This window comes from Suncus etruscus, chromosome 3, assembly GCF_024139225.1.
Source record: "Suncus etruscus isolate mSunEtr1 chromosome 3, mSunEtr1.pri.cur, whole genome shotgun sequence".
Lineage (NCBI taxonomy): Eukaryota > Metazoa > Chordata > Mammalia > Eulipotyphla > Soricidae > Suncus > Suncus etruscus.
The window spans coordinates 56,460,347-56,532,435 of NC_064850.1; the positions used below are offsets into that span (position 1 = coordinate 56,460,347).

Here is a 72,089-nt window from a genome sequence, read left to right on the forward strand (position 1 = left end):
TGATTCCTCCTGGTTGTTCAGTATGAGGCTGTTTAACTTCCTGGTGTTAAAGTTTTTTCTTCTATTTCCCTTTGGAATTCACAAATAATTTCAGAGCCTTGTGGTCAGCAAAGGTAGTCTGCAAAATTTCTATCCTCTTGATATTATGGACGTATATTTTGTGTGCCAGCATGTAGTCTATCCTGGAGAATGTCCCATGTACATTGGAGAAAAATGTGGATCCAGGTTTCTGGGGAAGGAGTGTCCTATATATATCCACTAGGCCTCTTTCTTCCATTTCTCTTTTCAGGTCTACTATATTCTTGTTGGGTTTCAGTCTGCTTGACCTATTCAGTGTTGACAAAGCTGTGTTGAGGTCCCCCACAATTATTGTGTTGTTATTGATATTATTTTTCAGATTTTTAAACAATTGTACTAAATATTTTGCTGGCCCCTCATTAGGTGCATATATGTTTAGAAGAGTTATTTCTTCCTGCTCTATAATACCCCTTGATTAATATAAAATGTCCATCTTTGTCCCTTACAACCTTCCTGAGTATAAAATTTGTATTATCTGATATTAGTATGGCTACTCCAGCTTTTTTATGGGTGTTGTTTGCTTGGATAATTTTTCTCCAGCCCTTTATTTTGAGTCTATGTTTGTTCTGACTATTCAGGTGCGTTTCTTGTAGGCAGCAGAAGGTTGGATTGAGTTTTTTGATCCATTTAGTCACTCTGTGTCTCTTAACTGGTGCATTTAGTACATTGACGTTGAGAGAAAGAATTGTCCTGGGATTTAATGACATCTTTATATCGAAATTTGGTGTGTCTTTTGGTTAGTCTTGTCTTAAATTAGGTCTTTCAGTTTTTCTCTTAAGACTGGTTTTGAGTTTGTAAAGTTTCTGAGCTGTTGTTTGTCTGTGAAACCATGTATTCTTCTGTCAAACCGAAAAGTGCGTTTTGCTGTGTACAGTATTCTAGGTAAAGCATTCATTTTATTGAGTTTTGTCACAATATCCCACCGCTGTTTTCTGGCCTTGAGTGTTACTGGTGACAGGTCTGCTGTAAATCTCAAACTTGCTCCCTTGAATGTAATTTCCCTTTTTGATCTTGATGTTTTCAGAATTCTGTCTTTATCTGTGGGATTCGTCATTGTGACTAGGATGTGTCTTGGGGTATTTTTTTCTGGGGTCTCTTTTGGTTGGTACTCTTCACGCATGCAGGATTTGATCACATATATTCTTTAGCTCTGGAAGTTTCTCTTTAATGATGTTCTTGACTGTTGATTCTTCCTGGAGATTTTCTTCCTGGGTCTCTGGGACTCCAATGATTCTTAAGTTGTTTCTGTTGAGCTTATCATAGACTTCTATTTTCATCTGTTCCCATTCTTTGACTAATTTTTCCATTTTCTGTTCATTTGCTTTACGATTTTTTCCCAATCTCTCCTGCTGTATGGAATTGTTATTTATCTCATCTTCCACAGCACCAAGTCTATTCTCAGCTTCTGATACCCTGTCCCAGAGCTTATCCGTTTTGTCATTCACTTCGTTTACTGACTTTTTCAGGCCTGTTAGTTGACATGTTATTTGAGTTTGGAGTTTTGTGATTTCTGTCTTCATATTTTCTTGGTTCTTATTAGTGTTCTATTCAACTCGATCCATGGTTTCTTTGAGTTCGTTGAGCATCTTCCATATTGCTATTCTAAAGTCCTTATCTGAGAGGTTGACTAGTTGGTTGGTCATTATCTGGTCATCAGAATTGTTATTTTCATTCTCTATGTCTGATGCTGGCCTGCATTGTTTCCCCATTGTCACACTTATATTGTGGGTTTTTTTACATGTTGTGGTGGTATTCATTGGCTAAATGTTGCAGGCAGCCACACTCCTCTGGCTCCACCCTTTCTGGATGGGTCGACTTGCCTCCAAGGGACTGGAGTCCTCCTTGGATGAAGCCTCACACAGGATCAAATATTAGGCCTGAGCATGTAGCAGAGAAGACAGTCCGGAGAGAAATGCTGGGCTTCAGTGATCCATGTGATTTTTTTCTTCTTGTTGCGATGGTGTTCTTTTCTTAGAAAGAGCACACGACTGCGTAGCGAAGCAGAGCTAAGTGCTCTGCTGGAGCCTCTTTTCAGCCCACTCCCAAGAGTTTCACGCAGCAGGACAGTAGACAGACACACACAGGCAGCACTCACAATTTTTCACATTCGGGCCCCACTGGGCAGGCATAGTTTCATGGATTTTCCCAGCCTGACGTCACAAACAGAGGACCTGGCTTCTGCAAAGTAGTTCTTATAGTCGGTTTTCACTTTATGGAGCAGTTCCTTGGCATTACCGACCTAGAATTGGCCTCTGGGAGAGCAAGTTTTCTGGAGCCTCTTTTCGGCCCACTCCCAAGAGGTTCACGCAGCAATACAGTAGACAGACACACACAGGCAGCACTCACAATTTTTCACAGTCGGGCCCCTAACCTTTTCTTAAGTTTGGAAAAATATTCACAGTAAATTATTTAACACTTTAAATTAATATATAAGTGCTCTTTCCCCTCGAAAATGAAAAAAAAATGTTCACAGTTACCTATGCACACATATATTCCTACGTTCTTTGTAGTGCTACTTACTAAAAACAAGATTTGGAAACATCCCAAGTACCCAAAACTAAGTGGATAAAATACATATACATATATGCATATATGTAATAGAATTCTACTCAACAATTAGAAGAAATAAAAGCTTGCCAGTTACTACAACATGGTTGAAACTGAAAGGCATTTGCTTAGGCAAGTAAGTCAGGAGACAAATAACATGTGATCTCAATTATATGTAGTATATAAAGAACCAAAAAAAAAAAAAGGGACAAGCTAAGTCAAATAAAGGCAAAGTCTCAGTTGACTGTTAGAAAAAAGGAGAAATATTGGGTTCCTATAAGCCCTATTACAATGAGCATGGTCTGATAACACTATTCCCCTAAAATCAATATTCAGGCTTGTAAATCAAAGTTATTTCAGAAAAATTAAGTTGTAGAACATATCATTCAATTCTCTAACATAAACATTTCAGACATAAAACTCCACCAGTGATTTAATATGCCTGCCAATTCTATAGTCACATTTTGTTATCGTATGCAATAATTTTATTAAGTGCTTTGAATATGTTAAATTGATATTTAGCACTCCAAATAAAAATAAAAATTCCCACACATAAGTAAATTTTAAGATGGAATTTTAGTCTATGAGTTTTAGACCATGAATTTAAGAGAATTTTTTGAAGGCAACATTAATAATATGGATTCTCACTTGATTACCATGTTACCATGACATATACCTGTTAAAGTGGCAGAGAAGATCACTGGTTCAGAGAGCTGACACTGGTGGTAAGATTGGTTAAAATATATGATTAAATCAGTTATAATAATTATAAATCATGTCCATTTAATTAAATAAAATTTTAGAAAAGTTTGTTGCTATTACAAAATTGATTACTTAATAAGATAACCTTAAATTTAGCAGATCAAAGCACTTTTGTACATTTACTATCTTCAGAATCTGTAGATAGGGAATGTAAAACTGAACTGCTGGTTCCCTTAGAATCTCATGAATAATGCCAGCACCCCTATCTGCCTGTCTTCTGTGCTGTGCTCCATTTTCAGCCTGATTTCATCCTGTGTGTGGCTCATCTGAGGACGGCTCATCTTCCCTGTAGCCTTCCCTGGAGCTAAGCTTACATGCCCAGAAAAGGGAAGCCACTGAACTCTGCTGGAACTCAGATGCCAGCACCCCTATCTGCCTGTCTTCTGTGCTGTGCTCCATTTTTGGCCTGATTTCATCCTGTGTGTGGCTCATCTGAGGATGGCTCATCTTCCTTGGAGCCTTCCCTGGAGGTGAGTTTACAAGCCCAGAAAGGAGAAGCCACTGAACTCTGCTGGAACTCTGATGTCAGCACCCCTATCTGCCTATCTTCTGTGCTGTGCTCCATTTTGGGCCTGATTTCATCCTGTGTGTGGCTCATCTGTGGATGGCTCACCTTTCCTGGAGTCTTCCCTGGAGGTGAGTTTGCAAGCACAAAAAGAGTGGAGTAGAGGAGCACGGCCACGAAGTGAAGCGGAGCGGCCATGCACATCATTTAGCCAATGAATACAACCAAAACACGTAGAAAAACCCACAACACGTAGAAAAACCCACAACACAAGTGAGACAATGGGAAAACAATGTAGGCCAGTGCCAGAAATAGAGAAGACAATGGCAACTCTGATACCTTGAACATGACCAACAAACTAGTCAGTCTCTCAGATAAGGAGTTTAGAGTCGCAATATGGAAGATGTTCAAAGAAATCAAAGAAAGTATAGAAGAGAACACTAATAAGTATCAAGAGAATATGAAGATAGAAATCAGAAAACTCCAAACTAAAATTTTAGGTCAAATAATAGTTCTGAAAAACTCAGTAGATGAATTGAAGAAAAACATGGTTGAGCTTTCCCACAGGTTAACAGCAGCTGAGGTAGAATTAGTACACTGGAAGATGAGAAGAATAACAATTCCTTACATCAGAAGAAATTGGAAAAAAGCCTTAAAGCAAATGATCAAACAATGGAAAAATTACTCAAAGAATGGAAACAGATGAAAATAGAAGTCTATGATAAGCTCAACAGAAAAAAACTAAGAATCATTGGAGTCCCAGAGACCCAGGAAGAAAATCTCCAGGAAGAATCAACGATCAAGAACATCATTAAAGAGAAACTATCAGAGCTAATGAATACATGCGATCAAATGCTGCATACTCGAAGAGTACCAACTAAAAGAGACCCCAGAAAAAATACCCCAAGACACATCCTAGTCACAATGACAAATCCCACAGATAGAGACAAAATTCTGAAAGCAGCAAGATCAAAAAAAAATTACATTCAAGGGAACATTCTTGAGATTTACTGCAGACCTATCACTGGAAACACTCCAGGCCAGAAGGCAGTGGTGGAACATAGTGACAAAACTCAATGAAATAAATGTTTCGCCTAGAATACTGCACCCAGCAAAACTCACTTTCAGGTTCAAAGGAAGAATACATGGTTTCACAGACAAACAACAGCTCAGAAACTTTACAAACTCAAAACCATTCTTAAAAGAATAACTGAACGGCCTACTTTAAGACAAGACTGACCAACAGACACACCAAACTTTGATATAATGATGGGACTAACTCCCAGGACAATTCTTTCTCTCAATGTCAATGTAGTAAATGCACCAGTTAAGTTCTGAATAGTCAGAAGAAACATAGACTCAAAATAAAAGGCTGGAGGAAAATTATTCAAGCAAATAGCTCCCATAAAAAGCTGGAGTGGCCATACTAATATCAGATGATGCAAACTTTATACTTAGGAAAGTTGTAAGGGACAAAGATGGACATTTAGTATTAATCAAGGGGTATAAAGCAGGAAGAAATCACTCTCCTAAATATATATGCACCGAATGAGGGGCCAGCAAAATATTTAATACAATTGTTGACAAATCTGAAAAATGATATCAATAACAACACAATAATCGTGGGAGACCTCAACACGGCATTGTCAACACTTATAGTTCAATGACACTGAAACCGAACAAGAATATAGTAGACCTGAAAAGAGAAATGGAAGAAAGAGGCCTAGTAGATATATACAGGACACTCCACAACAGAAGCCCAGATACACATTCTTCTCTAATGTACATGGGACATTCTCCAGGATAGACTACATGCTAGTACATAAAACATAACAACATACCTCCATAATATCAAGAGGATAGAAATTTTGCAGGCTACCTTCGCTGATCACAAGACCCTGAAATTATATGTGAACTACAAAGGGACACAGCAGAAAAATATTAATACCTGGAAGTTAAACAGTCTAATACTGAATAACCAGTGGGACCGAGATAAAATCAAAGAGGAAATCAAAACCTTCCTGGAAACAAATGACAATGGAGACACAAACTATCAGAATCTACGGGACACAGCAAAAGTGGTACGGAGAGGAAAATTTATAGCTTTGCAAGCACACATCAGGAAAGAAGAAGGGTCATACCTGAATAGCTTAATGATGCACCTCATAGAATTAGAAAGTACACAACAAAAGGAACCAAAAATAGGGAGACAAAAGGAAATAACAAAGCTGAGAGCAGAAATCAATGAAGTGGAAACACAAAAAATGACCCAAAAGATCAATGAAAGCAGAAGTTGGTTCTTTGAAAAAATAAACAAGATTGATAGACCACTGGCAAAACTAACAAAGAAAGGGAGAGAGAGAAACTTGATAACTCGTATTAGGAATGAGAAAGGAGAGATCACTACTGAAATGGTAAAGATCCAAAGGGTAATCAGAAACTACTTTGAGAAACTTTATGCCACTAAAAATGAAAACCTGGAAGAAATAGAAAAATTTTTGGACTCTTATAATCTTCCACAGTTGAATGAAGAGGATGTAGCATATCTAAACACACCCATCACAATTGAGGAAATTAAGACAGTAATCAAATGTCTGCCTAAAAACAAATGTCCAGGCCCAGATGGATTTACTAATGAATTCTTTCAAACCTTTCCAGAGGAACTTCTACCAATGCTGACAAGACTCTTTCATGAAATCAAAAAACAGGAACACTTCCAAATAGCTTTTATGAAGCCAACATCACCTTGATACCAAAACCAGACAGAGATGCTACGAAAAAAGAAAATTACAGGCCAATATCGATGATGAATGCAGATGCAAAGATCCTCAACAAAATCCTGGCAAATAGGATTCAATGCCTCATTAAGAAGATCATCCACTACGATCAAGTAGGTTTCATCCCAGGAATGCAAGGATGGTTTAACATCCATAAATCTATCAACATAATACACAACATCAACAAAAAGAAAAATAGAAATAGCATGATCATATCAATAGATGCAGAAAAAGCATTTGATAAGGTCCAACACCTATTCTTGATCAAAACTCTCAGCAAGATGGGAATGGAAGGAACCTTTCTCAATATAGTTAAGGCCATCTACCACAAGCCAGAGGCAAATATTGTCCTCAATGAAGAAAAACTGAAAGCCTTTCCTCTAAATTATGGCACAAGACAAGGCGGTCCTCTCTCACCACTCCTATTCAACATAGCACTGGAAGTGCTTGCTACAGGTATTAGGCAAGAAAAATATATCAAGGGAATCCAGATAGGAAAGGAAGAAGTCAAGCTCACACTGTTTGCAGATGATATGATACTCTACCTTGAAAAGACTAAATTCTCTATAAAATAGCTTCTAGAAACAATAGACTCATATAGCAAGGTGGCAGGCTACAAAATTAACACACAATAATCAATGACCTTTCTATACACCAATAGTAATAAGAAAGAAATGGACATTAAGAAAACAACGCCATTCACAATAGTGCCACACAAACTCAAATATCTTGGAATCAACTTGAGTAAAAATGTGAAAAACCTATACAAAGAAAAATATAAAACTCACTCCAAGAAATAAGAGCGGACACACAGAAATGGAAGCACATACCCTGCTCATGGATTGGCAGGATTAACATCATTAAAATGGCAATACTCCCCAATGTATTGTACAGATTTAATGCAATCCCTAAAGATGACATTCTTCAAAGAAGTGGATCAGGCACTTTTGAAATTCATATGGAACAATAAACACTCTAGAATAGCTAAAGCAGTCATTGGGGAAAAGAATATGGGAGGGATTGCTTTCCCCAACTTTAAACTGTACTACAAAGCAATAGTTATCAAAACAGCATGGTATTGGAATAAAGACAGGCCCTCAGATCAGTGGAATATGCTTGAATACTCAGAGAATGTTCCTCAGACATACAATCACCTAATTTTTGATAAAGGAGCAAGAAATTCTAAATGGAGCAAAGAAAGCCTCTTCAACAAGTGTTGTTGGCAAAACTGGCTAGTCACTTGCAAAAAATTGAACTTAGACCCCCAGCTAACATCATGTATGAAGGTAAAATCCAAATGGATGAAAGACCTCAATATTAGACCCAAAACCATAAGATACATAGAACAACACATAGGTACAACACTCCAGGACATTTAGACTAAAGGCATCTTCAAAGAGGAAACTGCACTCTCCAAGCAAGTAAAAGCAGAGTTAACAGATGGGAATATATTAAACTGAGAAGTTTCTGCACCTCAAATAAAAATAGCGTCCAGGATACAAGAGCCCCACACTGAGTGGGAGAAACTGTTCACCCAATACCCTTCAGACAGTGGGCTAATCTCCAAAATATACAAGGCAATGACAGAAATTTACAAGAATAAAACATCTAATCCCATCAAAAAAATGGGGAGAAAAATGGACAGACACTTTGACAAAGAAGAAATACAAATGGCCAAAAGTCACATAAAAAAATGCTCCACATCACTAATCATCAGGGAGATGCAAATCAAAACAACTATGAAGTATCACCTCACACCACAGAGTTTGACACACATCACAAACAATGAGAACAAGCAATATTGGTGGGGATGTGGAGAGAAAGGAACTCTTATTCACTGCTGGTGGGAATGCGGCCTAGTTCAATCTTTATGGAAAGCAATATGGAGATTCCTCCAAAAACTGAAAATCGAGCTCCCATACGACCCAGCTATACCATTTCTAGGAATATACCCTAGGAAAACAAAAATACAATACAAAAATCCCTTCCTTACACCTATATTCATTGCAGCACTATTTACCATAGCAAGACTCTGGAAACAGCCAATATACCCTTCAACAGATAAATGGCTAAAGAAACTGTGGTACATATACACAATATAATATTATGCAGCTGTCAGGAGAGATGAAGTCATGAAATTTTCCTATATATGGATGTACATGGAATCTATTATGCTGAGTGAAATAAGACAGTAAGAGAGAAAGACGCAGAATGGTCTCACCCATTTATGGGTTTTAAGAAAAATGAAACACATTCTTGCAGTAACTTTCAGACAAGAAAGAGAAAAGAGCTGGAAGTTACAGCTCACCTCATGAAGCTCACCACAACAGGGATGAGTTTAGTTAGAGAAATGACTTCGTTTTGAACTATCCTAATAATGAGAATGTAGGAGGGAAATAGAAAGCCTGTCTAGAGTACAGGCGGGGGTTGGGTGGTGAGGAGGGAGATTTGGGACATTGGTGATGGGAATGTTGCACTGGTGATGGGTGGTTTTCTTTACATGACTGAAACCCAAACACAATCATGTGTGTAATAAAGTTGTTTAACTAAAAAAAAAATTTTAAAAAAGAATCTCATGAATAACATTATTGCATTGTGTGTGTGTGTGTATATTAGCCTAATTTAAATTCTATATATCCTGAATTTATCTCTGATAAATCACATATTGTACATAATTCTCACATTTTCTTTCTTCTTTCTTTCTTTCTTTCTTTCTTCTTTCTTTCTCTCTTTCTCTCTCTTTCTTTCTCTCTTCCTTTCTCTTCCTTCCTTCCTTCCTCTTTCTTTCTTTCTTTCTTTCTTTCTTTCTTTCTTTCTTTCTTTCTCTCTTTCTCTCTCTTCCTTTCTCTTCCTTCCTTCCTTCCTTCCTTCCTTCCTTCCTTCCTTCCTTCCTTCCTTCCTTCCTTCCTTCCTTCCTTCCTCTTTCTTTCTTTCTTTCTTTCTTTCTTTCTTTCTTTCTTTCTTTCTTTCTTTCTTTCTTTCTTTCTTTCCTTTCTTTCTTTCTTTCTTTCTTTCTCCTCTTTCCTTACTGTATTTCTTTCTTCTTTCTTCTTTTTTTTTTAAATATGGAACGCTTCACGAATTTGCGTGTCATCCTTGCGCAGGGGCCATGCTAATCTTCTCTCTATCGTTCCAATTTTAGTATATGTGCTGCCAAAGCGAGCACCTTTCTTTCTTCTTTCTTTCTTTTCTCTCTTTCTTTCTTTCTTTCTTTCTTTTTTTCTCTCTTTCTTTCTTCTTTCTTTCTTTTCTCTCTTTCATTTCTTTCTTTCTTTCTCTCCTTCCTTCCTTCCTTCCTTCCTTCCTTCCTTCCTTTCTCTCTCTCTCTTTCTTTTTCTTTCACTTTTATCCTTTTGTTTTTGGACCACACCCAGTAACACTCAGGGGTTACTCCTGGATATGTGCTCAGAAATCACTCCTGGGTCTGGTGACCATACAGAACCCTGGAGATCAAACCCAGGTTCACCCTGGGTAGCCGCATGCAAGGCAAACATCCTACTGCTATGACTCCCCACCCAGTACATTATCTTTTTTATTAAATCAAATTAGTGAATTAAGGACTTTATATTGCACCAGAATAAAATAAAACCACTTTGCCATATAGCATAATCTGGCCAAGGGAGTGAAGCCTTTATCTATTGCCTTTCTACAGGATATGAGGACTTACCTGTGGCCTCTATATGTATGTATTTTAGGGCCTTTTTATACTGCTACTGTCTCATTTCACACACAAGCACACTGCACACACAATTATACTGAGTGTCTTATGAGTCTCTTATGATTTTAACTTTAAAAATCTTTCAGAATTAGTGTTTAAAAGGTTTTTTAAATTGTATCAGATACAAAAAATATTGGCATCTACCTCACATAAACGTCTCTCAAAATCTCTCCCTTTTCATATCCATGTCTCTCTCCTTCCCCTCAACTCTCACTGGCTAAAACATTATTTAAATAAACATAGAATGAGCAGCCAATAAGTACTGAGGAGGTAAGAAAAATTAGAAATTAATAGATCAGATTAAAATTCAGCATCTCATGAGGGCTGGAAGGATAGGCTTACCATATGAAGCTCTCCTCAAGGAAGGGTGAGTGCAGTTAGAACAATAACAACTACCATGACAATGTTAATGAGTGAGAGAAGTAGAATGCCTGTCTTGAATGCAGGCAGGGGTTGTGTGTGGAGGAATATGGGGTGCATTTTGGTGGTGGGAATGTTGCACTGGTAAAGGGGGGTTTTCTTTTTGTGACTAAACCCAACTACAGTCATGTTTGTAATCATGATGTTTAAATAATGATAAAATAATTTTTAATTGGAATAAATAAAATAAAATTTGGCATTTCAAAAGTGAGTAAAATACATATATAATTCATAAATTTTATATGATCTGTAATAACATATAGCATGCAAGAATATTAACAAATAGAAAAGTAAAATAAAAAATTAAAACTATTTTATTTTACTAGGATTCCATATATGAATATAAAATCATATAAATATTTTACTCTCAATATTGATACAATTTACATGCTGATATTTTAATATTCAGTGAGAAATATACTTTAACCATCTCATAATATTTTTAGAGTTGTTTAGCTTTTATATTCAGGGATGAATTTTGTTATCATACTTCATAGTTCCCTCCTATGCCAAGTTTAGTTTTATAAGTATAGGCAATAAGGTTCATTGATGGAAATTAAAATAGGTATAACTATCTTGTGGAAGCTTTGCATTAATTAAAAATCTAGTTTAATACATCCCTTAAGAATAACAGGGTAAGATAATTTTAATAGCATAACAGAATAAGCAGTTATGAGTCCCTGTGAAATTTTGTTATCCTCTTTTTGACCCAGCTTTAAAAAAAAATCACAGCATGCAAAATGACTCAGAGAAATGGCAATGGCTTGGCAGTAGAGCTTTAGTATAAATTAAATTTTAACAATTTTTAAAAATTTATATTTGTGAACTGCAAATATAATCTCATATATATGGCTTGTTCATGAATCCTGATTGATGTGACTAAAACCTTTGGTGCTTTCTGGGATATGGAAAGTTATAGCCGTTATATTATGTAAAGAAAGTGATGTTTTGTGCACACTTTAAATTAGGATCTGGTATCCATGAAAGAAAACTGTTATCAAAGGACTGGAAATTTTAGTCTCTTTCTACAACATCCAGAGAAGACAGAGAGAAAATTGACTTAATAAGTTTCGATAGACAATAATTATTTCTGCATAATAATACCTCCGAGAAAAGTCAAGGAGACTTTAGGTGTTCCAATGGAACAGCTGTGGGTATTAAGGGCATGGATGCTCCATACTTCTTACCTATTTAGGAGCGAGCAATGTGTATAGCTTCAAAGAATGTTCCTTAAGCTCTAAATTTGTATGTGGAAAATCTTTACTAATAGTTTCTACTATGTCTGATCTTTATTAAATTACTAGAAATATGATTTTTCAAATATGAAACATTATCAGATTTTACCTGAAATAACTAAAAATCTCAATTTTCCTAAAAATAGGACCAAAATATGGTGATACAGGCTTAAATAAGTGCTAAAAGTATATCAATAAATGGTTATTCTGTGGGCTTAAAATTCAAGTACCTTTTTGAAGCATTTCTTTTGGGACAAATATTTAAGTTCTTCTGATTTGAGGTTTAATTTTGAATTTTTTTGCTATTGATTTTACTTTTTTAAATATGAATAAAACAGTATAAATGACAATGCAACACATAACTTCTTTTTACTTCAGGGTCTAAAATCCAATTATATTTTATTGTGGAAGTTGGAGTTAAGCAAAAGAAAAAAGTAGAAAACACAAATGCACCTTATGAGTAAAGTGAAGCAATTTCCCTGAAGACAAGAATAACACCTATAATCTCTTCTATTTTAGTATTCATTGTATAAGAAATATTTTAAATAAAACAAATGTGCATTATCCTTTTATATTTTTGTAGTAGCTAACCCTAGTATCTCATTAAATTATCTTAAATATAAAGTAAGAATTATTAACACCTCTTCAGAATAGATACTTACTCAAAATAGTCAAACATTTCATGTCTTTGTTGAGGTGTTTTTTGGGTTTTGTTATTGAAGATAAAATTATTTATGTTTGCTAATACTTTTGAGACAGATGAAATAACAAGGAGTTTCTTAAAAATGATTTTACAAAGTGAAATCTGAATAACTGTGTCAGAAATAGCCTAATTATATTGCAATTCTTTACCTGACATTGACCAACCAGATCCACCTGTTCATAAAAGTGTGCATACAGTTTTCATTCTAAATATTTGGAGTCAAGAATATTTTCTCTTTGGTGGTCAAACATAAGGGGTGATATATAACTAAGAGGAAATCTGGACCAATATGAAGAAAATTAATGAAAATAAGATTGTAACCAGATTTTTTCCATTGTGCTTATATTGTTGAAGTAATTTGTGTTTTCAGTAAATATTGTCAGTTTCCAAATCATCTTTCAGTTTATTCTGCCTAGTTTCTCCACCTAGCCTCCATTTAATCCCTTCACTGTTCCTTCCTTGCTTTTCTTCCTGCTTCAATGCTACATGTCCTTAGAGAAAATTTAGTTTTACTTGAATTTGTAATATACAATTTTGTATTACTAACCTTTATCTCAAAAAACCCATAATTTTTTCTTTACAATTTTTTTCAAAAGATTCCTCCAAACAGATATTGTTATTGACTACATCTCTCAATTTCTTATATATACTGTTTCTTTATAATAATAATAATACCTCTACCTTGATAATCATGATGAGGACTATATTCATAACTCATCTTCCATTTAATATAGTTAAAATTACTTTCCTTATATTGAGACAAACAACTGGCCGTGTGTTAATGCCTACAATGACTATCGAGTTTTGATACTGTCTATAAATTTCTAGATTGGAGAAACATTTTATAAATTCACTGAAAATTTACTTGTTTTAAAAATGAAAAAAATTTTTTGACCCTTATTTCAAAGCAAAGGCTCTGATTTACTATCCTCTCCAGTGGTCCTCAAACTATGGCCCGCGGGCCACATATTGTATTTGTATCTGTTTTGTTACTTCATTGCAAAATAAGATATATGCAGTGTGCATAAGAATTCGTTCGTAAGTTTTGTTTTTACTATAATCAGACCCTCCAATTGTCTGAGGGACAGTGAGCTAGCCCCCTGTTTAAAAAGTTTGAGGATCCCTGCGCGGCACAGTTGTTTTACTAGATGTGACTATACATAATTATAGTACATATATGTAATACACATTATACACATATGTATACAAATTAATACAAGTTGTGAGAATATTAAAGCATGAACACAAGATCATGTGCAATAAAATTTTTTTCTTCTGTTCCATATTGATATCCATCATCTTTCAATATTTCAATGTCCTACCTTTTATTTCCCTAATTTATATATTTTTATTTATTTTTATTTTTTTAATTTTTATTGTGACCAAAGTGATATTTTTTTATTTTTAAAGCTTTGCATCTATGCTTTCACTGACCAATTTTTTAGTTAATACTGATTGAGTACTACAGTGTTTTTCAACACCGAGGGCATATTAGATATTAACTTCATCCTCAGAATTGCTTATTATCACTCCAAATTACCTGTTAAGCTTTAATTTTTTAATTTGATTTTTTAGGCAATTAATTAAAACAGTTCTAGTAAGTTAAATAATATAAAATTCAAATATATAATTACTAGAAAATTCAGTGATGCACACAGACCTCTATCAGAATGAAAACTTTAGACTTGATTGCACAGTTTTGGAAAAACAAATCAACCATACAAACACCTAAATTCATTATTCTGTCTTATCCCATGAAGAACATTAGAGACTGTCAGATACCTACCCACAACTGAGATCATTGTATGCAAATAACTGATATATTCTGATAAATATTCAGAAAAGTCTACAGTATCTTTAGATACATTTATTAAAAGAAAGAATGAGTTTATATTGTTTTTGTGTATGGGGGAACATCTAATACAAAATTTCTTTTGGAATACTATAGTAGAATTAAATGCAGCATGTGCAAAGGAAATTAATGCGTTTTTAGCTCTCTGGTTCAACAGAAATCTTCATTTTGAGTTCATTTAGAATAAAGAAGATCATGGAGTAAACTGTAGGACAGAGATTATTCTAATTTTGTTTAATAAAATATATTACCAGTGTCATTTGAAACAGTATTGCATCAAGTTTCCAAACCCACATTAAATGAAATGATTCAGAGCTCTGTGAGTTATAGAAATCCCCTCTATTTACATCAGAGTCACCATTGTTCATGACTATAAGCCTGAAATATACTATGAAAAAGTTACAAAAGATTCATGGCAAAAAATGTAAACTGGAGAAAGGCAAGTAGATATTTTTATTCCATCTCTTTTCAGTATTTGCCAAAATAAAGATTCATGAGGATTTGAGGTATAGTAATTTTATTCAATTTTCCATGTTATTAATTATAATTTATTAAAGGCCTGGGTCCCTATCAAATTAAATGCATTATAGAATAAGTCTAAATCTTAGTTATTTTTTATTCTTTGTAACCTTCTAAAAGTAATAATGTTTTCTGATTCTGAAAAGAAGTAAATTCACAGGTAGAATTTCACACATGAAACAGGCTTCTTTACAGTTTTCTTAGACAATTAGTTCTAAAAATAATTCCCTTAGAATTTTTTTTGATAACTTAAAAAAACTGTAAATTGGAGATATTTTTTTTCCCCAGGAATAAGAGATGTCTTACCAGGTATCTGGTAGCAAGAGATCTTGGGGAAAATTAAACTCATCTACTCAATGCCATTTTGTGAAGCTTTAGTTAACAAGCACATTATAAATGGGGGGTTAGGGGTAAATTGCTAACCCCATTGTTCTTTTTCTTTTAAATGTGGTAATGCATTGAAAATTTTAAATAATTGTCTCTGAGCATTAAACTTTCCTCTGAGATTTATTTGCAACATTATTATTAATAAAATAATTTAGCAATGGATTAATGATTTATCTTTAGTCTCTAAAATACGTTTACTAGTTATAAAATGTCTATAAAGTTAAGAAGGAAACATCAACAAATGAGAAATTTTGACATGTCTGCTCCCAATTAAGCAAGTTAACTTACACTGATATGACATTGCATGTATTGATAAAGGATGTTGAACTGGAATATAGCACAGTTTACAGCGATATTGTAAATGTTTACAAATCTGTCAGTTAAGGTTAATTTCAACCATCAGTTTTTAAAATTGCTACAATTTATGTTATAAGATATATTTTACTTGTTAGAAACAGTAACTTATTGATAGCAATTAAAATTATAGATGTCTATTAATAAATGTTTTGTACATAGTATCTTGTATTTTGAATTATTCAAAACTATCTGTGAAAATTTAAAGCATTAATCATTACTAAACATTACTAAAGTATGTACTAATTAATAAAAAATTCTACTAATATCCCATATGTACTGTTTTAAAAACTATAGATTTAAGAAATTTGAACATTTCCTTATGAGCAATTGTGTAGATTATACACCAATGATGGATTTAAGACTCTAACTTTTGGGGTTAAAGTAATAGCACAGTGGATTGGGAATTTGATTTGAATAAAGACAACTGGGTTTGATCACTGGCATCTCATGTGGAAACTTGAACTTGCCAAGAGTAATTTTTGAGTGCAGATTCTGAAGTAACCCCTCAGCACTGCTGGGTGTAACATCCCCCAAAAACTAAGTTAGTGGATCTAGTATATACCTTTTTAAACTAGTATAGTTATTTCTCTTTTAAACATGTGGGATTAAACAAAGGCCTTAAAACATTTGCTTATTTTAACTGTTTCTGCTATAATTTTCCAGAACTGGGGTTTGGGCTATACCCAGTGAAGCTCAGAGATTGACCCTGGCTCTATGCTCATATATCACTGGTCAACTAAATGCAAAAAAGTGAACTTAGGTTTCTCTTTAACAACTTGCACAAAGGTCAAATCAAAATGGGTAAAGACTTTGTTATCAAACCTGAAACCATAGGTACATAGAAGAAAACAAAGGCAAAACACTACTCAAGTGAAAGCAAAGATAAACAAATGGAACTACATTAAACAAAGAAGCTTCTGCACTTCAAAGGAAATTGTGACTAGGATAGAAAGGCTATCTATGGAATGTGGCAAACTATTCACCTAATACCTACCTGCTAAGGGTTATTTAAGATGTATTTAATATTTTTAAGGTATTTAAGATAAACAAGGTACTGACAAAACTTTTCAAGGAATAACATCTAACCCCATCCATAAATGGGGGAAAGAAATGAAAATACATTTCCTCAAAGAAGAAATACAAATTTATTTCTTATATGCCAAAAAGCACATAAAAATGTTCCACATTGGGGCCATAGTGTAGGTACAAGCCCTAAGGTGTCTGCCTTGTGTGTGCTAGCCTAGGACGGACCTCCATTGGATCCTGCAGCATCCCATATGATCCCCAAGCCAGGAGCAATTTCTGAGTGCATAAGTCAGGAGTAACCACTGAACTTCACCGGGGGTGTGGCCCAAAAAGCAAAAAATGCAAAAAAAAACCAAAAACAAACAACAAAAAAAACCTCCATATCACTAATCATCAGGGAGATGCAAATTAAAACAACAATGAGGTACTATCTCACACCACCACACACCAAAGCAACTGGTAAAATGGTACACATCATAAGAACAAGAACAACCAGTGCTGCCATGAATAAATGGAGAAAGGAACTCTCTAGTCAAGCTTTTTAGGAAAACAATATGAATATTCCTCAAAAAAGTAATGGAAATACACAGCTTCCATATGATTCAGCAATACCTTTCATAGTGATATACCCCAGGAACACACACACACACACACACACACAAGCCCTCTGCACTCCTATGTTCCTTGCAGCACCATTTGCAATAGCCAGAATCTGGAAACCACCCATGTATCTGACAACAGACAAGTGGGGAAACAATGGTACAGCTACATGGAATACTATGCAACTCTTAGAAAAAGGAAAGTCATGATGAGTTTGATTACACATGGATGAACATAGAAATTATTATGCTGAGTTAAATGAGTCAGAAGGAGAGGGATAGACATAGACTAATCTCAATCACTTGTGAGATATAAGAAAATAATACGATATGGCAATAATATCTAGAGACAATAGAGATGAGGGCCAGAAGGGCTAATCCACGGTAGGAAAATAGCCACAAAGAGCAATGAGTGCAGTTAAAATAGATAAGGGTTCCACATCACTAATCATCAGAGAGATGCAAATAAAAACAACTATGAGGTACCAGCTCACAACACAGAGATTGGCACACATCACAAAGAATGAGAACAGTGTTGGTGGGGATGTGGAGAGAAAGGAACTCTTATCCACTGCTGGTGGGAATGACGCCTAGTTCAACCTTTATGGAAAGCAATATGGAGATTCCTCCAAAAACTGGAAATCGAGCTCCCATAAGATCCAGCTATATCACTCCTAGGAATATACCCTAGGAACACAAAAATACAATACAAAAATCCCTTCCTTACACCTATATTCATTGCAGCACTATTTACCATAGCAAGACTCTGGAAACAACCAAGATGCTCTTCAACAGACGAATGGCTAAAGAAACTGTGGTACATATGCACAATGTAATATTATGCAGCTGTCAGGAGAGATGAAATTATAAAATTTTCCTGTACATGGATGTACATGGAATCTATTATGCTGAGTGAAATAAGTCAGAGAAAGAGAAAGACGCAGAATGGTCTCACTCATCTATGGGTTTTAAGAAAAATGAAAGACATTCTTGCAATAATAATTTTCAGACAATAAAGAGAAAAGAGTTGGAAATTACAGCTCACCTCATGAAGCTCACCACAAAAGTGATGAGTTTAGTTAGAGAAATAACTACATTTTGAACTATTCTAATAATGAGAATGTATGAGGGAAATAGAAAGCCTGTGTTGAGTACAGGCGGGGGTTGGGTGGGGAGGAGGGAGGTTTGGAACACTGGTGATGGGTGGTGTTCTTTACATGACTAAAACCCAAACACATTTATGTATGTAATCAAGGTGTTTAAAATATATATAAAAAATAGAGAAGGGTCTATTATGTCAATGATAATTAGAACTGATCACTCTGAACAAGGACTGTGAGCTGAAAGGGGATTAAGTGACATGCATGACACCTTCTCTTTAACAATGGTGAAAACCTTAATGTGTGTGTGAGAAGTGGGGGGAGAGAGAGAAAGATGACAAAGAGAAGCAAAAAAGCCTGCCCCAGAAAGAGGCAGAAATTTAGTTGGGAGGTAAGTGGGGGCCATTGGTGGTACAGAAACTGCAGTGCTGAAGGGCGATGTACATATAAGTGAAATATAAGTTGAAAACTCAACTATGAACATTTCTGTAACCACAGTGCTAAATAAACAATCACAAAAAAGGGCATGAAAACAAATAAAGAGGTCAGAATTTCTAGTCATTGGTACAAAGTTAAAGCCCATATCTTCAAGTAGGACTAACTGGCAGACCAACTCAATAGCAAAACTCAATTTTTTTTCTTAATAGAAAAAAAATTCTTTAAAATATAGCACCATCTTTCTGCACAGGCGCACTGCAAAGAGAGAAATTTTTTGTATATAAACAAGCTCTTATCAACTAGGGATAAGAACTCATACATTTTACAGTATGGGGGCACCTCCCTCCTTGAACATATGTCATGTGGTCCCAACTTAGATTCCATGTGACTAGACAGCAATCAATCATATAACCTTGAACCCTAGATCTCAGACATAGAACCGACACAGTTCTCTGCAACAGCTTCAGGAACCAAACTCCCTCTGGGACATTCTTAATACTGCTCTGACACCAACAAGCTCCACTTTTGATAAGACATCCTGACAAGGAGGAAATGGCAACATCTTGGTTTAAGAACAGGTTGTCTTATTTCACTACCTAACGATAAGATGAAAACAGAAGACACATCATCCTTTAATCTGTGCAAAAGCCAAGATCCCTAACTTCAGAAGACTGACTGTGACAACCATGACTGGGCAGAACCTATCCTGGGACCAAAAAAAAAAAAAAAAAACCTAGTCTAGGCTTTGGCCTACGACCTGTACAACAACAAAGATCTCTAATTCCAGAGGCCTGACTGAGATAACTGCAACTGAGCAGAACTTCTGAAAATATAATGAAAACTCTATCCTAGGCTTCACCCTAGGATCAGTATGAAAACCAAGACCACCAACTACAAAAGACTGATTTAAACAACAGTGATGGAACAGAACTTCTAGAACCATAAAGTCAGACTCCACCCTATGCTCCATCGATCTCTAGTTACAGAGGCTTGATTTTATCATCCACTACTGAGTGGAAAGTTTCCAGACATCACAAAAGGACGTAGGGGAGAGAGTAAGGGTATGTATGGAGCCTGAGTTTATTCCCATGACAATATATTTCACAGGTGGAAAAACCCGGTATCTCTTAGGCCAAGGGAACTCCCTTTCTAATTTCCGCAATATTTACTTTGTCTATGCAAAAAAAAAAATCACTAATTAATTTTTGTTATTGTTTGTTTTTTGATGTTGTTGTTTGTTTTGAGCTTTGCCTTGTTTTTATCTCAAGACCATGGTTATTGTTTGGTTGTTGTCTTTATTGCTGTGGAGCTTATTGCTGTGGTGCTTTTCAGGTTAGTTTTTGTTTATTTTTCCTTTTTGTATTTTTGTTATGTTTTTCTTCCTTTTCCCCTTTCTTCTCTTAAATTGATATTTATATACTCTAGAACAACTCCTCTCATTTATTGCTAGTTTAATTTTTTGCCCCCTCCCCTGTTTTTTCTTTCCTTCTAACAGAACCACATAACTTGAACCACCTTGTTCTACCTCACAAATTGAAGGAGAAATAAGGGAGGGTACCAAGACCAAAGTGTCATATGAACATCAAGTAGAAATAAAAAATGATCAGATTTTAACACCAAATCCAAAGCCAATGACAACAGAATTGATACCCAATCTACAAGAAGCTAGACACAGAGGGGACCACTTATACAAGCAGCCCAGGGGGCAAAGAAGGGGGATATGGGATGCATGTTGGAACAGGGGTGGAGGGAGAACAACATTGGTGGTGGGAATACCCCTGATTCAATGTCACTATGTACCTAAAATATTACTGTGAAAGATTTTTAATCCACTGTAGTAAAAATAAAAATAAAAATTTCTCCAAAAATGGGTATCTATTAAGGGGAAATTTGCTCTCAACTTTAATGATTAGAATCTTCTTGATTTGAGGATATTGATAAATTTATTATGAGACTGAAATCTTTAAAAATATGTAGGGAGGAAGAAAATTAGATGAACTTTATTTAACATGGACATTAATATATTTGCCTTTGGTTTTTGGTTTAAGAACTGACTGTTGTATACACCTGTAAAATCACTTTTTACTTTTTTACTTTCACCTTTCTGAGCTAATGAGTACAAGTATCTTTAATTGCATGAACCCTGACACTTAGGTGATTAATGTTACACTCTGGCAAATAAAAGTGGCAGGGAAAGCAGCACAAAGAAGCTTGGCTGGTTCAGTAAGATTCAAGAAGATGCTCAACAATCCCTGGCCGAAATACATTTTCTCTTGTGACTCCATATGATTTCTTGTGTTAAACTGCATGTTGAGACCTCACACTGACAGCCCATAGATTGCAAGTATATACCAAATAAATGCCTCTTTGTCATCAAGTCTTTTCTATTAAGCTGCAAAGACGCAGGTGATTTTTAAAGAGATGCCAATCTTCATGAAAAATGATGACCGAGAAATTTATGTCGGGTACAACTTTATTTAACTCATGTTGTGTTGGTGTTTCTGTACTGGAATCTGCAAATTGGAATAAAAATGGATGATGACTGTGGACCAATGTGATAATGAAGCATTGAAAGTGTCTCATTTTTTGTACAAAGTTAGCTTAAATCTACTGGGTATTTATCTTCCTGCTTATCATATAAGCATGTCAAGTTTATAAATATTATTGATAATATGTCTGCTTTTATAAAACTAGTGGAATCTCTTGAAAATTGAAAAATATTCCCTACTATTGTCTTGTGTCTAAAAAGGAAATTTGGATTAAACAATTACAAAATATCAAAAGGCCACATAAACAAAGACAATCAAATAGAAGAAAAAATGGAAAAAGTGAACAAACTTAATACTTGAATTGGTCTTTTGCTTAACATAAAAGATAATAATTAATCAATACAGTAAGGGAAACTACATAAAGTCCAACTTTGCCAATGCTACAATTATGAAAAGGCAAACAGCATAAATGAAACATTACCAACCAATCTGATTATATGAGTTTTGAAGATTATTAAATAATAGGATACATTATTGTCAGTTTTCAAAGATCTTTTTACTTGCATGCCCTGTTAGAGTAAGAAAATTAGGCAAGGCAATATTTTAAAAGACAATTTTGAAAAATGTTTTGAAATCTATTGAAATATAACTCTCATAAACTTAAATTATCCTTAGTGGGATGAATACAAACTACAAAATCTATCAAAACTTCCACCTAAATCATAGTCAAATTGTCCTACAACAAAGAGGAATATTTAAATCAGGTAGTAGAAAAACACAGTATCTTCAAGTTATCTTTAATTCATGTAATAATAGATTCTCTATCACAGAAATGAAAAGAAAATATAGATTATCTTCAATATACTAAAATAAAATACTGTAGTCATAGACTCCTGGTACTAGTAAGTTCAAATTTTAAGATGATTTAAAAAAAAAGTTCAAAGTAAACAATATCCAGAAACTCAATTTAAAAAAATTATGAAAAACACACTTCAAATGGTAAGGAATGATTTTGTAGTCAAAACTAAGGTAAAGATTCAAGTTCATAAAATAATGTAGAGAAAATATATAATGATGCTGATTATTGGCATTAAAATATTTTAATTTTGAGCATAATATATGGAGTTAAATCTTTTGATAATCATAATAATTATTTTGAGAAGATTTAGTCCTCACCTGATTATGCCTGGGAAATCACTCGGTATTGTTGGAGAACTACAGTGTACTGGAGATCAATCAATGGTTGGCCACCTTCAAGGCAAAAGCTTCAAATATTATACTATCTCTTTCATGTATGGTTATAATTCTTGATGATGTAATTATTATTAAAAACTGTACCCAATACATTATATATCTCTAAACTTTACTAACATCAAAAAAAAAGAGAAAAAAATATGAAATTTTCACCGAGAGCCACTTACCCAGAAAGCAACATTTGCTAGTACACAATCATTCTCCCATTAAATTTGTGCTCAAGGCTTCTTCATCAATGTAAGTAAACCCGTGTTGTTGCTTTGGGGAAGACAAAACTCAGACATTTTCTGTATAATCTAGGAATCTATGGTGAGGGCTGGGTCCCAGTTGCCCTCATTAGTATTAAGCTCAATAACTCAACTATGTGGACATTAGCTTGATAAGACACAACTCCAGCATCTCTTAACTTCCAATGGAAATTAGTAACACATCCTTCTCTCAGCTGCCAAGAGGGAAAAATGTATTGAATACTCAAAACCAAAAAGGTGATAAGATTGAAGAGGGCACTTAGACTTATGGGGAATGGAGTGGAAGAATTAGAGCAACCAAACAGTCTACTCAAATATATATTGATTAAATATATTAGATGGAAACTGAACAATTCAACCTTCAAAAGAAGGTATACCACAAAAATAGACCTCAAAAAATCTGTATAATGAGAAATTGAGAAAAAAATTATCAAAAATACTAATAGGGGAAAAAAGATAGTACAATGTGTTAGGAACTTGCCTTACATGAGGTTGACTTAGTTTTGATCTTTTGCACCATGATCTGTGAATGTGGAATTGGGAGTAAATCCTGAACACAGTTAAATGTGATCCAAAAGTACATCTCTAGGACTATATATCTCAAAATAGATGCTAGAATATATCTTGGATATATTTATTTTATAAATATGTCTTAGTAAATTTCTAAAGATTTTAAAGTTGCAGAATACATTTGCAACCCACATGTAATATCATAAATTAATAATATAAAATAAATAAATTTAATAAATTAAAATCTTACACTAAAAATTAAAGAACTGAAAAACACAGACTAGCAAAATCTCACAAATTTAAAATAAAAATTTCAGGTTCATATTTAAATTATAGTTTCTAGAGTATACATTAAAGGACTATAAAGACAACAATAAAAGGCTGTAAGCAGTTAAGCAAAACAATGGAAAATAACAGGTTCTTATCTGATCAAATTAAAGAATAAAGGAAATAATAATTCCACGAACAATTTTAACACATTGGTTAAAAATTTAACAGCACTTTGTAAGCACTAGAATTTTAATATTTTTATTCATACATCTCAGATTGCATCATTTCAAAAACACACAGTTTGATCAAATTTACAAGCATGTGGGGCCCGAGTGAAAGAACAGTAGATATGGAGTTTGCCTAGAATGCAATCAACCTAGATTCTATATCTGACCTATGTTACTCTGAGCCCTGCTCTGATTCAACTCTCCTGAGTGCAGAACTAGGAATCATGACTGAGCACTGCTAAGTGTGGCCCCCAAACAAAAATTGGAATGGGCAAGTTAAAATTGGAGGGAAGTAGGTGTTTGGTAGCAAACTTGATACTTAAATAGTGTAGCCTAAAACTATCATTGACAGTATTGTAAATGATAATGCCTCCATAAAATTAAAAGAATTCAACAGTGCAACATTCCCATGACCAAAAAAAAAAAAAAATAAAAAAAAAAAGACATCTCAATTCTTACCACAGGCTGTGTTCTTTACACTGACTGTATAGAAAGAGGAGGTACAGTAAATGTACCCCATATACACCTCAACCCAGGCCCTTTGCCTGGTCTGTATTGTGAATTGGGGGATAAAAAAATTAAAATAATTCTAAGCACTTAGATAACATGGTTGAGTGAAATAGAGCTGGGGAAAAAATTAAATAGGCAAGGGGCTCAAAGTTCAGTTCCCCATGGTCTCCAGATAAATTAATTATATGATATGATATGACATGATGTGATATTATACTATATTGTATTGTATTATATTATAGATAGAATAAAAAATAAGAAATAGACATTTCTTTTTTTTGTTTGTTTTTTGTTTTGGAGTCACACCCGGAAGCGCTCAGGGGTTACTCCTGGGTCTACACTCAGAAATTGCTGCTGGCAGGCTCGTGGAACCATATGAAATGCAGGATTCGAACCACTGTCCTTCTGTATGCAAGGCAAATGCCCTACCTCCACACTATCTCTCCAGCCCCAAGAATAGACATTTATATGAATTCTACAAACATTGAAACTATCATAAATATTTATATCAAATTCATGCCAATGTTGAGGAGTTGGGTTAATAAAATCAGTTCTATCAAGAACCAAATATAGTTTTGAAATATAGAAAATGTAAATTACACTGTCTAAAGTTTCTATTAAAAATCATTTCTAAAAAGAAAAGTCAAAGGTTAGATCATTTAAATGGTGAATTCCATCAAATGCTTATTTCAGGAATAGTGCAAAATTTGTAGAGATTTCCACTGAATGATTCTTATAAGAAGAAATGCTTCTTATATCATTTAAAAACTATGACAACATTAAAACCATAGATGATAAAGATTATACCATATTATAAATTGGTACAATTATTTAAATTTAAATGCACTAATATTAGCAAAATAAATTTAACAATACCCATATCTTATATATAGTATCTTAACATACAAAGTAATTCAAGAACAAATGCAATATATATGCAAATATCTGTGCAAATGTATGCATATATGCAGCATATGCAAATATATTCTAGGAACACAAAAATTCAATACAAAAATCCCTTCCTCACACCTATATTCATTGCAGTGCTGTTTACAATAGCCAGACTCTGGAAACAGCCTACATGCCCCTCAATAGATGGACTAAAGAAACTGTTGTACATATATACAATGGAATATTATGCAGCTGTCAGAAGAAATGAAGTCATTAAATTTTTCTATACATAGAAATATTTGGAATTTATTATGCTGAGTGAAATAAATCAGAGGGAGAGAGATAGACACAGAATGTTCTCACTCATCTACTGGTTTTGAGAAAAATAAAAGACATTTGTACAATGATCCTCAGAGGCAAAATAGAGCTTCATGACTTGAAGCTCAGCACAGAGAGTGATGGGTGCAGTTAGAGAAATAATTACACTGAGAACCATCATAACAAAATGTGACTGAATGAGGGAAGTAGAAAGCCTGTCTAGAGCACAGGCAGATGTGATGGGGAGAAGGGACACTTGGGACATTGATGATGGGAATGTTGCACTGTTGAAGGTTTTTTTTTTAAGGCTATTGTAAAAAAAAACAAAAGAACAGATGCAAAAAAAAGCTGGTGAAAAATATCAAGCACCTATTAATTTAGAAGCTTAATGTTTTTAATTGAAGAGAATTGTTTCAACTGATACCTGCTTCTATGGTTATACAAATATATTTAAAATTTGCATAGCACTAAAGAAATATTTAAAATGTACAAATTTGAGGAATTTGTCATTGTTAAAATTAAGCTCAATAATAAAAATGCTATATTAAAAACAAAGATAAAAGCCTATTCAACCAGGGGCTGGAGCGGTGGTGCAAGTGGTAGGGCATTTGCCTTGCACATGCTAGTCTAGGAAGGACTGTGGTTCAATCCCCTGGCATCCCATATGGTCCTGAGCCAGGAGCAATTTCTGAGCACATAGCCAGAAGTAGCTCCTGAGCAATACCAGGTATGGCCAAAAATATATATATGTTTATATATTATATGTCATATATATATATGATGTCAAAACTACTCCAAGTAATGATTTAGTTTAGATAACAAAAATATGGAAGACCTTCAGGCCCAAATCTAAAAAACAGCCAATATTTAATTGTGAATATTGCCAACATGTACTTCTTTTAGAAGTTATACTAAATCCAAGAGCAAAATATTCTGGTTCAAGAATAGGCAGTTCAAGTCAGGCTATTTTTCTTCATTCTGTCTATGTGCTTTGCAGTATAAGCAAAAACTGCCCTGTTTGGATGTCAGAGCAAGTACATGAATAAACAGCCATTAGCTATATAGTTGTACCAAACGTATAATGGGCTGGAATTATAAAACCAACAAAACATCTGCTTTTTCTGCATGGTTCTGACAACTTAAACTGTCATTGTGTTGGTCTGCTATTAGCTGCCATTAGAGCCTAGACTGATTGCTCACACAATCCATCATCAGGAAGCTACCTTAACTCATCATTTACTCTGCTGACCTTTTCAAATTGTGCCTTTAATGGTAGCTTCACAAAACTGTCCTAACATTTAAAAATATACTATATATTGTCTGTTCTATTAACTATAGGGATATTCTTTTAAGGAAGAAATGGTTTTCATTGTGGAATAAATGTAGCTTTGCCTATGATTCTCTCCCCTTTATCTTTGCCCCATTCCCCATTAAATAGGATTGTGAATATTCTCTACAATATAATCAAAATTATTTGCTCATTAATTAATTTCCTAGGGAAATAGTACTCTTGCCACCAGTTTGTCTGATATCTTGTGTGCATTAACTTTCTCCTTTCTTCAATGCTATCACATGTAACATTTTATATTCATGTTTTTGTTTCATGATCCTTATGTTATTACTTTCAGTTTAGTTTACCAACATCAGTAACTATATTTTTAAGAATTACATATGTGACTTAATCTGAATATATAATGAATACTGAATGTGATTTGTACAAAAATGCCATTTGTCCTAAATAGCACTAGAATATGTTAACTATAAAAAAAAACAAATTTTACTTTATGTAGATCTACCTGTTATGAAAATTAGTAAAATTAGGAACATAACAATTTATAAAAACATAGATATTGGAAACAAAATTTCACAACAGACTGCTTTCTCCGAATGATATTTTTCCTAAATAAACTGTATTCTGCTTAACAATATTGAAGATTCTAGATTTACTGTTATTATAGCTGAAAGTGCTCCAGAAAAGGCAAGAATACCAATAAAAGACAAAATGGGTCTCAGTTGACATTTTTCATTTTAAATTTATTGTAAACTTCAGCTTTGGTGATGTACAGAATTAATGCCCATATTTAAGTCACTGTTACTTGGTATGTAGTGTACTAAAACTGGTGAGAGGTAATTTTATGTTGTTTTCATAGTAAGACAGATACAGCCATATGCACCCTTTTATGCACAAAGTTATGTGCCTGTCACTTCAAGAAATGGTAAATGTGTTCAACTATCAAACACTTGATAGCTGGTGAACTGACATAAGTTAGCTGCCATCACCTCATGGCTAAATATGCTCCCTGCCTCTCTTTCTAATCCTATTTCTCCCTAATATTTATTTTTGTAAATGTAATCTCCATTTGTATTATAAAAACTGAATACAATAATAATTGTAGGGGAAGTTTTTAATGGATTTCTAAGAGACATTTTTCTTAGCATTGTTATAGTTTGGTGACTATTAACTTGTTAATTAGACCCAAAATATGTACCCAAAGCCTTGTGAAAATTCTAAGACTGTTTAAATGATATTTTAAGGCTCTTTGCATATCAGCCAGCTCCATATACTCTTTTTGTTCTCCAAAAAAGAAGTCAATTGTGTCAGGAACAATCATGAATTGAAAAGAATAGGCTAAGTACCCCTATCTAGTCTTGGTTATTGCATCACAACCTACAATTTCTGCCATGCCAATGTCTAGTCTGCATTACTGTCTCTGCATTACTACTAATCTCTGCAGAGATGCCTAAGTGACCAAAACTCCAGGTATACTGATAATTGGATTGAGATATCCAGAGTTCTGTCAAAGTGAATGTGGGAAGACTCGCCCACCCTTCTGTACTTCCATAATCCCTGGCAGCCATGCCTCATAGCCACTGCCATGACAGAAACATAATTTGAGATTCCTGGACACTTACCATCTTCAATTTTTCAATAGCGACACCCCAATAGGAACACACCAAATTAGACGTCAAAGTGGCACAGAAGCTACCGAGTCTTAATGAAACCAATAACAGAATAATTAACTAGCAACAGAAAGCTTAGTTATTTTTAAAGTGACTTAATGATCCAATTGCAATATGTAATAATCTTCACACATCTTCTTTTATTCTTTTTCTTTTTCTGTTTTTTGGGTCACACCCAGCAGCGCTCAGGAGTTACTCCTGGCTCTATACTCAGAAATCACTCCTGGCAGGCTCAGAGGACTATATGGGATGCCAGGATTCGAACCACCTTCCTTCTGTGTGCAAGGCAAATGCCCTACCTCCATGCTATCTCTCCAGCCCCAATTTTTACACATTTTTGTTTGTTGCAGTTTTGGTGATAATTTCATTCCACTTCATTGCAAACAAACAATATCAAGTAAATTATTTCATGCCTGCCAATCAGTGGGAGTCTGTGGACAATGGTGAAGGAAATTTTACACTGATGATGGAATTGGTGTTAGATATAAAATGCCAGAGACAGATGTAATATAAGCAACTATTTAAATAATTGTATTTAAACAAAGTAAAAGGAAAAATACCACTCATGTTGTACAATAATGCAAAGCATTTTAAATATTTGTATGTACTAATAATTACTGATAGAAATATTTATTGATGATAACTAGCCCTTAATATGTATTATATACTTATCTAAAATGCATTTATGACCACAAAGTTTTAATTTAAAATATTAAGTAATAAATACATGCATGTATTAAAAAAGCAATATAGGAAGACAGATAGCACAGCAGTAAAAGACCTTTTCTTGCATGCAGTTGTTTTGGGTTGGATCTCTAGCACCTCATATGGTTCCTGGAGCCCACCAGAAATTATTCATGAGGACAGAGCTGGGAGTAAGCATTGAGCACTGCTGGGTATGACCCCAAATTTATAAAAACTCAATAAAAATACATAGGTCTGTGTAATATATTTTTGAATTAAGCTCAAAGTTTAATATTAGAGAGTATACATGTTTAAATATTTTGACATAAAATTCATTATCTCAACTTGAACATTACAAAACACTTGTAATATTTGCATCTGTCTATGAACATTTCTATGTACTTCTCTGTGAAGTGATTTCTTATTCTGATGTTGTCATTCTGCTTAAATTCATGTTTATTATTTGTTTAACCTTTGGAAAACACAATAGTTGAGTCTTGTTTACTTTGAAAGAGAATACTATCAGAAGTTTCATAATATATTTCATTTTCATTCAGTTGACTTTGACATTCAACATTATGCTTTAAGATTTGTTCATGCAACATACAATAGTGATTAATTCTGTTTTGCTTATGCAAGATATTCCTATCTGTGAATATATTAAAACAAGATCTCTTGTTTGCAGATATATTTCTAGTTTATTTAATATTATAGGAAGTGTGTTTATGTGTGTCAAAGCTCTATTGTAATAAAATTATGCTGCTAGATTGAAGGATACACAGTTTCATATCATCATGCCAAATTAATTTTAAAATTGCAAAATCATACAGTTCAACAAGCAAGTAAAGGAAAGTAAAAGTGTTTCCACATACCCATAGTCTTGTCAAAATTCTAACAACGTTTGAGTGGTATTAGCCTTATGATATTATAAGGCTTTTTCTCTATTTCTTTATATTGAATTTCTTCCTAAAAGACTAACACTGGCTTCTTTTCTATCACACAATGATGGCAGCATGACTTATACACATGTGACAGATATAGGTGCACTGAGCTTTGTAGAGGTGCCAGAAACAGGATAAGTAGCATTAACAAAGAAGAGAAATGGCAAGGATGCAGTTCCAATTCAAACTCTGGCAAGGGAAAATGACAAATGGCATAGAGAACATGTCTGCAGCCCAAATGAAACCAAATTAGATAGAGGTAAGGTACAAAACACAGAATAGAGACAAAAGAGACACAGAACAGAGGGTAAAAGATAAACTTCTCATGACTATAAACTTCTTCCCAAATTTTCTGCTATCATTACTTATATAGATTCCAACTACTGTACTCAGATTTCAGACTCATGATAGGCTCTAAGAATAAGGAACAATCACATCATATAAAACAGGCAGAGAACACCTGTTTATATACACTGATAAGATTCTGACATGAAAATAGAAGCAAATAGAAGTTGAAAACATTCACAAAGGTGGAAGCTATAAACATTTCTACCACACTATTGAATCATTGAGTAAAAAAGAGAAATTCATATAAAAGAACATTAAAATAAAAAGAGTCAATTAGCAGAACCAATGAGGTGCAAGAGTTAGCAGTATTATCCAGCCTCAGAAAAAAAAAATCACAATCAAACTTTTTATTTAAAGAAGTAGGGAAAAAAAATCCAACAAAACCAAGTTAGTGGAAAAATAACAACAGGAATAAATGTATTTATATAAAAGATGATACAAAAGTTCTTCAAAAATAAAATTTAAATAACTAAATTTACATAGAGAATAGAAAATGCAAGTATGTAACAGACTAATTTCAAAATATATCACAGAAATTATAGATTATAATGAACATTAGTAAAAAAAAGTACTGAACAATCATTAAGAAATTTTAGTAACTAATCTGAGAGATATATAATACTTTAAGGTTATATTAGGAAAAAATAGAAAATATGAAGAAATAAACCATAAGAACCACCTCTCAGAATGCAAAATTCCAGGATCAGACTATTTTACCGATGAATTTATCAAAACTCCAAGTTCTATATACTCTTCTAATTAAGGTTTTCCAAAAATTTTAAGAGAAAAATTTATTATGAACACTTTATAAGTGCAATACCTTAATATCAAATGGCCAATAAAATTCTAATTGGCAAAGAAAAGAAAACAAACAAACAAAGGGGCTACATTAGATCACAAAGTCTCTATACTGTAAAAGAAATAAGACTGAAATAAATGACTTCCTAATAATTGGGAGAAAATATTTGTATCTTAAGACAAAGGGCTAGCATCTAAGAAACAGTATTCAATACTAAAAGAATAAGCAAACAATGCCATCAAAATGGTGATAAGAGACCAGATTCTTCCTCAGGAAAAAGATATATGGTCAACAGCATATGAACCGGTAGGAAATAGACTTCAAAAAATTAATTATAAAATTTCATATAAAGCAAAGTTATACTCCTGAATATTTACTTCTGAAAACATAAAAAGCTCAATTTTAAAGGAAATTTGCACATTGCAATATTATGAGAAATAATCAAATGCCAGAATCTGAAAACAAACCAGATGCCCAACAACAGATAAGTGGCTAAAGAAACTGTGATACATATACACAATGGAATACTATGCAGCTGTCAGAAAAATGAAGTCATGAAATTTTCCTATACATGGATAGACATGGAAACTAATATTCTGTGTGAAATGAGTCAGAGGGAGAGAGATAGATACAGAGTAATCTCACTCATCTGTGGGATCTAAGAAAAATAAAAGATAGTATTGTAATAATACCCAGAGAAAATGGAGATGAGGGTTGGAAGGACCGGCCCACGATATGAAGCCTACTACAAAAAATGGTGAGTTCAGTTAAAAAAAATAACTACACTAACAACTACCATGAAAATGGGTAGTGCGTGAGAAAAATAAAATGAATATAGACAGGGGGTGGGGAAGGAGGGAGATGAGGGCATTGGTGGTGAGAAAGTTGCACTGGTGAAGAGGGTTGTTCTTTTTTATAACTGAATTCCAACTACAAACATGTTTGTAATCATGATGCTTAAATAAAAATATTATAAGATAAAAAAAATTATGATATAGGACCAGGGAGGTAGTAGATCAGGCAGGACACTTGCTTTTTATGCAGCCAACTGAAATTTCATTACTGGAATCCCATATGGTCCTCTAAGCCCTGCCAGGAGTGATCCTCAAATGTATACCAAGGTAGAAGCCCTGAGGATCTCCAGGTGTGGCCCCAAAACAAAACAAAATTGTGCTATGAGTGAGGTTTAAGTTGTGGATATTATTATTATGATATATAATATATATCATATACCAAAAAGAAGGAAACAAATCTGAAATATTACACCAGGGTAAAACAATTATATTCTTTTTTTTTTTTTTTAGTTTTTGGGTCACACCTGCAGCGCTCAGGGGTTACTCTTGGCTCTATGCTCAGAAATCGCTCCTGGCAGGCTCAGGGGACCATATGAGATGCTGGGACTCGACCCACTGACCTACTGCATGCAAAGCAAATGCCCTACCACCATGCTATCTCTCAGGCCCCAACAATTATATTCTAAATTAGATATCTCTATTGTTACTGTATGAGCTAAGTTAGAGGAAAATAACATCTTCAAGTTTTACATACATATGTGTATATACATGTATATTTTTATTCCAATGATCATTTAATTTATTTAGATTTGTTTGTATTTAGATACCAAAAATATAGTTGATCCCCTTCACTTTAAACAATTTACTAAGATCTTTCTAGTTTTTGAATAACTGTATAAAATTTTCATTCTTTTAAGATTGTATAAAGGTTGTTCCTGGATACTGATATACTTTCAACTTTATTTTCTGATTAAAGTTGTCTTTACACTTCTAATTGAGCTCTTCTATTTCAAATATTGGATCTTTCTAACAAGCGTTATCTTTTATTACTTTTTCTAAGGAGATACTACATAATTCATATTAATTCATGGCACTTTATGTAGGGGTTCTGACTGAAATATGATAGGAACTATCATACCTGTAAGTCCGGTAAACTATTTCTCAATATTTTGGTAATTGAAAGTAAATTTTGTGATTGCACAAGTGAATTATCATAGCACAAAGAAAATTGTGCAATTCAGAGAAATATAACAAAATAAACACCATTCCAAATCACATTACAATATAGTAACAAGATTCTCAGTGGATTTTTTAAGAGGATAATATTCTATATGTGAAGTACTCTTATTAAACATATAAAACGAGCAACTATATATGATTGTTCTAATAGTTGCTTAATAATTTCTTTATATTTTTTATAGTCATCCTTTTATGTACAAGCTTTTAGATTCAAATTTTCTAAGAGTATAATTGTAATGATTAAACTGAGAGCTTGAGGACCCGGAGAGATAGCATAGTGGCGTTTGCCTTGCAAGCAGCCAATCCAGGACCAAAGATGGTTGGTTCAAATCCCGGTGTCCCATATGGTCCCCCGTGCCTGCCAGGAGCTATTTCTGAGCAGACAGCCAGGAGTAACCCCTGAGCAACGACGGGTGTGGCCCAAAAACCAAAAAAATAAAAAAAAACTGAGAGCTTGAGGTAAGGCTCTAAAATGGTAATTTACTAGCAGTTGCTTGGCTAGTCAAAATAATACCTTAAACAAATAGTACAAGGGCGCAAGTGATAGAACAGCACATAGAGTAGTTTTCTTGAAAGGGGTCAACCAGGTTTAATCCCTTGTATTTAAGATTGTCTACTAAAGCATCCAGGAGTGATCCTTAGGCACTGATCTAAGAATAAAGTCACACACTGCTAGGTGTGGCCACAAAACAATTTTCCTAATTTTATTAAAAATTCACATAGTATAGATATAATGAACTATAATTCATCTATAATGATCACTTTACTTATTGGATTAGTCCTAGCAATATTGATCATATTATTTTTACACTCATCAAAATCAAACTCAGCTCTTAAATTCTGGCATTTCTGCTATTTTTAACATACAAATGATTAGTTTTATTCAAAATACTTTTAATTATCAAAGAAGTTGAATAACTTTACTTGAGTTCATCATATTTTTAATATATCATCACTTTTACACAATTTTTAAATTTTTTATGGGGGTTTTTGATTTGTTTGTTTTTTTTGGCCACACCCAGTGATGCTCAGGGGTTATTCCTGGCTATGCACTCAGAAACTGCTCTGGCTTGGGATCCTGAGGGATGGAGCTGTGGTCCGTCCTAGGTTAGAGTGTGCAAGGCAAATGCTCTCCACTGCTCCAGCCCTAAATTTTTTATTTTATGTTTTCTTTGATGTGGGGCATGATCCCATTGATACTAGTATTTTTACTAATATTTAATGTATCTTGCAATTTAAATTAATTTTATAATATAGTCTTACCATTTGTATGTAATCAAAATCATATCTCATGTTCTTATTTAACTAAATGTGTGTTTATAATCTGAGATTCTGACACTCTAATGATAGAGGGTAGGCAGCTACAGAATACTGTTAATGCTATGAGAAACTAAATTAAATTTTAAATTAAATTAAAGAAATAAGATAAGAAAAATAGGTAATGAGAAAGAGAAATAAACCCCAAGTATCTGACTATGAACTAAGTCTGTCAAGTGGTTGATGAAGTGGGGATCAATGAGAAGGAAGCTTGGAACAGAGGATGAATTAAGGGTACATTTACTTGACCATAAATGGTGGATCTAATATAAAAATTATATGCCTAGAACTGTTAATACAGTACTCTTAGAAATCATGATGCTTCAATGAAAGTTAGTTTAAAACATTAAAAATATCCACTATCAACATGATTTATTCAACAAGACTGTAATTGATATTTATTTTTACATATAAAAGAGAAAGACTTTATTCTGATATAAAATAGTTATGTATGTATAGTATAAAAAAGGGATTACAAATAGCCTTATTTGGAAAAAGAAACTCATGAATTAGAAATTAATCTTTGATATTTATGGCATAGGGAAGATTTTTTATGTATTATCCTGAAAAAGTCTCAATTAAAATGTTTCTGTGGTATTATAATAGACCTAAAACTGCATTATATCAGAAAAGGACTTCAGTACTTTGAGAGTAGAAATCTTTAGGTGCTCATAGGAAAAAATTAATATTTTGGGTAGTTCATGCTATGTAAACATTTCACAAGTATTTCAAAGGAAGCACAGTAGATGATAAATGCAAAGAAATACACCAACTAGCAATTCTTTCTCTAACTTCATAATTTTTAAAATTAGACTTATCCCTTCCATTTTATATGTCAAGAAAGTGATTTATAGTTTATTCTACTATTAATATTTTGAATTCACAATCTATGACTACCTGATATATCTACTTAATTTTGAAGACTAGTAGTAATCAATTGAAAATGCTAAAAAAACGTAACATGAAAAAAAAAAGAAAATGCTGTAGGATTTCAGAAGTATGAGAGGGTGGTGAGATGGGGGTGTGACATCAACAATCCCAAAATGTTCCTGGAGATGTCATTCCAAATACAAGCATACCTGGAGTTTTGGTCAGATTGGCTTCTCTGTAGAGAGTATAGAGGAAAGGTGAAGCTGGGGCCACTGGCATGGTGGCAATTCTAGATGATAAATACAGCAGACATAACTTCAGCAGGGCAGGTACTTGTCTCACTCTCTCCTCCCCAGACTGCCAACTTTCAGTTCAATTGTTGTTGAATCCATGGTTTTTCACAGCTTAGTTTGCATCTCTATAGAGAACAGAATGAGTTATGGATGTGGCTGTAGGCATATATGACAACTACTATGTTTGTCTCTCTGTAAAATTATGACCAGAGACTACATCATGCCAAAGAAGTAAGCAGTTAACTATATCAATGGAATAATTTTAGAACATTTTGCAAATTTAAATTAGGTGCTAATGGACAAAAGAAACAGTAAATGGATTAAGGTGCTTCCCTTGCATGCTGTCAACTCCAGTTCACTCTTCAGAACTGCGAATAGTCCCCTAAACCCAACTCTGATCCCTGAGTACAGTCAAGCGTAAGAGTTGAGAACTACTATGTGTAGCCCCCAAATGAACAAAACACCAAATAAATGATGTTCTAATGATATTATTAAATTTCACAATTAAGAAAAAAAGAGAAAATGCTAACTTACAATTTACAAATATGTAGGCATTTATTATAAATACTGGTAACTGTTTATTAAAGAAAAATTATGCTATCATACCTAGTAATTAAACTGTTGGACTCAGAAATATAAAAATGATTTTAAAATTAAAACACACAAAGCAAAAATATTGGATACATAAATCATAATCATCCAAATTTTAAGCATTATAATTATTATTAAATATATAACTGATGTACAATTTAGTGTGTTATTTACATATGAAGTATGGCTTTAGTAAGTGGTCATTAAAAGTGGCAAGTTGATATCTATCTGTGGTTAAAACACAATCATCATTCCTCAATAACAGATAAAAATTTTTTATCAGAAATATTCGTAAAAGTTAGGAGGAAAATAAATTCATTTCTCTAAATCAAAAATTTGTCTGTTATACACACATAACTGATATGCAATGAATGTGATAATACACAATAAAAAGTTTTCTTTAAAACGGATTTTAAGGGGCCGGGCGGTGGCGCTGGAGGTAAGGTGCCTGCCTTGCCTGCGCTAGCCTAGGACGGACCGCGGTTCAATCTCCCGGCGCCCCATATGGTCCCCCAAGAAGCCAGGAGCAACTTCTGAGCACATAGCCAGGAGTAACCCCTGAGCGTCACAGGGTGTGGCCCAAAAACCAAAAAAAAAAAACCAAAAAAAAAAACAACGGATTTTAAATAAAATATGTAATTATATATTCAAAGAATCTCTGAGTAGGGCACTTTTGTTATGAACTGTTTTCGAGTGCTCGCTTTGGCAGCACATATACTAAAATTGGAACAATACAGAAAAGATTAGCATGGCCCCTGTGCAAGGATGAACTGTTTTCGAATCTAATTCCCTAAAGCCAACTCTGGAAAAGGGCAGATAGAAAGCACAATGAATGCCTTCTATTGCTTATTGTTTTTACCTTTTAAGTCAAAAAAAAGTGCCAACTAAATAGTAAAAAAAATATTTAGCTCAATTTTCTAATAAAATTTATTTCTTAATATCTAATTTTTGACATTCTTTGTATTTTAAGGATTTATTTCACATCTATTTTACATTTCAGTTATCGATAGCTATTAGTCTTAGTATAACTAAATAATCATGGTCGCTGTATTGATTATAAAATAGGGTATTTTTAAATGTATTATTAAATAGCTTCTCATTTCTACAGGATTAAAGCTGAGCATTGCTTATTTATAGATCTGCAGAATGGTGGTTCCTTTCAGAATTTTTTTCCTAACAATAATTGTATATTCTCAAGGACCTGTCTTTCACAGGGTTAAAAATTTACCACATCTGGCATGTGCTTGTAACATTTGTCAGAGGTAACACCTGCGTAAATTGCTATTACCAAGATACCATTTTAGAGGAAGGATTTGAAATTGCAAGGTCAGTTTTTCAACCTCTAAATCCCAAAGTGTGATGGCCACTTTTCTTCTAGGAAAAAAAAAGTCCTCTTTACTGAAAAGATGCATTGAATGTGTGGCAGCCCGTAAATGAGCTAAAGCTATTGCATACAAGTGGCTTTGATTCGATGCTACTTGCTGACTTTTTCACTCTTTTCTTCCCCACATTCCTATTAATAGTACAGGCTAATTATTTCAACTGAAATTTCTTTGAGATCAACTGTTTGTTAAAAATAAGAGATTATTTAAAATAAAATAACAGGAATGCCTATATTTGGAGTCTCATACATAAATATTATTATCAGAGGTTTTTGTTCACTCATTTTTTTCTAAAGCAAAGCCATTTGCTTCAGGTCTTAAAGATATACAGAAAATTTTCCCATCAATGAATAAAAATGACAGTTCCATAAACCATAGATGTATTTAGATCAGGTATAGCTGAGTTCCTTTGCCTGCTTTCATGAGCTAATTTCATGATAAATTCAATGGACAAACAACATGAAATTACAGGAAAATTTTAATCTATGGATTTTTTTTATTTTGTCCTGCAAGCTTGCTCTCCAAGTGTGAAGTGAGACTAAGTCAACATGTATACAGACAACAACCAAAAACTGAAGTAAGACATGTCTGCCAAAAATGGGAAATTTTAAACAGAAAATAGCTAGGGTGACAGCATAATAAAAGAAAGTGTCACTTGGCTGCCACCCATTGAGCAAAAACCATAAGGGAGTAAGTAAATGGATCATTTCTCATTCATCTGGCCCAGACAACTAAGTATTCCAGCTATTTACCTTTGTTCCCACAGGATTCATTTCTGCTCTTCTGTGATCTTTTGTTGTTGTTTTGTTCCATAGAGACTAGTAGCCCTAAATTACTTCTAACGTGCACTGGCGAACTGCCTTCTGGCTATTTGTGAATGGGAGACACCAGTGGAAAATGAGAGCAAAGAGAAGTGGCTCTTGGGTTATTTCTACTCTCTGCTCATTGAGCTGGATATAGATTTTTACAACGGCCAGCCTTTTCCTTCTCACCATTGAATGCAATAAAGCTCCTTGTCTGGTCTACCAATCTCCTTCAATCCTGCTGAGAAGTCATACTGTTCCAATGAATGTGACTTGCTACTATTTCACAATATCTATTTTTTCAAGGACTTTTAATATATTTTTTATTTTCTCAATATAAATAAAGGTGGCACAGACTCATGTAGTTTTGTGTTTATCCTGTTCAAGGCCTGCTGAATTTCTTGCATAAGCAGTTGAAACTTTTCAACAGTTTTCATAAAATTTTAGTCAGTTATGTCAGATATTTTCTTCTCTCCTCTTATTGCTCTTCCCTTCGGCTTACTTTCCATTGGCTTGTGGATATCTACTTTAATCTCTTTTGTTTTTTTTTTAATTTTTATTTAAAAAATGTGAATTATAGGGACCAAAGCAGTGGTGCAGTGGTAGGGCATTTTCCTTGCACACAGCTGACCTAGGACAGACCATGGTTCAATATCCCAGTGTCCAATATGGTCCCCCAAGCCAGGAGCGATTTCTGAGCACATAGCCAGAAATAATCCTTGAGAATCACCAGGTGTGGCCCAAAAACAAAAAAAAAATTAATTATATACATAATTATATATATTTGTATTTCAGGCATATAGCAACAGTGGATTAAGGCTATTCCCACAATAGTGTTGACCTTAATCCACCAGACTTCCTAGTATGCATCCCAAACCTCCACCCTTAGCCGCAAGTCTATCAGTGTAACAGGTACATTTTATGCTTAGCTTCTTATAGTTTAGATCTCTTGATTCAATTGTAGTTGACTTAGGCTTGAATAATTAGTTCTGACCATATTTTATTTATACCTAATGCACCTGCCCTTAGAGCAAGTTGTTGCTGTTTCCTCATATTGAGTGTCATATGACCCTACCTTGGAGCAGGTTGGTGCCAGGACAGCATTTGGGCCTTTCCCAGGGGGAGTTTGATTCCTGTTGCTGGTGCAGAAAACTGTGCTGGTTCCAATGTTGGGGTCCAAGGTTTGGGTCTGATGAATTGATCCTTAAGTCAAGTCCCCATGACAAATGTTCAGGGTAAAAGGCACTCCTGCATTATAAAATTTATGAATTTCTATCCCTATTAGTTAGGAACTTCTTTCTATATGTAAGATTTCCCCCATTTTAGTGTGCCTGTGCAAAAAAAAGGACAATTCCACATGATACTCCTGGTGCATATGCTGTAGCTGCAGCTTCTTGCCAGGATGAGAGATGGGAGGCTGAGAGGGTATCCTTTTGCTTTGGGAGCTGGGTGGCAGTTTGTTGGGTCTGGAACAAAGTCTTGGTTCCTGATGAAGATAATAATTGAGTGTATGGGCAGAAGCCACAGCACAGCAGTAGGGCATTTGCCTTGCAAACGGCTGACCCAGGACAGACCTTGGTTTGATCCCCCATGTCCCATATGGTCCCCCAAGCCAGGAGTGATTTCTGAGTTCATAGTCAGCCGGGAGTAAGTCCTGAGTGTCACTAGATGTGGCCCAAAAGCAAAACAAACAAACAAACAAACAAATAAAAAAGAACTGAGGTAAAGAGGGTTACATAGGAGAAGATAATGAATCAGGATTGAGGTGGTGAGAAGACAAAAGAGGATTTATAAGGCGGTAAATGGGGGGGCGGATAATATACAATAGGAACTATATAGGCAGGTATTCTATACCATACAGATTAGACAGAGGAATCCACTACGTACACTCTCACACACATATAGAGAGACATGAGACATTGGAAATATATTCATAGGTTATAGTTGAAGGACTGACCTTTATGGAATGGGTCAGAGCACTTAAAAAATGAGGCCAGCACAAGGGGGGTGAGATTTCCAGTTTCTAAGCAATTCATCAATAGTGGGGTTAAACACTTTGCTAGATAAAAGCTTCCAGGGTTAGATTATAGATGGAACATTTTTAGAACAATTGCAATTTTCATATCTAGGGTACTAAGTAATATGAAAGCAAGCTCTTTAAGGGGATTCTGTCCTATGGAGTATCCTCTATCATGTCTCTAGCTTCCAGATTCCTTTTCTGGAAGCAACTTGACAATGTGGGCATTCTGATCTAATAGTAAACTAGCTTGGTTTTAAAACAAAAACAAAGGCAAATTGTAAAAACCTAGTCAATTAATGGTGCCTGTAACAAGTCTATGGTGTGTAGTAGCTTGTTTCAATGGTATCTGTGGACGTAAGCATTAGATCATAATAGCAGGCATAAAATGGAAGATGGGTAAATTATTTTGTAAATCCATTACCATGTTGAAGACTATATTTGGAGTCTAATATGATAAACACTAAAGTGCAAAACTCGAGTGACCAACGTATCTTCGAGAACTCTTGAGCCTAGTCGGAAGTTGCCTGTGGAGCATTTTTTTCCCCTCAATCCTGACGGTGGCTAGCCACTGGGTGGGGTGCCCTTGGGGTGGGCGGGTTCCAAATCACCCAGTGGAGAGTCCAGGGTTCCCCGGGGTGCCCCCGCTGAGGTAGATAGAATTCACATGGTCTGGGGAATGAGTGCAGAAGGGGCATGTGGGTGGAGTTCTCATTTCTTTTACCTAGTTTTTTTTTTTTAATCTACTTCTAGTGTTTTTAATAAATCATTTTAGCATTTTCTTCGGTTTGTGTTTAAATAATTTTTCTCTCACTGGTGAAACTTCCTATATGCCAATAGCTATTTTACCTTTTCAATAAGATTTTCAGGCTTCCCTGTGGGAAAATTTCTTTATCTTTAGAGACAGTTTTATCATATCTTGTCTTCATTCCAAATCATATTTTATTTATCAGTATGTCTTAATTTTTTAAAAATATATGAGCTAGCTGGAGAGATACTTCAGTGGATAGGTCACTTGTCTTGCACATAATCAACCCAAGTTAATCCCTAGCATCCCATTTGGTTCTCTAAGTCTGCCAGATATCTCTTTCTTTTTAATTTTTAATTAATATATATATATATATTTAAGTACCATGATTTACAAACATATTTGTAGTTGGGTTTCAGTTACAAAAAAGGACACCTCTGGGGCCGGTGAGGTGGCGCTAGAGGTAAGGTGTCTGCCTTGCAAGCCCTAGCCAAGGAAGGACTGCAGTTCAATCCCCCAGCGTCCCATATGGTGCCCCCAAGCCAGGGGCAATTTCTGAGAGCTTAGCCAGGAGTAACCCCTGAGCATCAAACGAGTGTGGCCGAAACCCCCCTAAAAAAAGTCACCTCCTTCACCAGTGCAATATTCCCACCATCAATGCCCCCATTTCCTTTCTGTATATTTAATTTTAAACTTGTTTTCAAGTATTTATATTAACATAGTAATATGTACTACTATATTTTTCTCTCATTAAAAATGATCATTAGAAATGACCAATTTCTAATGTTCTTATCTTACTACAATGTAGATAATGTGTTTTTTTCCTGTTTCTTAAGATTCAACTTCAATCAGACCTTTAAAGACTAGTATTATTATTTTTAATAACATTGATTAAAGTGCAATGATTTTTATAGAGATTCTTAGGAAACTTCTTTCTAAATTTAAAACATTTAAAGTAATATCTTAATTCATTAACTTCAAAGAGTTCAATAAATTGATGTCATTATAAAAATAAAAGGGTATTATATACTTCACTCTTAAATGCTAAATATATATGTCTTTGGATTATGGAAAACCTTAGCTAATTTAGCTTCTATACACCTTGCAATTTATAGGCGACTATATAATTTAAAATAGTTTCATAAACAACATTGTTACAATTTCTTAAAAAATATCTCCATGCAAGTCATACTTATTTCCCCATTTCTTTTGGATTATAAAATGTATTCAGAACATGAAAATGCCTACCTATAAGTTGAATATTGATGCAATGGAATGCAGAATCCATTAAGAAAACTCAAGTCCCATCTCTAAGCATTTTTATGCAATAAAGTCTCTCTTTTCTTATTCTTACATAGAATAAATTTAAATATTTTTCTTGCAAGGCATATACTAATTTAAGTATATAATTGTTGTAAAAATATATACTATTTTCTTTTTTAAAATAAAAACTATTTGGATATTAATCAAATAATATTTTGCTATTTGATGAGGAATTTGAGTATTTCTTCTTTAGTTTTAAATTGGTTGGAAGCTGCGCTATATCAAATTTAAAATACAAAGCACTCAAACATTTGTAAGGACGATCTATAACAAAGTCATTCACATAGTCTAGACTAGAGGATATGGTCTGGATTTTTGGTAAAGAAAATTTAATACAGGACTAGCAGGAACATACATTGGTCGTGCTTCTAAACTGGCCATAAGCGTTATAAAAACATTTTAAATTTATGTTTTAAGAAACCTAATAAATTCAGACTTTTGGACATGAAGTGAACTTTTGAGAATAGTGTCTTTACAGGTAAAGACATTATTCCATATGTTGGAATAAAAAAATCCGTAACTTTTTACAGCTATATCTTGTCTTTGACTTGCATCTTGCCCTGAGATGTGTGTTTTATGACTTAGTGTGGATTTCTCCAGTGCTGTTTCAAATATGAACTTGTGCTTTGCACTATGAGAAGCTCTTGTTCATTTTCTCTTCTCTACTCCTCCCTAACCTCTCCTATTGCGCTAGTGCTTTCACCACAATCCTTTTCTATATGATCTTGTTTACATTTAAAAATATAATCTCTGGATTCTAAATCATTTTATTGATCCTCTAAAAAGTCTTTTTACTTTTACATCATTCCTTCTAACAATTTCTCATTTCATCACAGGAAAATGAAACATGCAGTGGGTATTCCCTTAGACTCTCAACCTAGAACACCCAACCAGCAGGCACAGTCTTTAGTTCTCCAGGGAAATTATGAAAACTTGAAACCTTTCACCAGCAGTATTAATTCTACTGCTGTCTTCCACCATTATTATTGAATCCTTGAGTGTACTACACCAATATACTAATCTTTGCTAACACAACTTCCTTTTCTAATTAAAAATAAAATGCTGGTTTGATTTCAGGACTATTGTGTGATGCTCGTATCTATTGCTGTAGTGCTCACTGGATATTTAATTTTATATTTCTTTCTGTATTGTGATGGTGCTTCAAATACCTTTTTCATGTCCTCTCTCAAACTGAGGTTGAAAGCCTCGGACTCCATCCATTTTTAGCTTATTTGATTTTTATTTTATTTTATTTTATTTATTTATTTTTACCCCACTCTATTGTTTTTCTTTCCTTCAAACAAAACCACATAACTTGAATTATTTAGCTCCACCTCTCAAATAGAGGGGGAAACAAGGGAGGGTGCCAGGACCAAACAGATATATGATCACTAACAGTAAGCTAGACAAAAAGTGGACCACCTATTCTAGCAGCCCAGGGGGTGGTGGTGGGGATATGGGTTGCAGGAAGGGAACAGGGATGGGGAAAGGACAAATTTGGTGATGGGTGTTCCCCTGATTCAATGTTAATATGTACCTAAAATACTACTGTGAAAGATATATAAGCCAATATGATCAAAATAAAAATTAAAAAAAAAAAACAAGACAAGAAAAGCCACAGCCTTATAGTACTACTGCTCTGGCTATAAATATATTTTATGAGGGATTGAGATGCTTCAAAATGTTGGGGAAAAACTCAAAATCCTAATTAAGCAAATTATTTTTAGCATCTCGGTTCCAAGCAAAATACATTAAATAACTACATGAAGATCATTTTCAATAGCAATTTAATATAAAAACTATAACTGAAAATAAAAGTATTTCAGACATAAAATTTTTTCATAGTATTCTTAAAAATTAAATACTTGTTCAGAGTTATAGGATGAAAATTTGGAGCCATCAGGGGTTCACTAAGAGAAAGTTTTCAATTTTATCATTTTGTTTTAGCATAGTTGATACTAAGATACTCATAACTACACTCCTTTTTCCTTGCTTCATAACACATTTTTTAAAAAATATTTTCTTTAAATTTGGGTAAGAATATATAAAATTCAAAGGCTTTATAGGTCAGTATTTACTTACATAAGTTTTATGTAATCAATAGTATATAATTTTTTATTTCCTGCATTATCAAAATTATATGTTATAAACTAATAAAATCATATTTACTTTTGAAAAAAAATAAAATGCCAAAACTCTATTTTTTTCAGTATGTCATCATTCCTTTCCCAGAAGATGTCTGTAAATTAGTTACAAGTGATGACATCATCCAGGTTCAGATCATTTGAAGGCACCATGACTTTATTCCATTTGTCCACTATTTGCAAAATTATTCTTCTGTTGTGTTATTATTCCACTTTCTCTTATCATTAGCATTAGTTAAAAAAAACCTGAATCATGATCCGATTACTTGGTTTCTGTGGAACACTAAGAAAACAATCTCTACTAGAAAGTCTTATCAATGTCTATCTCTAACTTTGCAGCAAATGGTGAAATTCTAACTTCAATTCTTTTTATCGTAGATTCTAACATACATCAGAATTTTTCAAATAACATACTATCATATTTTACAAATATGTCTAGTAAATGAGACCCAATACTTGTATCCAAATGTTTGCAAAGACTTAGAAACATATTCTGGTTAAAAGTTTTTTTCTGGTCACTTGTTATTTCCCTACTCATTATCAAGTGAACAAACTTCTTTTGATAACTCCATTTATCGTGAATTGGTGCATTATTCTCCATATATTGCAAAAGGAACTTGGAGACCTATATTAGTTATAATTAGACTATATCCCTTCAGTAATGCTTACTGATGAAATAGACACTAATATATTTATTATCAAGTGGAATGAAGAGTATAATAAATATTTGACACTAGACACAGGGTCAGAGTTACACTGTAAATTTAAATGTTTAGTAGACGATGAGATGAAGCATTGTCTGAGGATAAAATAGAAAAGGTATATTTTGGTGGTCCAGAGTGCTAGTATAGCGATAAGGATTTGCCTTGCAAACAGCCGACCCAGAACCCACATGGTCTACTAAGCCTGCCTGTAGTGATTTTTGAACACAGAGCCAGAAGTAAGCCCTGAGGGCCACCAGGTAGTGCCCCAAACCCAAAATATATAATAAAAAATAAATAATTAATAAAGATAGATTTTTTTTACTTAGTTCTTTTTATGTCTGTGTCCAAATGAAAAGGAGAGCACTGACAGCCCTTGTCTTTCAATTAAGCAGTTCCACCCTCCCGTGATACTTTCCATGATCTTTTTATAAAATAAGTCAAAATTAAAGAGAGAGGGGCCAGAGCAGTAGCACAGGGTAGTAAGGTGTCTGCATTGCCAGCACTAGCCTAGGACAGACAGCAGTTCAATCCCCCATCATCCCATATGGTCCTCCAAGCCAGGAGTGATTTCTGAGCAGATAGCCAGGAGTAACCCTGAGCATCACTGGGTGTGGCCTGAAACCATCAGGTATATAGGGCAACACATAGGTAAAACACTCTATGACATTGAGACTAAAGGCATCTTCAAGGCAGAAACAGCACTCTGCATGCAATTGGAAACAGAGATAAACAGATGAGATGATATCAAGCTGAGAAACTTCTGCACCTCAAAGGAAATAGTGCCTAGGATACAAAAGCCACCCAGAGATTGGGAGAAACTATTCACCCAATACCCATCAAATAAGGGGCTAGTATCTAAGATATACAAGTTACTGACAGAACTTAGAAAGAAAAAAAAATCTAACTCCATCAAAAAATGGGGAAGAAATGAACAGGCAATTTCTCAAAGAAGAAATACAAATGGCCAAAAGGCACATGAATAAATGCTCCACATCACTAATTAGCAAGGAGATGCAAATCAAAACAACAATGAGGTACCATCTCATGTCACATAGACTGCCATATATCACAAAGACCAAGAACAATAAGTGCTGGCGAGGATGTGGGGATAAAGGAACTCATTCACTGTTGGTGGGAATGCCGCCTAGTCCAGCCCTTATGGAAAACAATATGGAGATTCCTCAAAAACCTGCAAATTGAGCTCTCATATGATCCAGCTATACCACTGCTAGGGATATATCTTAGGAATACAAAAACGAAATACAAAAATCCCTTCCTCACACCTATATTCATCGCAGCACTATTTACAATAGCCATACTCTGGAAACAACCAAGACACCCTTTAATAGATGAATGGCTAAAGAAATTGTGGTACATATACACAATGGAATATTATTCAGCCATCAGGAGAGATGAAGTCATGAAATTTTCCTATACATGGATGGACATGGAAACAATTATGCTCTGAGAAATAAGTCAGAGGGAGAGAGACACACACACAGGATAGTCTCACTTATCTATGGGTTTTAAGAAAAATAAAAGACATTATGTTAATAATGCCCAGAGAGGAGAGCCAGAAGAACTGGCTCACTACATGAAGTTCACCTCAAGGAGGGCTGAGTGCAGTTAGAACACTACCAACTACCATGACAATGTTAATGATTGAGAGAAGTAGAATGTCTGTGTTGAATACAGGCAGGGGGTGTGGGTGGAGGGATATGGAGTGAATTGGTGGTGGGAATGTTGCACTGGGGAAGGGGGTATTCTTTTTGTGACCAAAGCCAACAACAGTCATGTTTGTAATCAAGGTGTTTAAATAGTGATAAAAAATTAATTAAAAAAAAAAGACACTGAGACAGAGAAAAAACAAAACAAAACAAAACAAAAGATGTCTAATTACTGAAGCCTGACTACGACTACAACCACCATGATTTAGGAGAAATTTTTCTGCTTCCTCAGACCGTGAAGAAAGATTTTAAGGTCAGACAACTTAGTATACCTAGAGTCTTTGATTGTTCTTTAGGCAGGATGTTTCATGGGTAGGAACACCCTATTTTTTAGACCAAAATTTTTTCTTTCTACTTTTCCCAAGTTTTGCTGTGTCTAAGCAAAAAATTGCAACTCCTTTTTTATACTTTATATAGGGTATCCGTCTTTTTTCATAAGATCTTGGGACATGAATTAATATTTACATCATATTTCAGTATTTTTCTATTAAATTAAGAAGAGAAAAAAGAAGAAAGAATGGGGACCAGAGGCCAAGTAGCTTCAGGTACATTGGTGAAGATAAAAACGGACAGAATTAAATAGCAAAACTAAAGTCAACAAAATAGAATCTAGATACCCAAACTATAACAAACTAAACATAAAATGGGCCTGTTATACTGGCAGGCCAGGGAGCAAAATTGGTGGTATGGGATGCACTCTGGAAATATTGGTGATAGAGTGGTTGACACATTGGTGGAGAGTGGTGGTGTGATTGGGCCTGATTCATTGTATGTCTGAAATCTAACTAAGAAGGACTTTGTCGCCATAGTTTCAATAAATTAAATTTTAAAAAAGTTTGAATTCAAACAAAAGGATGAATGTTCTATGCTGAAATCCTAACAATTATACCTACTGTTAAAATTATTTCTTATAGACAAAATACATCAATAGATTTATTTGTAAATAACTCAACTAAATTGTCTATGATTAGATATCAGGTAAAAGTGAAAATTTTAGAGGTTAGGTATGGCTCAATAATAGGACAATTGCTTTGCATATATCAGAACGTGGCTTTGATCTTAAATATCACAAGTCAATTAAAGTGGAGACAATTTGTCAATACAAGTAAATAATAATTTTGTCTTATAACAGTAACTGTTACATGATAGATTATCATTAGATCATAATAAAAGAAGTTTTACTTTGACAAAGTTCTAAAGTCACATAAAATATTACAATTATTTCATCACTCAAAAGACCTTAGGTTAGATCATGGTGATAAACAACCTTGAAATCTGTTACTTACGCCCACAACCTCTGATGCCTTAGCCATAGTATTTTTCCAACTTATGTAGCTCATATTCATATTACCTTTTAATACTATGCATTGAAAAACTAAATATTGTATACAATATTTCAAATGATCATAACCCTTCTCATGAAAATGTGGAAAATTTTACATGCTCCGAATTATTAAAATAACACAAGTGGTGGAAAGATATCTATAATGTTATGGGACAATATCTATACTAATAACTTTCTATGTTCATCTTTTATCTTTACATCATTGACTATTACTCTGTGTGAAGTTATAAAACTATTTACAACTGAAAACATTAAATTCAAATGATTTATTTTTAAAGATACTTAAAGATATTTGAGATTAATTCCAAATGTTTATAATGTTGCAAACTAATTAAAATTATTTTCATTCCAGGCTTTCCTATAAAATAAATATATAAATTAATATTTAAAATAACCATACATAATGTTCAATAACCATATTTATAGATTTCAATAGTTCTTAACATTTTAATAGGAATTTATGGGGCAACAGAAATAGTACTACAGGTAGGATATACGCCTTCCATGTGCTCAAACCCAGGTTCAACCACTATCACTATTTATAGTCCCCAAACTCTACCAGGAGCAACACATAAATGCAGAATCAGGAGTAAACAGTGATCACACTTATAGGTAGTTCTAAAACAAAACCAATCTATAAATTTGTATTTGTTACATTTCTTCACTTTTTCTCCTACCTTGATATTATTTTCTTTACTTCTTCCTATGATATATTGAACAAAAATATTGGGTTAGTAGGAATCTATTAAACCTCATTTTAATAGATGATGCTTAAGAGACAAGATAGCTTGTGCAATTGAAGAGGAAAAAAATTTGAGAGTTTCAGAACACACAGAGAATATGGGAAAGTAAACCACAGGTGTCAGCCTTTGTGTCACACAAATTTCAGTAAAATAACATTTGCAACAGCCCTAATAAAAAACCTTTAACATCCTATGAGGTATCTGAAAAATTCCATTTGCTTAGGTGAAAAGTTATGAAAAAGACAAACAAGTTCCTAAAAACAGCATTGTCTCACACCTAATTTTATAATTTTCTTTATATTTGTTCATTATTTAATGTTATAGATGCCAAATATTAGTTTTGTGGTAGGTATCTATACATCCTAGGCATGTTACTAAAGACTACAAATCTATGTATGTAGATATATAATAAATATGTTATAAGTGTTGTGATATCATTAACACATCCCTGTTTTAATCAATAGATTTATAATAATATTAATTATAAGTGTAATAATGCAGGCCACTATTAATCTGATATTGTTTACTTATTGTTTGTGTATTTGTTTGTTTTTTTGGCCACACCCATGAGCACAGGGTTACACCTGGCTATGCACTCAGATCTCACTCCTGGCTTGGAGAACCATATAAAAAACTGGGGGATAGAACCACAGTCTGTCCAAGGTTAGCCACATGCAAGGCAAATGCCCTACTGCTTGCACCACTGCTCTGGCCCCTGATATTTGTTTACTTTTAAATAGATTTATTGAATCTAAACTAGTTAAAAATTTAATAACCTAAATAGATGATTTTACCTAAGTTAAAAGTTACCTAAATTTATGCTTATCCATAGTATTATCAGATAAGACATAAGGACTATCACAAATGCTTATCACATAAAATTTTGTTTTTATAATTGCTATTCCAAAAAAATATCTACTCTTTTTAAAACTATAGTTCAGCAGTCCTAAAACCACTCCAAGTTTTGCAATGTAATTCTTAACATTTGTATATTACATTTTCTCTCTATAGCATTGTCAGAATATAAGATCATGATTTTCATAGAATTTCAATAACAGGGGACCAAAATTTGTTTATTGGTTGGCTGGTTTTACACAAGCTTGTTTTTCTTTTTCCATATTCCATTAACGATTTGTTTTTCCTTTAAAACCCTGTTGTACAACAAAACACATTTATGTGTTGGTTCTTGCTCTGCTTGGTGTTGCTCTTAAATCAGGGTGTTTTTTTTTTTCATTTTTGTTGTTGTTTTTATATTATTCCATGCAAGAATTATGTTCTTTGGGTAAAGAATTTTATTCTGTAAACATTATGGGGATATTTTGTTGTCAATTCCAGGGACTTTGTAGTGCATCTGCTTTCATGCCATAAATTCTAAGACTAAATCGCAGTTTCCTCCCAAGTGAGATGAAATGGATTTGAATTGGACAGTGGAAAAGGAAACTGCTGTGCTATTTGTTACAGCTGGCCAACTTTGTTCAATTGAAGCAACAGGGATGTGTTGAAAAGCGGCCTGTTACCATAAGGTCATTATGAAGCTTGCTTGTAGAATCACTGGTGGAAATTTTCAAAGAATCTTCCCATGGAGTTTCAGTACAACTATGGTAGTAATCTTCTCTATATCCACCATTAAGTATAGCAAAATTTGTTCCCAAAAAGGAACTCTGATGTATGTTACAGTGGCTATAAATTATATATAATTTGTTTTTAAATCTACTGCTTCTTTATGGAGAATGTTTCAAAGTACTAGTGCATGGGGGACAGAGATCCCTGAGTTGAAATTACTCAGGGTCACATGTTACAAATGATCAAAAAGGGCCTTACATAGGTAACACATATGTTTCATCACTTGTGCCACATACTTGGTCCAGTGAGAATATCTCAAAAGTGTGTTAAATATACAAAATTTTTCTAGACAGATAGAAATTTTGAGGATCATTGACAAGAAGTAAGTAAATAAGAAAGCATGTTACTCCTTTAAAGAAGTTGGGTATTCAGAAATACTTGAAATGTTTATTTTTGTGGGACCAGGAAAATGAGTATTTCTTTCCATTCACTGAAATATTGTTAACCATACTAATTAAAATTATTTTCAAAATATAGAATCTAGAAATATACAGGAACTTGAGTTGCTAGCTTGGGTATATTAACACATACTCATATGTTTTCATTATCCTCTTCCCCCTCCTAATTTTTAATACTCATTTAGTTGGCTTCAATCAATTCAGCTTTGTTCAAAGTTCAACACCAACAATACCTATAACTCACAATCCAGGTAAGATTTACAGCTTTGAAGAAATTCTACCGGTGAATGAATAAGATATAGATGTCTATTGTTAAGCACACAGAGTACTGGAAGTTCCAACTGCAAACATTCAGAAAAATTTGTTCCTATGCTACCTCTGTTTTATATAGGTTTCCGGAATCTCTCCCAGCATTTCATTGTTTGACTCTAACCATTGTCTTAAATCACTGCTTATAGTAACTAAGCAAGTCGAAAACAAACGGAAACTAGCAAGGTGAGCAGATGGCTAACACAGTAGCCTTGTGACTCCTGCTAACATGGACGTCTGCTGAAGACTCCATGGTAAATAGTGTTTATCCGAGGTGGGATCATTAGCCCTTTAGCCCCTTCATTAGCTCTTTGACCCCGACAGATCAGGCTTAATGAAACCATAACTTCCCACTCCTGAGCCTGCTGCACTGCTGCTCCAGCATCTCTTAAGGAATGGGGTGTGTTTACTGCAGCTAAGAAAGAGTTTTGTACTTCCTGCCCCTAGCATCAGCCCCACACAGTAGTGCATCTCTGAGACACTCCGGCGATGTTCTGCAATGAACTGTGTTTATTAGAGCCCACCAGGAAGCAAGTGTCTTAGTATAATTAGCTCCCCTGAGAAAAAATGGCTGCTTCTACAGCTGGAAAACTAGAAGGAATTTATTCTAAAGGACGAGATGCCCTGGAAAAGGCACCTGTAATTACATTTCTTCCTTCTTTTTCTACTTATGTGTTTTTTTGATAGGGACTGTTTTATGTTTCATCTCCAACTTGATTAGCACCGTAACTAAATAATTTGTATAATTGCAAAGAATAACTTTGCAAGGTCATTTTAAGGCTCTGTGACTTCGATCTTGCTTTTTCAGTGCAAGTTCAGTAGATATACATACATGCATGCAACACTGCTGGAAAAGAAAAAGAATTGGTTAAGATATTCACTGTCTCAACAAAAATGCTTGTATGGACTTATTTTTGGATGAGCTATGTTTTCTATGATTTCAAAAAATATCTTAATTTGATTTGATACAAGATTATTATTTCATTCCTTTTCATTTTCCTCTGATATCTTACCTTCTTCCTTTCTGTCAGCTGTTTTTTTTCCCTTTTCTATCAGTCCCATTCCTCTACTGCTTTCCTTTTGGTGGCTGACATTTGTTGACTTTTGTTATGAATATACTAATTATCATTTTAATGGTTTCCAACTCCCCTCAAGTGGTATGGTAAGCTGTGTAATCAATGCAGAGCAGGTGGTTGCGACAGACAGCATATTATCAAAATGTGAATAACCACAAGTCAGTTGACTTGATGGTCTCAAATTACATTGCTACTCATATGGGAGAATGAGATAGGGTCTCATACCATACACTCTAGAGTACAAATATTTATCTAGTAAATGGCTATCTCTTGAGGCCTAAACCAGTTTTTATCTGGGACTCTGATTGTAATGAACATCCACGCAGTCCTTAGTTCATTTGTCTCGTCTTGGGAAAAGCTTGTTTTGAAGGTAGCTAGGGAACAGAAATGCTAATAACTATGGTAATTAAAATTATCTTGCAGTTTCCAGAGTTTTCATAAACAGCTTACTGACTCAACTACGCACATAATAGAAAGCAGTCTGTTCAAGTAGCTGACACTACACCTCAAAATATCTGAATCTACGATTTTTTTAAGTCTACAATAAAGACAAGAATTCCGACTCCCCAATTTTCCTTCTCTGAGGCTATATTTGCACAAGACAATCAACCCTGCTGTTTCAATCAAGTCAGTTAGAAAAAAAAGTTAGGCGAACCAGATGTTTGGCATTTTCTATGTGAAACAGCTGGCTGATTATCTGAATTTTTCATTTCTGAACTAATCTTGTAGTAATGATAAAGAAACATCCTGAGATTGTTCTTCACTTTTAGCTTGTGAGATGTAAATAGTATCTTTCAGAGGGAGTCTATGGTTTAAATACCTTAGAATAGGGCAGCGTTTCAACAGGATAATGTCACAAGTATAAATACTGAGATCAATTATATCATTGTTAATGAAAATTTGTTTATATATATATTAAATTCTTTAAGCAACCTATTATAAGTACAATAAAATAGTAATTTTTTCAGAAGGATATTATCAAAACTTGTATCATCAAATGGTTTAAATTTATTATTTCACTATTAAAATTTGGGATTTATTTTTATAGGTATGCACCCTTTTATCCTATAAAACTTTATATTTACAAATAATTTGATGCTTTTTTTATTTAAACACCTTGATTACATACATGATTGTGTTTGGGTTTCAGTCATGTAAAGAACACCACCCATCACCAGTGCAACATTCCCATCACCAATGTCCCAAGTCTCTCTCCTCCCCACCCGACCCCCGCCTGTTCTCTAAACAGGCTCTCCATTTCCCTCATACATTCTCATTATTAGGACAGTTCAAAATGTAGTTATTTCTCTAACTAAACTCATCACTCTTTGTGGTGAGCTTCCTGAGGTGAGCTGGAACTTCCAGCTCTTTTCTCTTTTGTGCCTGAAAATTATTATTGCAAGAATGTCTTTCATTTTTCTTAAAACCCATAGATGAGTGAGACCATTCTGCGTTTTTCTCTCTCTCTCTGACTTATTTCACTCAGCATAATAGATTCCGTGTACATCCATGTATAGGAAAATTTCATGACTTCATCTCTCCTGACAGCTGCATAATATTCCATTGTGTGGAAACTGTGTACCACAGTTTCTTTAGCCATTCGTCTGTTGAAGGGCATCTTGGTTGTTTCCAGAGTCTTGCTATGGTAAATAGTGCTGCAATGAATATAGGTGTAAGGAAGGGTTTTTGTGATGTTTGCTATGTAAAATAATTTGAGGTATTGGTATTTGCTTTTTTTAAATAGGTAAGTCCAGTACCACAATATCTTACTTCAACTAATTATATAATATATATATAGTTGCTTAAGGATAGTTATAATAAAATTAAAAAATATGGGGATAAGAAAGAGAATACAGTAGGTAAATTACCAGTCTTGCAAAGTTTTGACCCAAGTTTGATCCTTGGCATCACAAGTTTTACTGGTAGCATAGCCAGGAATGACCCCAGACCACATTGTCAAGAGAATGTCTTGAGGCAATTATGGTGTGGCTCCAAAATAAAAATATATATTTAAATATAAATAAATGTTAGCACTTGACATTTTTAGTCTAATCAGTGCACTTTAATTTAAATCATCATCTTATAATTTATTAGATTTGTGTTTACCTATCTAGTATTTGCCTGTCCAAGTAAGAAGGTAAAGTAAAATAGAGATGATAATGACTATCATTATTATCATTGCCACTGTGAATGATACATCAGTTGAATATTTGGCAATATTCATCAAATATTGCAAATTGTTACAAAAATACTACAATCTGGGGATTTAAGGGACAAAGCGATTGTACATGGGTTCTGTTTTATTTTTCTTAATGTTCTTTGGCTGAAAGTTCAAAGTTAAGACATCAGCAATGGGACTACTGAGAATTCTGTTTATGGGTGATTGTCCTTCCACTGTAACTTTACCTTGTCCTCTTTCTTTGCATCTTTGTTCTTATAATTAAAAATAAAAAATTAATAAAAAAATACGTTTGGAATATAGCTCATTTAAAGTATCTAAATTTACTTAGACATAATGATTCCAATCCAGATAATAATTAAACAAATAAATTAAACATTAAACAAATAAATTAGCAACAAAAAATATATACACGTACATTTTAAAGGGTATTATTTCATCCTAGAGTTACTAATCATATATTGAGTAAGCCAAGTAATAATAAATTTAATTTTAAGAATTTCTCTTCTGTCCATAAACTTTTAGACTCTTATTTTATATAGTTCTAACATATATGTATACATAGTTGAGATATATGTATAAATATATGCATCATTTTGTATTAACTTTAGAATCTGCCATAATAATTTTTCCACAAACACAAAAACATAAGCTTAACATTTAATGTGTCTAATATAGATGAAAAATCTCCTTTTTACTTATTCTATATTCCCATATTCCAACAGAAACTTTTGTTGCTATCTCAATGAGATTATACATTTTATTTCTAATATATTTCATTCAGCATAATAGTTTCCATGTTCATCCACATATAGGAAAATTTTCTGATTTTATTTTTCCTTACTGCTGCATAGTATTCCATTGTGTATATGTACTACAGTTTCTTTAGTCATTCATCTATTGAAGGCCTCTGGATTATTTTTAGATTTTGGTTATGGGCATTTTTTGCCCTATATTCATGACTATGAATATATTATTTATTATCTCTTAAAATAGCTGTTTTTACACATACTTTATTAGAAAGTAAGCATTATGGGGCCGGGCGGTGGCGCTGGAGGTAAGGTGCCTGCCTTGCCTGCGCTAGCCTAGGATGGACTGCGGTTCGATCCCCCGGCGTCCCATATGGTCCCCCGAGCAGGAGCGACTTCTGAGCGCATAGCCAGGAGTAACCCCTGAGTGTCACTGGGTGTGGCCCAAAAACCAAAAAAAAAAAAAAAAAGAAAGTAAGCATTATGTTCAAAAAAGGCCATTAATTGTTGTGTTTGTATTTATATGAAAATCACTGAGTTAAGTTGTTTGGGTATCCCATTGTTAAGTTATATGTCTCTATTTTTTAATTTTATGAGTTACTTTATTTCTTTATTTTAGTAATATGTTTTTAAGCATCATGGTTATAAACACCAATGCTCCCCATCTTCCTCCTCCCCTACTCCCTGCTTTTATTCAAGAGAGACATTTTACTTCTCTCACACATTACTAATGTCATGCTAGTGTTAGTATAGTTATTTCTCTAACTAAACACACCTCTCTGTATGGTAAGCTTCATATCGTGAGCCAGTTCTTCCAGCCCTCATCTCTATTGCCTCTGGGTATTATTACAATAATGTCTTTTACTTTTCTTAAAACCCATAGATGAGGGGCTGGAGTAGTGGCACAAGTGGTAGGGTGTTTGCCTTGCATGTACTAACCTAGGACGGACTGCAGTTCAGTCCCCCAGTGTCCCATATGGTCTCCCAAGTCAGGAGCAATTTCTGAGCACATAGCCAGGAGTGACCCCTGAGAGTCATTCAGTGTGGCCCAAAAACAAAATAAACAACAATAACAACAAAAAAACATAGATGAGTTAGAGTATTCTGGGTCTATCTCTCTCTCCCTCTAATATATTTTATTCAACATAATAGTTTCCATGTTCATCCACATATAGGAAAATTTCCCGATTTTATTTTTCCTTACTGCTGCATAGTATTCCATTGTGTATATGTACCACAGTTTCTTTAGCCTTTCATCTATTGAAGGGCATCTGGATTGTTTTCAGATTTGGGCTATTGTAAATAGTGCTGCAATGAATATAGGTGTGAAGAAGGCATTTTTATTGTGTTTTTGCGTTCCTAGTTTCTCACATTTTCTGGGTGGCCTTTGTATCCTAGTCACTATTTCCTTTGAGGAGCAGAAGCTTCTCAGCTTAATATAGTCTCATCAGTTTATTTCTGCTTCTACTTGTTTGGAGAGTGATGTTTTCTCCTTGAAGATGCCTTTAGTCTCAATGTCATGGTGTGATTTACCTACATGTTGTTCTATATACCTATGGTTTCAGTTTCAGTTAAAGGTCTTTAATTCATTTGAATTTGATCTTTGTGCATGGTGTTAGATGGAGGTCTGAGTTTGCTTTTTTCCATATGGCTGACTGGTGTCCCAACATCACTTCTTTAAGAGGCTTTCCTTGCTCCATTTTGGATTTTTCGCCCTTTTATCAAAGATTAACTGATTCTATGTCTGGGAATATACATCTCTAATTAAAATGTGGGAAAGGAGTTTTCTAATTATACGAAATTAAGATGCACACTTATGTGTATTTATGCATAAATTTATGTAATGCTTTTAATTTTTGTTTGCTATGCTCAGGGTTTATTCCTGGTTCTGTTTTGATGATCACTTGGGGATAATGCTTGGGGACTGTATGTGATAATAGGGATTGACTCTGATCTGCCACATGCAAGGCAAGAGCCACACATGCTGTACTGTCTATCCAACCCCTGTAATATTTTTTAAAGTCTTTGACTGACTTTTCATGTTTTATTCCTCAGCTGTATATCCAAGCAGAGTAGTCTTTAGACTATAATCCATGGACCACAAAAATAAGTATTGAGGTTCCTGATTCTAAATCTATGAAATCAAATATCTGGATATTGAGTCAGCAATTTTTTGCATGAGCCAAGCTTTTTTTGTGATTCTGGTGTCTGCATAAGTTTTGAAACCTTTTATTGCACAGTGAATGGTGTATTCTAAGAATCTATATTACTGTACAACTGTGATTATAGATACACGTATGGCAGGTGAGACATGATCTCTATTAATTATACCTGCTACTGATTTTCTCCCTAACTTGAAGATAAAGTAGAGGCTTTGTCTAGAGTAATTTGATAAATGACTTTTGTTTTTAGAAAATCCTTCTGCAATATACAGAAGACACTGTCAGAGACTGTTACAGTACATTGTTCCCTTGTTATCATTTTCAGCAGCCTCAAAGTTTTAAGAAAGATCCTTGAGTGAAAAATACATTTTTTCAGCTACTGAATTATATGCCACATCACTTGTTTGCTTAATGAGAAACAGGTGGCTCATTTTCAATTGCTACCATTTATTCCTTTGACATAAACTTGTTTTCCTTACTTTTTTCATGGCTCTTTAATTTCCTTGTTATAGCATTTCTCTCACTCTCTATGAAGGTAACAGTAGAAATTTTAGAAATGGTTGGAGTGGACTGCTGTGTTCTACATCCATAATAAAGTGTTATCAATACCACAGAGACATTCATGAGAAGAAATAGCAAAGAAATGTTAGGATGGGGAGATGCATTTAAAAGATACCAAAGTAAAATTTGGTTATAGGAATCAAATTTTATGGATTTACTCTAAAGAGTAGAAAAATAATCTAATTCAGAACTAGAACTCAATTCAATCTATTACAGCAAATAGATATGAATAGTATTATGCTGGGCATATTTTATAAGCATATTTATAAAATAAAGCAATATATAATGTCCAAAGATAAACTAAAATTTAAAAGCATCTACTTTAACTTAACTAATCACTAGAAATTCCAGGGAATATTTTGTTTTGTTTTATATATTATCAAAAAGTTTTCGAGAAAACATGAAAAATCAAGCATAAAAATAACATGTGTAATTTTTGAATAATGATGATAAAATATGTCAAGTAAGAAAAGATTAAACGGCAAACTAAAAAGAATAGTAGGAAAACTAATTGTCATAATTGAAACAAAAGGTTGATTTCCATATTATCTCTCTTAATAAGCTTTTATTTTATTTGAGAATTAGTCCATTATGCATTTCTCCACTGTACATGCCTCCCATTAATAACTATGTACTGTGAATATTGTCATCAAAACAGCACCTGTCAAAGCTCTCATTATTTCAGGTAAGGCATTCACATTCACAGTGACTAAGACACTTACCCTGAACACGGTCAACTAGGTGTAAATTGTCACATGTTCCCCAACATTTCCAGGAGTGACTCCTGAGCACAGTTTTCTATGGCACCAAAACAACAAAAATAAAAAGAAATGCTTAGATTTTACATTTCTGGCTTGTTAAACAAGCACTGTAAATATTTTATTTTGTTAGGATCAGGGACAAAACTTTTTGGACTTTTATAAATTATTTTCATGAATGAGCTATTATAAAATGAGGGCACTTTAATTTTTCTTTTAGAGTGATTGACAAGCTCTTTGAAATGACAATCAGTATTTCATAGATATGGGCATCAGTATAAAACTATGTTATCTTGGGCCCGGAGAGATAGCACAGCGGCGTTTGCCTTGCAAGCAGCCGATCCAGGACCAAAGGTGGTTGGTTCGAATCCTGGTGTCCCATATGGTCCCCCATGCCTGTCAGGAGTTATTTCTGAGCAGACAGCCAGGAGTAACCCCTGAGCACCACCGGGTGTGGCTCAAAAACCAAAAAAAAAAAAAAAACTATGTTATCTTTACTAACACCACTATTTTATGTTACATAAGTAGGAACTTATTTTTCTGTATTCTAATCACAGTATTATTGCTTTCATGCACAAAGTTCAAATTTAAATAGATTACAGACCTTGATATCAAACCCGGAACAATTTCCGCAAAGGAAAGTGTCTAGGATACACAGGCCACCCACAGAATGGTGTTGGAGACAGTGTCCTGCCAGAGATCATTTTTGCTGTCTTCTGTCTTAGCCCAGCTTTTTCACCTAAAAGCTGCCTACGTGCAGTTTTGCTGTAAGCCCTTGAGCTAACAGGAAAAGTATTTGCAGCTGCAGGAATAATTCACTCCGCAGCCCGGAGAGAGAGCCCAGTATCATTCCCAGATATAAGGTTACTCCTTTAACTACATTCCTGAGTTAATAGCTGAATGCAACAAAGCTTGCCCACCATAAAAACTGCTGAGAGTTCCGGAAAGTGGGCTACAAGCCCTACTTTAGGGTCATAGGGCAATTCCTTGAAAGCTGCTGACTTAGGAGTGATTGTAAAATTGTCACTGCTTCTCCCTCCCTTCTGGAAGATGATTTACTGCCTTTGTCTCATGGCTTTCGCGCCAAAATGTATGATTGACACCATCTTTTACCTGCCCCCTTCTCCTTCTCTATATAAGAGATGTTGGACCCTAATAAAGTCGCCTTAGACCGGTCTGATCGCCTACGGTCATTATTATTAACCTCTCTTAGATTTTTTACAGGTGTGGTTGTTCTTCTGACCCTGCTAAATAAAGGTGCGGTCGTCCGTGAGCCTCTCAACTGATTCCCGCTGGTCGGGCCCCTCTGGGGGGCTTGCAGAACCCCGCAGAATGGGAGAAACTATTGCCCAATATCCATCAGATAAAGGACTAATATCTAGGTATTGACAGAAATTAACAAGAAAAAAGATTAACACCATCAAAAGTGAGGAGAAGAAATAAACAGACATTTCCTCAAAGAAGAAATACAAATGGCCAAAAGGCATATGATAAAATGCTTAAACAAGTATATTATTAAAATATTTTATTCATCATTCTATTTAAAACATTTTTCAGTGAACTGACACCTTGCTGGGTTAAGATTATATTGTACTTCAGGATAATATATTAGTATTGTAATTTTATTGTATAAACATTTTAGAATACAAATTTTTGTGACATTAATATTTTCAGTTTTTATAACAAAATTTAATATTCTAGATATATTTATAATTTATAGTTTAATATACTAGATATACTTAAGAAACTAATGTCTGATTTTGATTAAACATTCTAAAATCTTTCAAGGACATTTAAAAAGCATTACCAACTTTAAACCATTTTTTTCCAACTTACTTGCATTTGAGTTTATAAAACACAATTGCTCCAATATAAGAAAGTTTTAATTTTCTTGACTGGCATACATTTTTTAGAATTAGCTTTATAAGGAGGAAATTTTTTCAATGTTTTAAATGATAATGACATTCAGATGTAGTAATGTGCTTGATTTTTTTTGCATAACCCTATTAAAGACTATATTAAAATGTCACATTTTTTCAAGATGGTGTAATAAAAGGTTTTATATGAACATGTTCTGAGACCACACAATCCCATGTACCAGGAGAAAATATATGAAAATTCAGTGTGAAAAAGGGAAACAGTTCTAAGCAATTGTGCTCTAATTACTTTTCTTATATTTACATAGGCATATTGTAAGAACCTAACCCAAAATCTTACAAGGAATTATGCAGATAATGTAAACTTAAATTAGAGGCCAATAATGTTCCATATTAAAGACTTGCAAATCTGGAGAGATAAATATAGGAGGTATAATCTAAATTTTTTTTAATTGATACTAAGATAGCCTTTGCACAAATTGGATAAGAGAACCAACTTATCTAATTTACTACAATTCCTTTGGCTTCTTTTAGTGATTAAAATGTGAGGTCCTAACTGAAACTAAGTTATTAACTATGGCAGTTGTGGAAGGAAAAAGTACTTCAATAGGGACAAGTAATTAATGATCAATTTTAAGGTATTAATAGATTTATTATGTGGTGCCAAGACACAAATAAGAATGGCATCACTGAGAGAATATACATGACTTTTCCATGATTAAAGGACATAAAGGCAGATTGGAAAAGTAAGTAAGACTTAATCTAATGTTTCATATGTACAGAAACTATACCTCTATACCTTAGATGGGCCCATGGCCCCTGATTCTTGGCTTTGTTACTTATATTTTTTATGGGTTGATTGTTAAGGCAATACACAAACATTGGAGATATGATTCACTTCTAGAACTGCAAAGTGTGGTACCTTGCACACAAAGAAATAGTTTTTGTGAACAAGAGATTTCAATCACTCAAAATGGTATAATAATAAAACTAGATAATTTACAAATTTACTGAATAATCATTCAAATATCATTTTACAGGTTACCTACTTTTCAGAAATGAGAAAACAAGTTAGAAGTCAGTTACCTAGAAATAAAATGTAGCAGCACTGAGAACTGCATCACAGAATAATTACTAAGGATGGCACTAGGCTGAACACATTTTCTATTTAAAATCTTGCAGCACAAATCTTCCCAAAGAAGGATTTTTTAATATAATTTTTATTTTGATCATAGTAGGTTACATATATTTCATAGTAATAATTTAGGTACATATTAACATTGAATCAGGGGAATTCCCAAAACCAAATTTGTCCTCCCTCCACCCCCGTTCTCATCCTGTACTCAAACCCCACACCCTCACTCCACGGCTGCTAGAATGAGTGGACCCTTCTGTGTCTAGCTTGCTACTTAGTGATCATAAAACTGTTTGGTCTTGGTACTCTCCATTATTTCCCCCTCTATTTGAGAGGCAGAACTAGATAGTTCCAGTTATGTGGTTATGGTTGAAAATAAAAGCAATATAATGGGGTAAAAATCAAATAAGCTGAAAATGGGTCAAATAAGGATTTTATGATCACCATTTCTACCATGTTATCCTCTCTAATTGATGCTTTATGGTGGTCTATGAAGCATCAGGCATTTACCCATCCTAGTGGAAGAGAGGTTGGCTAACAAATGCTTACTTTTACATTAAAATCATTTTCATAAAGTGCATAAACATTATTTGTAGAAATGGCTCTTAATTATTTGTTCAGACTGTGTTTGGTTCAGCCTCTATGGATAACAGTATAAATTTTCTCAGAAACTTATATAACCCAGGGATTTTTACTTCTGGACAACTATCCCAAGAATTTGTTAACATTTGTTCAAAAAGATATATGCCTTTAGTTCATTATTGTAATAACTACAATAGTAATGAGCCAGAAGCAATTAATGTGCCCAAACGCAGATGAGTGAAGAAACTGTGATATACATATACACACAAGGAATACTTCTCAGACATAAGATGGTATTATGATACTGCAAATATACATATTAAAATTTGAAAATGTAAATTAATAAAACCTATATTCCCTAATTACTAAAATGTTTTGTTTGCCATTTATCTCTATTCTTCATTTAATAGACAAAGTCTTAAGAACAGTGACTAAAGTAAGTAGTTTCCTAAATAAATGCCTTGTCAGTTTATTAGAGCTATTTTCCTGATTAAAAATGAGAGTAATTGGGGCCGGGTAGGTGGCGCTGGAGGTAAGGTGTCTGCCTTGCAAGCGCTAGCCAAGGAAGGACCGCGGTTCGATCCCCCGGCGTCCCATATGGTCCCCCCAAGCCAGGGGCGATTTCTGAGCACATAGCCAGGAGTAACCCCTGAGCGTCAAACGGGTGTGGCCCAAAAACCAAAAAAAAAAAAAATGAGAGTAATTAAGTGTTTGCCTGTTAATCTAACTGTTATTTAGAAGTCATTATGAAAATGGTTTATGGGTTCATCAGATATTCTTTATTTAAATTAATTTTATTGCTAAAAGCTAGTTATCAGAATATTCAAAACACTCAGAACTACTCTGTTGGTATAGGCATTGAATAAGCAGTTTATTTTACAAAAGCAGTTATTTGTTTTATCTTTTAATAAAATTTTACACATTAGGTAACAGTTGTTAGGTTAGAGTTATTTTTCACTTGAGAAGTCACATTATTATAGAAGTAAAGGGAGAGTAAAAAGAAAAAAAAACAAGAATTTGCTTTATATTATACTTGACTATTTTTTCTTAGAACTTTCTAAATGCAATAAATTGGACTTACTATTTTTTGCAAGAGAATGATTTCAAAGTATTTTAATTGATACAGTCTTTCGAGGACAATTCACTAAATACTTAATGGATTCAAATTGTCAAAAGTGTCTAATCTTTGTTTTATAATTCAAAAATAAGATCCATGACATAAAAATCTAAGAGGTCTGAAACAAGGTGAGGTCTCAAGAAGGTATTATTACTTCAAATACAAATTAAGATAGTTTTCTCCTGGGGCCAGAGAAATAGCACAGCTTTAGGGTGTTTGCCTTGCATGCAGCTGACCCAGGTGGTTCAAATCCTGGCATCTCATCTGGTTCCCCTAGCCTGCCAGGAGAGATTTCTGAGCTCAGAGCCAGGAGTAACCTCTGAGCGCAGCTGGGCGTGACCCAAAGAAACAACAAACAAAAATAGTTTTCTTCTAAACTTAATCAATAGAATTATACCCTCATTATATCTAAGAATTACCTTTATTTTTCACACATTATATTATGTGTGAATATCAATTTATCATTCTGAGTTCTTGTGGCTAATAATTTATCTAATTCATTGTTCTCCATTCTTTCAGATTATAGATTCCATGAGCATATTATGTTAAACCAGAAAACATTTCTATTTTACCCTACAGTGCTTCTCTTGTGTTTCATAAGCATGTATCTGTAGCTAGAGATATATATGTAGATCTAACATTTAAACTGACATGAACTAAAAAATTTAAGAAAACAGTTAACATTAAAACTAAATTTATAGTAATAAGGTTTGATCACGTTAAGCTATCAGTGACTAGTACTTCTCCTTAAAGACAAAAAAGATAGAAGGGCAGTAGGGCAAGATAAGATGAGGAGAACATAGTAGAGGGTAAAAAGTCAAAGCTGTCAATTTATTCATAAAATAAGTTTGATATAATCTCTACTAATGGGTAACTATTTCTAAATTTAATCAAACATGTGTAAAATGTTAATCTACTATTTACTAAATAAGGTAAATTTTGTTCTTTTACCTAGGTAAAAAGTCATTTGACTCAAACTAATTTGATAAAATATGGTATTATTTTTTATTAAAGACTTGATAAATCTTTGTACATGACATAACACATCGTATGGTTGTGAAGTTTCAACACACAGAGTAATAGTTAATTTCGTGCAGAATTTCAGATACTACAAATTGTTAGAAGTGACTTTCTCAAAGATTCTATCAGAAGCCAACACTATTTTCCCCTCTCTCTCAGAAATTACAATATTTTTCTCTATCTTCTTCATTCACAGAGCAGACTGAATATCTCAATTTACGTCTGCAAAAATAGAAGTTACTCATTGGAAGTAAATGTGTCCAATCTCAGCACAGTTTCTTTCTGTTTTATAAAGACTGAAGAACTTTGTTTACAAACAATAGTTCTATTTAGCCAATATTCCAATCATTGGGACCTCATAGTTCCTAATCAAGTATCACAGTGGCACATTTATTTGGGGAAAGAGTCAAATCATGCACTAGCAAAATTTGTATCTGTTTGAAAAAACTTTGTACTCATGATTGCCTTTGTTAGCACTGAATTAGGAGTGACAGTTGGGGAATAAGGACAGACATAAAGTGGGAGACCCAAGTTCCACCCGTAGTAATCCCTCATAACATTTTATAGAAAATGAAAGATAATATATCATGTTTCTTTTTAATTTTCTCCTTTCTTGTGAACTCATTTAGATTTCATTTAATAGCCTTTACCAGAATGTGTCCTTGTTACACTCTTGGGCACTGCTTACTCTTCTCAAGTTCAAACAGCTTTCATACTGGAGGCATAAAAGAAACAAAGACAAAAAATATTGTGACAAGTGTTTACAAATTGAACCATTTACAGCATTATAAGACCCCCCTCCTTTGAAATGACAGCCAATCTATGGAGATGTGAGCATAGTGAATAGTAGTAATGTCTATATTAAGTCTGGAGGGGAAATAAGCAGAGACCTGGCTAATTATAGCTTGTGGAGAGATTCTAAAGCTGCAATGTAGACATTGTTAAAAAAAATAAAATAAAAAAATAACCTGACATAATATTTAATGAACTCAAGAGTAGAGTTCTAGAACTGGGAGATAGTTCAGTAGGTAGAGCACTTGCTTTTCCCACTTGCTTTTCTCCAGTGCCCCATATGGTACCCCTGAAGACTTCCAGGAGTGATCCCTGTATATAATCCCCTGTATGCAGAGTATTCCCTGAGCACTGCCAGGTGTGATCAAAAACATAACAAAAGTAGGGCTTAAGAATAAATATTTATAAGCCCACTGGTTATTTAAGTCCTTTGCTTTATTTTAGATGAATATTCAATCCTACTGGATAGATAAGGTTATTTTCACCATAAATTCTCATTTTACTGTGATATGTGATGTGATTAAATAAATATTTTGAATCATCCTGCTAAATAGATGAGTCTCCATTTAAATCTACATAAGCAAAATCAGAAATTTTAGTCACTTTTCTATATAATTAACTTACTAAATAACAATTATAGTAAATAATTATAGCTAAATGGTGACAAAAGATGAGTAAGAAATTAAATTTAGATATTAAGTATCTAATGTTCCTTATAAAATACTTTGCATATAATTCTACAAACAATGGAAACTCAGTAAGCTATTGTAAACACAGGTACACTTTGCATATCTAATAAGTATTTTAACTTATAATGTAGAGGTTACATTAAAGAAAAATTATTATAGAAGAGAAAGGAGAGGCATATGTTATAGATGAAATTAATCAAAAGATAATGACAGTATTAGTTATTTCAATAAATGTGAATATATAGGAGTTTAAAATATATAGAAGTTTTAAATATATAGGTAGTTTAAAAGAGAGAAAGTGGTGCCCAGGACTTATTTGTGGCTCCGTGCTCAGGGTTAATGCTGGCAGGGTTCCAGGAACCATATAAGGGTGCAGAAATTTGAATCACAGTTATGGCAAATGTCTTGTACCATTGCTCCAGCCACAAGTGATATAAACATATATTTTTTAATTTTATGAAATGAAACTAATCAGTTTATTTTTACATAAAAATTTATCTGTGCGTTAGGTAAAATACAGGGACTGTTGATTATATTGTATATAATGCTCAGAATTCTGAAATGAAGAGGCACCTAACAGTCTGATAACTTAGCAAAAAAAAAAAAAAAAGAACACAGTGTTCTAGAATTGAAAATACAAGTTTAATGCTGAATGTAAGACATAAATTATTGTGAGTTATACAGAAGTGGAGATATATATTAAGTAAATGAGAAAGGTCATTGCGATGAGGAGTAAACAAAGTATATTCTTCAGAGTGACTCAGAGGAGCTACATTCAAGGAATGTAGTCAAGGAAGGAATCTTTGAAACAAATATTAAAGATATCAGAATAAATAGAAACAAATTAAAAGTATGGTGCTAATGTTATAAAATTGATATTTTTACATGTCTTGAATTATGCCAATTATCTAAAATTTAAAGTTACTGAATACACTTAAGCGTTAGTTTTCTCAATTGCCTAGTAAGGGTGACTATATCCTTATTTACCGATGAGCTAGAAAGATAGCATAGTGGTTGTAGTACCTTCCTGGCTTGTATTCGTCTCAGTTTTTCCAAGCATTTCTGTGATCTACCACCAAGGTTTGATTCAAGCTCATTCCCCAAAAAATCCTTATTTCTGGATAAAGATTTAACTAAGTTAGTTCCTTGTAAATAATTTAGCACTGTAGCAAAGAAACAACTGAATGAACATTGGCAATAATATACAGTAGTCACACTTCTTATTTTACCCAATACATATTACCAGAAAAAAATTGATGTGTATTTTCAATAGCTAGATGAAAAAGAAAAGATCTTCATTGTTTTCTGCATCACATTTAAAAATTTCAATAGTTGTGAAAATACCGGCTGAGAAAACAATTTAAAATACTATAAGACTCATTTTTAAGGCACACCAAGGACATAACGAATTGAGAACTGAGTCATATTTTATGTAAACTGGAATCCCTCATTAGACATAAATCTACTCATTATTGTATTTTGATGTTAAGTAAGCCTGAGTAAGATTTTACTGTGTTTTCTTAATGGCTTCAGTGGCAATTAAGCTTGTTACTCATTGTTTCTAAAATCTTTGTAGTCCAGGATAATATAAAGTGCTTCCTTATTCAGCAGGTTGATAATGACTTCATTTCTTTTCAAAGGATTTCATTTAAAAATTACTTATTCCTGGGGCCGGAGAGATAGCATGGAGGTAAGGCGTTTGCCTCTCATGCAGAAGGTCATCGGTTTGAATCCCGGCGTCCCATATGGTCCCCCGTGCTTGCTAGGAGCAACTTCTGAGCATGGAGCCAGGAGTAACCCCTGAGCAACTGCCGGGTGAGACCAAAAAAAAAAAAAAATTACTTATTCCTATGCTTATTAGCTTGGGTTTGGATTTTATGCAAAGGTAGGAGTTTCTGATTCTTACGACAGTGCACTTAAAATAAATATGAAAGAGGATTTGTTGAAAGTAAAACATCAAATGGGGTAAAAAATATATTACTGTAGGCAGTAATATACCTTGCACAAAGTCAACTCGAGTCCAATCCCCAGAATCCTATATGGTCCCTTAAGTACTGTGAGGACTGATCCCAGAACATAGAACCAGAAATAAGTCCCAAGCATGGTTACTGTGTGGCTTTGCTAAAAAAAAAAAAAAAAAAAGTAAACATTGAAGTCTAACATAATCTGGTAGTTGATATAAATGTTTACGTAAGTGGAAACATGTTTTCTAATTTGGCATGTGAACTATATGTTGTAAAATCAAATCAATTCATTGCACATTTTAATTTGGGGAAACACAGTTAAGATTTTTTTATTTATAGCTAATCACTTTAAAGTTCATTAGATATTTGCTAAGTTTATCTATGCCACTTACTTTAGATTTAAACAATTTCAAGTTTTTCATAAAACATATGTTTAGATATTTTGTTTTAACAAAAGCACAATGCGATGTTTAAATTCCTAGGGAAGTTTAGATCTTTAGTCTCTGAAATGTATCAAATATTTAAATAATTTCAATATTATAGTTTCTTACCTCATATAAGGTATATTAATAATTTATACAATTATTTCTACAACTTTATTTGATATTATTAAAACATGAACCATTTTCATGTGAACCAACAATTCCTCTTTTGGGAATAGACCTTAAAGGCCCCAAGCACAAAGTAGAACATATATTCGAATTTATATGTTCATTGAAGCTTTATATAATTAGGCATAATGTGGAAGAAATACTAATGTCCATGAATAAATGACTGGATAAATAAACTATGGTGTATACATATGGAAATGACACTGTTGTTTTTTGGTTTTTGGGTCAAACCCATTGACACTCAGGGGTTACTCCTGGCTATGCACTCAGAAATCGCCCCTGGCTTGGGGGACCATATGGGATGCCGGGGGATCGAACCACAGTCTGTCCTAGGCTAGCGTGTGCAAGGCACATGCCTTACACCCTGCACCACTACTCCGGGCCCCATCTTTGGTATACATGTGAAATACTACTACTAAAAATACTACTACTAATATAACAAAATCATGCATCTTGCCTCAATTTGAATGGAGCTGAAGATTTTTTATATTAAATAAAAATTGGTCAGAGGAAGAACAGTCTTGGAAAAATCTCTCTCATATGAAATATAAATAAACTCTGTAAGAGGAATATCAAATGCCCAAGTACAATAGAAATGAAGAGTAAGAAAGATGGCCTATAATAGGAGGATTACCACTGGGGTGGCAGTAAGAAAGATAACTTAAGTAATGAGGAACTAAGCCAATGGAAGAAGGGAAAAGTGCTTGCCACAGGGGCTAGAGAAAAGATTGGCGAGATTAGTAGAAGTTAATGAAAAGAATTATTGTTGGAACAATGTACATCTGAAATTCAGTTCAAAATATATTTTTTTGTTTTGTTTTATTTTATTTAGTTTATTGTTTAAATTATCTTTATTCAGAAAATACAAGAGAATTGAGAACTTCATTGCTAAATAACACATTTCAAGTTGGGTTGGTGTGTAGATGATTCCAAAGTTAAAGATTATTATTTTTTTGTCTCAACCTGGGACACTAAACTCAAATATTTAAATTCAAATCATTTTTATAGAATTTGCACTTTCATCAAAGCACAATGAAGAAAGAATACTTTTTTTTTTTCAGAGCAATGGACTTGGTTTATTGAAGGTAGGGACAAGGCTTTTAAGGGTAAACTTTAGGTGTGAAACAGAATGTGGGTAATACAGGTTAGACATCACAGCAACAAGATGGTATGCAGAGACAACAGTCACAAGGTACATAGCATCATTGATCTGGATGGTATGCAAAGTGAGCAGTTACAATGACTATGACATAAGTAAATCAGAAAGCATAAAGATAGCATAGCAATGCTCATGGCATCATTAAATCAGGAAGCAAGTAAAGATAGCATAGCAGTGCCCATGGCATCATTAAATCAGGAAGCATGTAAAGATAGTGGTTACAATGCTTGTGGTACTATCAGCCTAGTCAGGTTGTTTGACCTGGAGACATTCTCCTGCACTCAAAACAGCAGGGTCACAAGTCTCTAAGCAGAGACTTTCTTTTTTTTTTTTTTTTTTTGGTGGTGTTTTTTTTTTTAATTTTTATTTTGATCATAGTGGCTTACATATTGTTGACAATAATATTTTAGGTACATATTTACATAAAATCAGGGGGGATTCCCATCACCAAATTGTCCTCCCTACACCTCCGTTTCTGTCCTACCTCCCATTTCCTTTTCCCTCACCCCAGGGCGGCTAGAATATGTGGTCCCCTCTGTATCCAACCCACTACTTAGTAGTCTTGCACCTGTTTGGTCTTGATGCCTCCCTTATTTCCCCCTCTAACTGGAGGCAGGACTAGCTAGCTCAAGTTGCATGGTTTTGTTTGAAAAAGAGAAAAGTGATAAACTGGGGTAAGAGTCTAATACCCCGAAAATGGGCAGAGTCCTTCTAAAGGCTCTCATCATCAATTTGGGAGATGGAGAAAAAGAAGGTGAAACACTCCACTAGTACCAAAAGAAGTATCAAATATCCAGTGAGGGCTCCAGCTATATCGATAAGCACCTCAAAGAACAGACAAAACAAACAAACCAACAAAAACAAAAACAAAAAGAAAAACAGACAAACAAAAATCACGCCATGGTCTTGAATTGAGAAACATGGCATAGCACATAACGAAAGAGAAGAAAGGAAGAGAGAAAAAAAAAGTAAGTATACTTGGGAAAAACACTTTCAATAATCGCACCCAAACAGAGAAATCGACCAAAATAGATAGGTAAATCAAAAATAATAATAACAATAATAAATGAAGGTAATATATATATTTATATAAAAAATAACCAAGGTTTTGTGCTTTTTTGTATTTGTTTTTTTTTTTTCGCTCCTGCCCTGGCACAGTAAATATTGGGGTCATTCGAAAAGGAATTCACTTGGCCTAAGTGATATGGGGTTTCTCCGTCCTTGGAGCATACTGTCATGGGATCAACTCTAGATTTTGCTCAGGATCAGGGTCCTTTACTTTCCCGGTGGTGTTTTTTTTTTTTTTTTTTGGAAGCACAAAGAAAGACGCTATCCTAGGTGCCACCCTAGGTTCAGTACAAAGACCAAGATCACCAACCACAGAAGATGGATTAAAATGACACTGAGGTAACAGAACCTCTAGAACCACAAAGACTGACTTCATCATAAGTCCCACCTCAGGATCTGTGCAGATACTGAGACCTCTAAACACAGAGCAGAAGTCTTCCACACACCAAAAAAAAAAAAAAAATCAAAATATATTTTAACTTTGTAATTCATGGTGATTCAATTAAAAATCAATCATACAAAATATTTATATTTTATTCTTTTAATTTAACTTCATTTAACTTGATTTCATAACTACAGCTCACTTATAGTTGTTATTGTGTGCTTCAAAATACTATACTTAACTTGTATACATACTAAATATACACAAAGTATATGAGTATAATATATGGCATCACATATACAACATTATTCCAGAAATTTTGCTTGAATATTACAACATATATATATATATGTCTCTTAACAATT

General features: G+C 33.9%; 3 non-coding genes across 3 annotated transcripts; 2 read left to right on the top strand and 1 right to left on the bottom strand.

Annotated features, from left to right (window-relative positions):
• Window positions 1-9,728: 9,728 nt before the first annotated feature.
• Window positions 9,729-9,835, bottom strand: LOC126005664 (U6 spliceosomal RNA). Its single transcript, XR_007494706.1, has one exon. It is a non-coding gene; the product is annotated as a U6 spliceosomal RNA (small nuclear RNA).
• A 14,628-nt stretch (window positions 9,836-24,463) lies between these two features.
• LOC126005097 (small nucleolar RNA SNORA51) lies at window positions 24,464-24,596 on the top strand. Its single transcript, XR_007494275.1, has one exon. It is a non-coding gene; the product is annotated as a small nucleolar RNA SNORA51 (small nucleolar RNA).
• A 12,674-nt stretch (window positions 24,597-37,270) lies between these two features.
• Window positions 37,271-37,377, top strand: LOC126004829 (U6 spliceosomal RNA). Its single transcript, XR_007494075.1, has one exon. It is a non-coding gene; the product is annotated as a U6 spliceosomal RNA (small nuclear RNA).
• Window positions 37,378-72,089: the final 34,712 nt, after the last annotated feature.